Source organism: Pomacea canaliculata, linkage group LG10, assembly GCF_003073045.1.
Source record: "Pomacea canaliculata isolate SZHN2017 linkage group LG10, ASM307304v1, whole genome shotgun sequence".
NCBI lineage: Eukaryota > Metazoa > Mollusca > Gastropoda > Architaenioglossa > Ampullariidae > Pomacea > Pomacea canaliculata.
This window is the reverse complement of record NC_037599.1, coordinates 394,702-466,167: the sequence shown is the minus strand read 5'-3', so window position 1 is coordinate 466,167 and position 71,466 is coordinate 394,702. Positions and strand designations below refer to the sequence as shown.

Genomic DNA, 71,466 nt, shown 5'->3' with positions numbered 1-71,466 from the left:
CTCTGTTGACAGTGAGTGTGTCTCGGACAAATTATAAATTGTCAAGGAACGAGTTTTTTTCTGCGAGAAAGAACATAACACGGTTAAATAAATACTGCTCAGTCCACATCCCTTGTCGTCTCGGCACAGCGAGGCCGTTACAGGCGCGCCTTCATCTCGGTTGCATGCACATGAGAGAGCACGTAGATTATACTCAAGATCAGTGGCGGGTCTCATCAGTGGACTGAATGCTTGGGGACGTCTACTCGTTCAAGGAATCAGGATGAACGAGCAGGACTACACACACAGTGGCAGACGGCACGAGAAGACGCCCACAACGCCTGGGAAGGACGGACCCTCATCTTGAAGTCTGTGGGTTGTCGTTCAAGCTCAGCTTGCACTTCCTGTGTCGACAGCTGAGTCCTGATGCAGCGCACTGTCAACCGCCAGTGTCTTCTCTCGGTCCGCACACCTCATACGTTGTCAGTGTTAATGTCAAAATGTCGCGAGTCCGTAGATCGGGAATGTCCTTATAGACACCACAGACAATCACAGCACACCGTGTTGTGACAGAAATGTATTGTTGTAACAGATATGTTTGTACGTTTACATGAAAAGTTACCTAAGATCATAACTGACATATCACGTGTACGACAAAAACCTTTTAACTATCTCAGCTTCTTTATACATTGAGAGTGCTAAAGTCTGAGCACAGACGTGTACAGGTGACTGCTGTCTGTCGTGCCGAGACCAACGCTTAGCCTTTGCAAGTTCTCCGCCGTTTAGTCTCGGCGAGCCTAACAATGAATGTGACTAACCGGAAGCTTTGTAGACAGCAGCTCGTTTTAGTAGTTAACTGGAAAAAAAAATTGTCTGCCATCAGTCCAGTCATACAAGTTTTTGTGGTCTGATGGATGAATAAAGATAGACCTATGGAGACATCTCTAGTGTAAATAGAATGAGTGCACACTTGATAACCTGAAACTAACCTCTCATCTGCCTTACGGAGGAAGGTACCCGGCATCCGCCCACAGCACGCGAGGCACAAACCTTCAGAAAGACCGTTTGTGACGTCAGTCCATGTGCGTCATCTCCGCGCGTCTCGCGCCAGGTGAGGTGTGCGGCAAAAACTGTGTCGTACAAGGTAGTGCAGCTCCTCGGACGGAACGGCCATGGGAAAGACAACTTTCTGCGGCAGACCGCGTGAGTCTTGGAGAGTTCCTCTTCTGCTCTGCTGCGGAGGGTTGAGCTGTCGCCTGTGCGAGCTCAATCAGGTGTTGCACGTAAAGAGACTCCGACCTGCCGACGGTCCTCCAAATGCTGGATGAACGATCCGATCCCACGTGCCTGAAGGACAACGACCTCTGAGGGGTCCGCTGACGGAAGTTGGTTGTCAGCTGAGCTGCGACTCCCAGGCGGAATGTGTTCGATGACGGATACCGGAACTAGAAAGACTGCGACTTGCGCACAACCGGAACCTGGCGTTGCTAGTGACGCGCTGATGCCTTGGACGCTTGAGCGCAGACGCGTCGCTCAGTGCTCGGCCACGAACGTGTCGCCAGAAGGCGTGTCGTGTTGTGTGGTGTCTGGTGTGTTGCTGCTTGCTGCTGCTGATGATGCTGATGCTGGTGCGACGCTGTCCGTCACGCTTTCTGTTGTTACAGCCAGGGCGCCATCTTGGCGAGGCGGCAGTCGATGTTGCTTTACGCTGTTGCGCGTTGTGAGGGAGACTTCCACGGGGGACGCGTGCTTGGGGTGGGTGATTACCCAGCGGAAGTCGGCTAGGACCCGTGACCTGCTCTCGGCTCTCTCACGATGTAGCAGTGACACAGTCCGTGCAGTAATCTGCTGACCCTTGACCTTTACGAGAGGGGTCACAGTCTGCTGGTGCACAACGATGTCCACGTGCTTTGTCCCACTGTGAATGTCTTCTTCCTTGCAAAGTATGGGGCTCACTGAAGGCGGAGGTGGGTTATGGGAAGGATTGAAGTCAAGCCATAACTTTCCTGAAAGAGGCGCAGAACCTCCGGGGAGATGTGGCGAGTGAAGAGTCTCTCCTGCTGTGAAGTGGTTTGCTTCTCCGTGCTAGGTGAGGTCTTTCTAGTCTGATTCCTCCATCTTCGGCTGTGATGTTGAATGTCGATGAAACCTAACAAACAAAGTGCTACTTAGTAGATTTTATGGAAATATTGGAATGCAGAAAGTTTTCAATAAATCGTGTGCAAATGTCTATAAAAAGAACATTCTTGTTGAGCCATCCACTCACCTTTTCTGATGTCTCACTGTTGTCGTTGTGGTTTTGTTCATGTCAAAGCTGACTCAACAACACCGGACAGCTTCTGCAGGCTGTAGCACGAACATTTTTTTTCACAAACTCGCTGGGAGACAGGCCCAGTCCTCCGCCGGACAGGCGCTGGTGCAGTGGCTGACAACGACAACGTGTCTGGACTAAGCACATTACAGCTCTTAGCACCCGAATCTTTCCGCACTCCTTGTATCAGACGAGAGCTGTGATTGGGGGGGGGAGGTAGGGTAGAGGAGAGGTTGTAGAGGGGCACAGCTCAAGACGAGGTGGCCAGTGCTGCAGGAACCTAGAAATTCGCTGTCTGGGGGGGTGGTCCCCTGTCCCCGCCCCTTCTGCACTGCCACAGACAGATGAGATTACGGACACACTCCCTTGAGTCGTGTATAGTCAAGAAGATAACAAAGCAACTACAGCAGGGCCACAGAGTGGCGAGAGTCGCAATGCAATCTTGTTTTGTAGGGTGTCAGCTCTTTTTTCAGAAGGGTTTCATCCGCGATGCATTTCGACACAATAAGACGCCATCTTGGGTAATTTGCAGCTTCTCCAACTGTGGGCTCAACATGCTGATCAGCTTAGTCGAAAGCGTGACCAACCCATACTGCCGAAAAAAAAATGATAACAACGACTATGAGGATGATGGAAGATTTCATCATGCCAACAGTTTTCTGTTTGGCGTCCACTGGGACCAAGAGATTGGCTTGGCGTAGAGTCTCGGCTACAACATTAGTCCTTGGTCTGAAGGCTTGAGAAGGAACCTGATGGTTTGGTTGCGTTTAAACCAGTCGAACTGTCATCAAAGTAACCGCTGCTACAGATAACAAAACTAGACACAACACACAGAGTAGGCAAGACAGAGCTTAGTTATAAATGCAGACGTCAGTCCGTAATGAACAGCTGCTCTCGCCGCCTCCTGTTTCCCCTTTCCTCCTCCTCCTCCTCCTTTCCTCCTCTTTGTTTACTGCAAGCATCCACCTGTAGGAGAAACACTTTTTCCACAGAAGTACACCACGAACGACAACAATCGTCGTCTTTTGTGTCTCAAGGATCAATCAGAACACGCCACACTTTCGCCTTTCAACTTCAAATGTCTTTTCCCTTGTGGGGTGCACAGAGTTTCTGCTAATGTCCTACGACAGAAAAACAACCAAAACAAAAACCAAGGGTAGATTATTTTCTTCACTTTAGCTGTCTAGGTAATCAAAAGAATTTGTATTGTAGACACGTCCATATTTATTTTCTCGCACGCACATGCACGCCACACACACAGAGTTTATCAGAAAAGCCTTCTAAACAATTTGTAGTTTTTACAAAACATCGACATCTGAATGTCAGTGTCTTCTGTACTCTTCGATCTTTTTAACGGTTGACTGCTTAAAATATGCCTTTGACTATCTGTGTGTTAGTTTTGGTGCAATGTGAGGTGCTAGCCACTACTTCTTGTCGCATAACAAGGGTCTGACAGCGAGTGCTCCATACTCACAGGTCAAGCAAGTGCTTGAGGGTATTGCAGGTGTGATAAGAGTGGAGGACGGGAAAGCCTTTGTGTTGTCACCTTATCGTATGCGACTGTTCCAGGTGAGACTTTCTGACATTGCCAGCTTGTGGTGAGCAGGCAGACGCAGACTAGGTCCTTGTGATAAGCCGGTTCTGAGGCCGAGGATCGATCTCCTCCTGGTCTGTCTCCGAACCCTGCGTTTCATCTGTGGGTTTTAAGTCCAGACTTGCTGGTTAAACTCGGTGTCAAATTGCACTAAAATCAAATTGTCAACCGTAACTGCAGTCTATGCAAAAACTTATTAAATACATTTTTTACTAAAACAAGGATATCGGCCGGCACAGCTCTTCCTTGCGATGTAAGTGTAGAAGCAGGACTGAAGTATCGTGGAAGTCAAGAAATCATTGCAGTGTATGCTCGTGACGTCAAGCAATGTCTGTAAGTACACAATAACAAACACGTTATGCTTTGTAACAAGCCAGGATCGTGTTTCACGAGCAAACCGTCATGTCGCAGTTGAAATGTTACACTTCTTCTAATATTTTCACGGTGAGTCCCCGTGCTGGTCCTGGGTGACCGTTAGCACGGACACCTCGTGTCGAGTAGTCACATGGGTCAGTGAACTTATTCTCTCCCTTGTCTTGCTTGTGCTTGCCGTCCACACAAAGTCCTCGACATTATGGGATAGCAATTGTATGAACTGTGGAGGACCGGCCATCTTGTCACTTTATTTCTTGTTGTGTTCTTTTTAGGTACTGTAGTCCATTTTCGATGTCCTCCATTGACTGGGCAGGCAACTCTGACCACAGCGTACAATGATGTCTGGAGGGGAGACGGGATCGGTAGGATTGTTGCCGTCTGGTCACTCCGATCTTGTGCACTCCATTGAGTATGACGTGTGTGTTCCTGCAGTTTGGGTACCTAGGGGGACAGTAGCAGGTTTCGTGGTCCGTCGTGCACTAGTCATCTTCGTTAACTAACAGCCTCGTTGTCGATGACGTCACCGGTTTGGGGAGTTGTGCGTCTCGGTCAGCGAGTTGTTCATTGTTGGGTAACGCGAAGTTGACTTCTTCACGAACTTTAGACACGTAGTTGGTAACGGGCTGTATAGCCTGGTGGTTAAGACGAGGTCTGAACACACACCCCCACACTGAAAGCGGTGTGTTCAAATCTGAGTGAAAAAAAACAAAAAGAGTGGTGAGTGAGTTTTTTTTTTTTTTTGTCCCCCCCCCCCAACGCCGAAACATCTTTCCTACGCCACTGTTGGAGTTGAATTCACAGGCCGATGTGTCTGCATATCTTTGTCTTTCAGCACAACCTTGAGCAATGAAATTTTGTTAGGCGCTCGCCGATGCGAACCATCGGTGACTCTCGTCACAGGGACTCACAGTACTAATAACAGTCGATTTGTTTACATCAGTGAATTCTCCACACACTTCTTGAAAGTTTGATATTTGTGGCAAAATATCGTCAGTCATGAGCACTTGTAGTGACGATGTTAGTGTGCCTTGCCGACTGGTGACAGCGATCTCGCATGCCACTACAGCGGTCATCGCTAGAATGTTCTCTCGGCTAAACTGAAGTTTGCAATACAGTTTTAATTCATCCAACACTTCAAACGGGTGCGAATCTGTCACCAAACCACCCGATTTCGTCTGGACAATCGACGTTGTTGCTAGTAAACACAGTGAAGGCCGCCATTTTTCCTCCCGGATAGCGAGTTTACACAGCCCCGGACTCGCCGATAACTTTATACGCGAGAAGCCAGACCGGACAGCTTCTCCGGGCTCTCGTGCATTCGAATTTTTCGCTCCTATCCACCCGGATGAGCTCTATTACCGATTAGCAGTGTTGTCCATAGGAATGGGAATCCCATGGGAATCCATGGGAAACGTCCATGGGAATGGATGGGATTGGGACAGCACACATTTGTATTTCCCATGGTAGTCGATACTTGATATTGTAAAATAAATTTACGCTGAAATTTGCAGTTGCGTAAGTAAATTATTGGAAAAATGAACATAGATTTCCACTGCTAAAAGTAAGTGCGAAAATTGTTTTGGCCGTACCAGCAGTGTTGTCCATAGGGATGTTATTACTATAGGAATCCCATGGGAAACGTCCCATGGGATGGGACGGGATGGGACAGGCATAAATTGCCATGGGATAGGATGGGACGGGATAGAAAAATATGTCCCATGGACAACCCTGCCGATTAGACCCCTTCTCCGGTCTACATGCATACGGGGCCTGTTTGTTACATCGGGTAACAATATACAGGTGGTCGAGTGTTTTGTAGACTGTAGTCTATACTGTGTAGTCTGGCTGTTAATGGACGATACATGTGTAGCCGGCAGAATACGTTTTAACAGCTGTACAAGACCTATAATACAAACTTCTACAAGTCTGGGGTCTGACCCGTGCAACCCTTCACCGCCCGACTGTCGCACATCTCATTGCGTTCAGCATCCTGTCGTAACGGGTGGAATCGAGATACTGTACATGTTGTCACACGCTCCATCGCGCACGCAGACACACAGGCAATACACAGAATGACAGAAAGACAGATGCGCAGGTGTGGTTGACGATCAGTTTATTGCCAGATGAGAACGGGGCCCTTGGTAGCGAACTTACGATGTTGGACTCTTCATACAGGAGACGTGTGAGTGGCGGGGCCGCCCGCTGTCCTCCAGCTGCACTTTGTGCCAGACCATTCCTTCCAGGCAGTCGTAGGCCAGAGGCTGAAGGTCGTAGGAAACTTGTTGGCAAAAAGGCGCGCGAGCGGGTCATCCGGGTCACGTCGTGCACCCCCGAAGTGACAAATGCCGCGCACCCAGCGGCCCGCGCACGGCTGCACGTGCGGAAACCCGTTGTGTTTCCACAGCTTAAACGGTGAATTCTCTTGAAGGATCGCGCTGTCCACCTGCACACAGCCCAACATGGTGCTCGCTGTTGGGGACACAAGATTTAGCTGCACGCACTCACTTAAAAGCACAGAAGGAAAAGAGGACAGAATGAGAGAAAGAGTTGTAGAGGACAGGGGTGAGGTGGACAAATACTGGTGCAATTCGATCAGGTTAGATATGACTAGATACAACATGTACGCAATATTTGCTGCTGCTGCTGCTTGCCGCTACGCCTGACCTCAGCTCTCGACACGATAACAAAGAGGCGATCGCTGGGTGAGAATGTCAAGGGACATAACAGCGATTTCTCGAGTTTTCGTGTCAAAAGGGATTACTTCCCTTATCCCTTCACTCGAGGTTTATGAACAGTGCGTGTTCGCTGGCTTTCTCTAGATGATGCAAGCAAGTGCTAGAATTTTCTGATACGCGACACCGACAGCAAGAAATAATGATGAAAGAAATCCGTCTCGCCATCTTCCTCTGTGACTGCTCAATCTTTTCTCACTCTCGCCTTTCTCTCTCTGACGCTTGAATTGGTTTGCGCTGTTCCCTCTTCAAACGGACCGAAGTCCTGGCGCACAAGGAATTCATATTTACAATTTGTGTGTGTGTGTGTGACCTTGTTTGGTTGTTTTGACCGTTCAGAAGTCACCTGTGTAGGAGCCAGGTACGCGCCAGGTTGGGTTGTGGTTCAAGGTGCTGAAAAATCTCTTCTGGAAAGCGTACTTGGGTGGCCACGTCAGCAAGTCCACGTGCCACGCGGCTGTGGAACGTAGTCCGCAAAAGCGCGCTGACGCCACGATGTCACAGCAGCCTTTACTGACGTCAGGTTATAGGCGCTGGCAATTTTCTTCAACGACCGGAAAACCTCCTGACACAGAAAAAAACGCTCAGGAATCTGTTTCAACAGCGCACCTAGCTTCTCAACTCCACCGTCAACGAAAGACCGAACATTGGTTACGTGTGGTGCTAAGGGGACACACACACACACACAAACAAATACACGCGCGCCACACCACCCACACACACACACACACACCACACACACACACACACACACACACAAAAAATTACTCGCCGCGCGCGCGGGCGCACACACACACACAACACAACAAACAAATTACTCGCGCGCGCGCAAGCACTTACACACACACACAACAAACAAATTACTCGCGCGCGCGCGTGCACACACACACACAAGAGAGAGAGAAAGTCGGCCATGTACTGACGGATGCCGAGTTCCGCGAATGTCGTTGGCGCCGCGAAAGGCCGTCAGGATTTGAACCAGCTCCTTTGGTCTTGAGGGAAACTCCTGACCAGTCAGGTTAATAAAGTAGCGCACTTGGTCGCATGTTGCACAACATCCGCAAGCATAGGATCTCCTACAACAAACAGACATCTCCTGAATACAGACAGACATCTCCTGAGTATAACAACATCTCTGAATACAAACAGACATCTCCCTGAATGTAAACACAAACATCTCCTGGGAACAAACACAGAACCCAACGCGATCTCAGGCTCTTGAGAAACGGAGGCACATTCATAGTCTAAGCAACACGGCGAACATTTGACCAAGTATGACAAATATTTTACAGGACTGGTGAGTGGACTGTCTTCATTGACAAGAGTAGCTGCTCGGTCGTTCATCGCAGACTAATGTGCAATGGGACGATGAGTATCAGCCCAAGTGCGTGAAGCGTCCATCTGGTGACGTCATCAGCAGGTGTGAGGTGCAGGTACTTTTTTGGCTCTTTTCGAATAGCGACACAAGGACGAGAAATGTGAATAGGTAACATATTGTATCAGGGTATTCATTGTTTGTTTACTATCAGCGTCTGTGCTGTTAACCACACAGCACACTGCGTGGAGTGATTTATAAGGTGTGCACCCACTGATGCAGTGTGTCAGCTTCACTGGCAATCAGGTAATAAACAGAAATGTGACATTGACATATTGACATAAATATATTTACTTACGAAACGTTGCAGTCATCATTACATTTCAGAACTTGTAAAAAAAAGAACTTGTTAAAAATTGTATGGGCCAGCGAGGTGTCAGACACTTTCCAACATTGTTATCAATGTATTCACACTCGAGCAGCTTTCGCTTCGAGGTTTACTATAGAAATAACAGAATCAGGAACACCTAATGTGTCGACGTCACAGGCGCCACGAGTACGCCGGGTTTGTCGACGTCATACCGCTTGCTGAGCAGCAGAGTATCGGCCAACTGGACGTCGACAGCGGTGTCCAGTCAGCATGACGTTGGGCAGACAGGAATGACGTGGCGCAGGCTGGAGTGGAAGGTGTCAGGTGACTTCGCGGTCCGCGTGCATACAGTAGACGTTGTGGGCGGTACATCGCTCGCAGCAGACGAACCACCTGCGACACAACAAAACAACGGCTTCAGTTCCCCACCCACACCCACCCCACTGCCTCGAAGGCTTGGGTGACGCCACGTGACACCAGGGACGCACACAGACACACGAGTACAGCCTCAACTCCTGTCCTGATGAGACCATCTGTGGGCCACAACCGACAGTCGTGATGGTAGGAGCTCGCATCCCTGTGGGAGAACTGGGGTGGGTGGGTGAAAGGTCGCTTTGCCAAACTTGTGGCGAGATGATGAGTTGAGGCTGTACAACACGTCAACACACGTCTGCTGGAGGAGCGCATAACTAATGTATGTGTATGTTGTACATCTCGTGACGATTAACTAATGTATGTGTATGTTGTACATCTCGTGACGATAATAACTATGTATTGTATGTTGTATCTGTGACTGCGACTGTTATGTTGTACATCTGTGACGAAACTAATGTATGTGTATGTTGTACATCTCGTGACGATAACTAATGTATGTGTATGTTGTACATCTCGTGACGATAACTAATGTATGTGTATGTTTGTACATTCACTGACGATAACGTTATGTACATGACTAAGTATGTGTATGTTGTACATGCCGATAACTAATGATGTGTATGTTGTACATCTCGTGACGATAACTAATGTATGTGTATGTTGTACATCTCGGGACGAATAATAATGTATGTGTATGTTGTACATCTCCGTGACGATAACTAATGTATGTGTATGTTTGTACATCTCGTGACTGACGCTAACTAATGTATGTGTATGTTGTAATCCTCGTGACGATAACTAATGTATGTGTATGTTGTACATCTCGTGACGATAACTAATGTATGTGAGTTGTATCTCGTGACGATAACTATGTATGTGTAATGTTGTACATCTCGTGACGATAACTAATGTATGTGTATGTTGTACAATCTCGTGACTGATCGATACTAATGTATGTGTATGTTGTACATCTCGTGACGATAACTAATGTATGTGTATGTTGTACATCTCGTGACGATAACTAATGTATGCGTATGTTGTACATCTCGTGACAGATAACTAATGTATGTTGTATGTTTACATCTCGTGACGATAACTATGTATGTGTGTTGTACATCTCGTGACGATAACTAATTGTATGTGGTATGTTGTACATCTCGTGGCTGACGATAACTAATGTAATGTGTATGTTGTAACATCTGTGACGATAACTAATGTATGTGTATGTTGTACATCTCGTGGCTGACGATAACTAATGTATGTGCATGTTGTATATCTACCCTCTAGTAAATTTCCATGGGAACTGTTGGTCTTAGCTTTGACAGCGATAGGAGACCATGTTAACAAGGCGCGAGAGTTGCAACGTTGAACAGAAGATGTTCTAAGGCAACAACATGCTAAGCCTCGTTGTCAAACAAACATTGGAGTCAGAGTTCAAGGCAAGTACGACCTACGGAGGTGTTGCCGTGTTTACTTTCTCGTATAAACGTTTAGCACCTGCCGTGGCCACCCACCTGGTCAAGATCCTTGTACACCAAGAGACTGAAGGCCAGAGGGAAGGCCAACTCCTCCTCGCTGACCGCCGCCATCTTGAAGCCGCCGTGCAGCACAAAGCGCGTGCAGTTCTGCGTCTCCGCCAGGTAGTCTTGCGGCGTCTTCAGCCTCGTCACGTTTCGTCGTCACAGCGTGGCATTTCCGGTGTGGTTGTCTGCGTCGCTCTCCACAGACACGAGCAGTTCCAGTACGACACGCTTGGAAACTTGGCCCGGTTCCGCGCCACCAGCAAGTCCTGCAGCTTCCGCCAGTAATGGTGTGCGGCGCTCTGGAACTCCCGCAGGTGCTGCATCCCTTCGCTCGTCGCACGTTCCGTCACGTCATGGTCGCGCCAGACCACGTGACGGCGTGAGGGCTGATGGGCAGGGAGGTGGAGGCTTGCAAGTCCAGATTGCGAGGTCGGATACGAGTGCGGATGGCGTGAAAAATGGAAGTAGAGGAAGCAGTACAGGACGCCAGCCGTCAGCAGTGCCGGTCAGCAGGCATTGGACCAGCCGCCCGCCATGACAAGGCCGCACACCTTCATCTCCCCAACACACGCTGCACGAGAAGTGAAAAAAAAAATTTTACCAAGCTCCATCATCGTGATGGCCATTGTCGTCTTCATGAAGAAATATGTGCCTCGAGTGTTCTTTAAAGGCTAGCACACGTTTCCTTTACTCTCTGAGAATCTAATATGCTGATTCCTACACTTGGTAAGTTCGCAACTTTAACCGATGGCATTCCCATCTGGGCAAACTGGACGACGCCTCGTTACCATGGTAACTGGACAACGCCTCATGGCCACATGTGAGGTCGACACCTTACAACGGAAGCTTTGTATTAGCTGAACCTTCTGTGAGGTCTGAAGTTAGAAAGTAGAACACTCCACGTTTGCTTGTCTTTACAACATGAAACAAATGTTTTTGTAGAAAATGAATAACTGTGCTATGTTCTTTTAATTTGCCAGGGCTTACCTTCAAAAACCATGTAGATGTGAATAAGTGGACTGAGTAAGTAAAATTCCCGTTACTTGTTTTAACGGACAATGAAAATGTAGGTTCGCGCTTACTTTTTGTTTCCTTGGGCTGAGGGCTTCTAAGAAGTGTAGCTATGATCAAAACTCCGGAGAGAAACAATGGTGATGTAAACAAATATTCTCTTCATCTGCTTGAGCGTCAGGATCCAGCTGAACAACTGAGAAAGTCAAGTCCAGCTGCGCCTGACAGCGACTCGCGTGCCAATGACCTGTCCAGTCCCTCCGCCTTTTTGTTGTGATTTGACAGCCTCGTATCTTTGAATCTTCCAGGTCGCCATTAGGTGTGTGGTGGGCATGGTGAGTTTGGTGGGCGTGGTGAGTGTGGGGGGCATGGTGGGCATGGTGGGTGTAGTGGGCATGGTGAGTATGGTGGGTGTGGTGGGCATGGTGGGTTTGGTGGCATGGTGAGTATGGTGGGCATGGTGAGTTTGGTGGGTGGGCATGGTGCGTATGGTGGGTGTAGTGGGCATGGTGAAGTATGGTGGGTGTGGTGGGCATGGTGAGTATGGTGGGCATGGTGAGTATGGTGGGTGTGGTGAGTATGGTGGTGTGGTGGGCATGGTGAGTATGGTGGGTGTGGTGGGCATGGTGAGTGTGGTGGGCATGGTGAGTATGGTGGCATGGCGAGTGTGGTGGGCATGGTGGTGTAGTGGGCATGGTGAAATATAGTGGGTGTGGCGAGTGTGGTGGGTGTGATGGGCATGGTGGGTGTGGTGAGTGTGGTATGGTGGGTGTGGTGGGCATGGTGAGTATGGTGGGTGTAGTGGGCATGGAGAGTGTGGTGGGCATGGGTGAGTTTGGTGGGTGGGCATGGTGAGTATGGTGGGTGTAGTGGGCATGGTGAGTATGGTGGGCATGGCGAGTGTGGTGGGCATGGTGGGTGTAGTGGGCATGGTGAATATAGTGGTGTGGCGAGTGTGGTGGGTGTGATGGGCATGGTGGGTGTGGTGAGTGTGGTATGGTGGGCATGGTGGGTGTGGCGAGTGTGGTGGGTGTGATGGGCATGGTGGGTGTGGTGAGTGTGGTATGGTGGCATGGTGGGTGTGGCGAGTGTGGTGGGCATGGTGGGTGTGGTGAGTTTGGTGGGTGTGGTGAGTATTCTTCAGTAGCTGTTGCCGGGAGATCAAATTGTGTGTGGTCTCACGTTGTCGAGACAGAACACGACTCCTTTGCGACTAACGAGCGCTAGATGTTTCTGGATGATGGATTCATTCAAACTGTCTCATCGCCGACTGTACACATTCGGATTGTCTTTGTCCTTCGTAGAAGCTCGTAAAAACACGGCGCCTTTAAAATCCCACCACACCGACAACATCACCTTCTGAGGAATGTCTGCTTTGCACATCGTCGGAAGCGAACTGTCTCGTCGGGACCAAGACCGTTCGCGCACTCTGTAAACAATCCACTTCTCATCATCACTTATCAGTCGCTTCAAAAGGAGGATCGTTATCCTCACGCTTAAAGAGCAGATGACAGCTGGTTATTCGCGCTGTCAAATAAACGTCTGTTAGTCATGAGGAACCAAATACCGAGTCTGCTTACATATCCCAGCTTGTTCAGGTGGCCGTCAACATTGAACGATGGATGTTCAGTGTACTGCAATCTCCCTTTGTCCTCCAGGCATCGCGGGAAGCGCCAGTCCACGCTACCTAAGGTTGCACTTTTAGTTGATGTGCAAGGAGACTAAGACCACCGTAGACCAGATTTACCTTTACAGTAAACAAACTCATCAGAACCACTGTAAACACTGAGCAGCATAAGACTGGAGCATCTTGTCATCCAAGGTGAGGACCTTCAGCTGCATATCACGCGATACGTGGACATACCCTAGCGCAGAACACAATCGTCAGCTGTTAGACAACAACAACAACAACAACAACAACAACAACAACTTATACAGCGCCTGATGACGCTCATGAATGACATGTTCTGTGGAGACCACAAGACGATGTATAATACGCACATGCTGAAAAGTAATCAAAACAAAGAGAACACCAAAGAGGAATCGGGAACAGCAATAACTGAGTTAAATGACTCACAAGGAGACGAGCAGGCGGACTAATCAATAGACGAAAGGGTTAGAAGATGAAGCAACCTCGGACGGTCGAGGTGCTCGTGTGTTTTCAATGTGTTCACCTCAGCTGCCTACCACGACACGCGGACAAACAGAGGTTAGTGGAGAACACCGTGTTGTGCTACAAACTGTCAAACGGTAAAAGGACGACAAAGGTTAGTATTACCTGCTAAAAGTTAGTATTAGCTGCTAAAGGTTAGTATTAGCTGCTAAAGGTTAGTATTAGCTGCTAAAGGTTAGTATTACCTGCTAAAAGTTAGTATCAGCTGCTAAAGGTTAGTATTACCTGCTAAGGTTAATATTATCTGCTTTCCAGATAGCAGAAGCATCAAACCTCCGAAGACGAAGATTGTGGTAGCAAGTGATAGGAAGAGAGAAGCTGGTGCTTGAAGGAAACTCCACCTTGTGTGGTGGACAGACCACAGTCAATCAGCGAGCTCCAAACATGACATCGTGGCTGTGGTTGTCAGTGAAAACACACAGACGTCACCACGACCAGCAACAAACCGTTGGCAGTGTAGGCAAGTGTAGGTGCAGTCACAGCTCCAACATCTTTGCAGGCTAGATTCCCCAGAAGACAAGTAGCCTGCAAGATGCGTGTTGCAGAATCAAACACTTGACTCCAAAATAACAGTTGGCGGAAGCGTGAGCATTAATTAGCACTGCTGCAGGATGCATGTTAATAAATGAGGGATGTGTTCTTGCCCCAGTTTTATTCAACCTGATCTTTAGTTGCATGCAGCCCCACGTTGTCCACAACATGCAACATGCGTGAGGGGGTCTGCATGCGGTAGGGTCTGTCGGCTCGCTCTTCAACCTCAGGCGCCTCCCCGCTCCAACAAACTGACACAGGAACCCCCTTTTACTGACGACTGCGCCCTCCTGGCCCACAAGGACAGCGACCTTCACCTGATGCTCGACAGGTTTTGCGAGGCATCCATCCATTGGGACTTACCATCAGCCTAGCGAAGACCCAGGTGTTACACCAGCCTGCTCCCGACACCACTGCAGTGGTCCCCCAGCATCAACATCCACGGCACAAACACGCCAACAGCTTTCAGTATTTGGGAAACAACATCATCTCCAGCGATGGGTCGCAGGATAAGATCACGTGCAGGATGAACTATGCGGGTCAGACACTGGGGCGACTTCGCAACAAAGATACTGAATTAGCGCAACATCAAAGTTTCCACAAAGCTGAAAGTGTACAAACTGTCTTCACTTCTCTCCTCTACGGCTGTAAGAACTGAACTCTGGACTGCAAGCATCTTACACAGCTGCAAAATTTCCTCGTGCGAGCCCTTCGCTCCATTCTTGGCATTAGATGGCAAGACTAAGGAGAGGGAAGACTGCACCAGAATCAATACCACACTGTTAGACGGGTCATCAGAATGGAAAGTCACCGCATCCCCCGCCAACTGCTGTACAGCGAGCTAGACTGCTCGAGGAAGGCGAGAGGAAGCAAGGACGCCCAGAGCTACAAAATCACATTCAAGGAGAAGCCAAAACAAGTGGAAGCTACAACCAGCGACAGAAGCCAATGGACTAGACTGATGTACGCAGCTCCCATAGCCCTTGGGCCCACCGGCGGCAGAGACGTTGCTGCCCGACGTCAGCAAGTACATCCAGTAGTCACCACGGCAACGGAGTTTCTGTGCCTCACCTGTATCAGACTCTGCGCTTCCACACTGGGACTGCGCAGTCATCTGCATAAAAGAAAGAATCACACAATCCTTGTCTTTTCGAAAGCAAACAACAACAACAACAGCAACAACAACAACGCTGGGTAGAATGGCGCCAAGACCCCGGTAGAGACAAGGTGGCTTACAAGGAGTGTGGTCAACTGACAGTCCGCAAGGACACGCGCCTTACCAAACACATTAGGCGATGAATTACAAGAAGGAAACTTGCGGTAGAAAAGCTTTGCAAGAAAGGAAGAAGCAGATAGGATAATAATTAAAATAAAGCAAAGCAAGAATTTGAACTAGAGAAAGGAAACAGTTCAAGCAAATGGTCAACCTGTTGGTTTAAGAAGCAGTTGTGACAGTTCGTCAAAAGGACGAGCGGGTTACCCGTGTTTACAGATAAACATGTCATTGACTCCATTTATTCCGATGCGAGGCTCACACTCAAACTTTAGTGTTGACTTTAATAGCCACGTGATGTCTGGTCTCTACAAGTGAGCATTTCTTTCCAGGGCGAGGCCCTCGACTACAAATCCTACTTTGCTCCTCAAGGCAAGGTGAACGATGCTCAGCTCCAACGTGAAATAGTGCGTACGGCGGATGAATATCGTGACAATTTGAGATCTGCGCCTCACCATAAGAGACCATGAATGCAACATGCTGGTACACAGTAAATATAGGCTTCCATCAAACTACACTAACACCAAACATGAGGTAGAGCTACTTAATAAACAGAAGAAACTCTAACGCTCCCCCCCCTCCCCTCAAAAAAAGTTTTATACAACCTGTGAAGATAGTGGCAAACAATACAATCGCCAATTTATAAAAACAATACTAAATATTCCCTCTATTCCCCCTAGATTCCCATCCTCCACAGTGCGAAATCGCCTTGATGTAAAAACATTTTTCTCTTTCAAACACAATGTGCGGATGGATTAGGTCAGCTGTAGTGAACATCTTTGCGTGGTATAGTTGCGGCCCTATGCTCCACTGGGGGTGAATAGGAACAAGAAGAAGTGAACATATTTACCTGTCAGGTCGCTACACGAGGGCCGTCACGAAAGACACAATGTTTCCACAACTCTTTTTGTCACTGACAGCGAGTGTCAAGTAAGTTACTTCCTGAGGATGGTGACAGTGTGGCTGACATCAAGTCCGCTAGTTTGTGACCACACCCGGGTACAGTGTGGAGTGCAGTCGCCGACAGACCGCTACAGTCCTCCAGCAGTGTGTTAACCACTCACAACACTCCAGCGCTTGTGTGCGGACACACCTGTATCTTCACTTTATCAGGGGCTGTTCGCACCAGCTGGCACAGAGACCCGCATTAAATCTCTTTACTTTCCGCAATTACAATAGTTTTAAAAGCATGTTAAAGCATAAAACCATTGTAGGAGCGGTCAGGGCGCAGCTAATGAAGGCTCCATCACATGGCCTCGAGTGCAGGCGGCAGCTGGGAGGTTGTCACAGGTTGGTGTACATCCCCTCGTGTCAACTTGCATCTGGTAGGAAGGGCGGCCTGAAAGACACTTCTACATACTGACACTTTCTTCGAGTGAAAGACAGAGAGCCTATTCTTTTGAATCCCATTTACCTCATATACAACTTAAGAAAGCAACCACTTCTACAAAATTACACCCAGTTCAACTGCCACATCACAAGAACAGATTAAGTTTACTTGACACACCATACTAATGTTAAGTCCAGTTCAGCTCAAACACACCCACTTTCAACAGCAGCCAGTTGTAGTACAATAAACTCAAATAGCTTACTTGGAGTTTGTTGCACTGACTTGTGGGGAAAGGCTAGAACTGTGGAAGTTCCCTAAGAGAATTTGTCAGGACGGTAGCTGTCTTGCCTCCTTGAAGTTCTCACGTTCTGTGTTGCACATACCAAACACCCTGTAGTCTATACCCGTCTGTTCTTGGCTTTGCAAAAGTTGTTTTGTCATGTCTTCACCACACTTTAGAGATCAACAAACACCTGTCCGCTCACTTACAGATTTTTATTTACTTCCAATAATTCAGTGATGGACAAATATTCTTTCCAGTTGTTGGTAACCATATTCTCTCCCTTGCTGCTTCCCCGACAAGGATTGGGGAAGTAATCTGTGCCACGCGTCTTGACTCAGCTAATGTGCATCTCCCTAGCTTCTAGCCACACCTCTCTCCCTATAAATCTCCCACAAATCTGACAGCATAATAACAGCATTTGCTACAAAATCTGATATAATAACAGCAAAAAAAATAAGACAACTCCAGAATGTCTCAACATGAAGGGGTATAAGCCTGAGAAAAGCAAAGTATGCGGTGAAGGAAGAGGCTGGTGGCACTGCAGCTAAAACATCTTTCTCCACAACACCGGTAGGTTCCTATCTCAACTTCAGCACTCTCTCTCTCTCTGAATATGACATAATTACAGGACTATCTGTGGTTGGTTTTTTTGGGGTACTCGGGTTTCCTCTACCCTGTGAGCCTCTGTGTGTGAGAGGGTGGAGAGAGAAAGAGAGCTATGTTTGAATGAATGAAGACGCATTTGATGCCTACTAATAAGTGTATGCTCTTGCCACTTCATGTATGTAAGCACCTTCAGCCTGTCTTTCTTCGTGGGATAAGATGGTCTATAAATAAAGTTTTATTATTATAATACTAAGATTTGTAATTTTTAAAAAAATGCATTTAAGAAAGAAATTTTAGCCATAATTTCAGTTCATTTGGTTCATTATTTCATGTGTAAAGTAGTTCACATTGAAAGTCCATAAAGCAACCACAACCTGTCACAGTTGACAATCTAATGTCACAAAGTTCCTGTGGTAGAGAATATGTATCCTTTTTCCAGCAGGCTCTTCAAAATGGCAGCAATATTTCTGCAATCATCTGCAAAATGTAGCAAAACTGTCTTGTGACATGCAGAAAACAAGTCTCCTGTTACCAATCTCCCTCTAAAGACAGTCACAAAAATGAATATTTTCCAAGCAAAAATATAGTCTTGTTGATGTTGTAATATCGTTAAATTTAAACAGGTTTCTTTGGGCTTAAAATATTTTAAAAAGATAACTGATGAATAACATCTGAGGGTTTAGTTTTTGGCAAAATGGATAGTCTTTCTTTCTTAACAGATATACTAACATTTACATATGTGCACTCAGTGCTTCAGCACACACAAACACTCTCTTTCTCACTCTCCAATTTGCATAGTGTAAAACTCAAACAACCAACCAACAAACCCTCACTCACCAATTCCACTGTGATGTCGTCCTATCTGTTTTATCTTTAGTTCTTGTAACATTGGTTGAAGACCTTTTGGAAACACGCCTGTCACATCTGCAAAGCCCTGGTTCAGTGGATGATCATCATGATAATTATCTCTAGCAAAGTTTTTCAGATTATATAATGTATAATGCAATTCTTCCCTGTTAGACCTCCACTTTGTCACAGTCAGGGGCCTGCATATCTCGATGACCCTTAGAACTATACCAACAGGAGCACTAGTTCCTGACAGGGTCACCCATGCTGGACAGATCAAGGGGTAGAGATCAGACTGAGTGGTCCACTGGGCTTCCAGGTTACAGGGGACTGGGCAATGGATTAATGATTCACCCCTGTAAAAAAAAAAAACGGTTGCAGAAACTGAAACTAGAGACAGCCCATCAAACTGTAACAGTGAAGAGGCAGACCAGGTAACTGGAGTTACGATGGCTGTGGACAAAAGCCACAAGGACGTTCCCAACCTGCGAGATGACCTGCTCTCATCCAAAATTCTTCTTACTATTGGTTGCTGAGAGAACACTGAACAGTACAGGCCCTCTAAGAAATGCATCTATACTAACTCGATCTTCTTGGAAATACACAAGCACGTTGGACAGGCCAAGGAAAGAGGACTCTTGCAAATGGTGACACTACTTTGTGGTCTGGAAGGAATGATGACCAACATTAGAAAAGGGGCTACAATGATTATCCCGAAACAACACAAGAATTCCATATTGGAAACTAATCAGCAAACGCCTGCTACATACCAGGCACAACTCCAGATTCATCGAGCTTTCCATCCTGATCTGCTATGCCCCAACAAATGAGACAGAAGAAGATGACAATAATTTCTACGACAGCTTATAGACAGAAATGGAAAACAACCCTACCCATAATGCAATGAAAGTACTGGCAACAAGAATGAAGGAAGAGAAAGAAGCATGGGAAAGGAAAGCATATGGCATATAACAGACAACGGCAGCAGATTGTGTGATTTTTGCAAGTAAAATGATCTTGTACTTGGAGGAACAAATTTTCAGCATAAGATTCATGAAGTGACGTGGAAGTCACCTGATGGCAGGACAGAGAGTCTGACAGACCACACTATCATTAACATTAGCAAATGGAGACACACTTCAAGACCAGAGACAAAAGTGGGGCAGATATAGGCAGTGACTATAACTTGCTAATCAGCAAACTTGCTCTAAAGTTCAGAAAAGCTAAGGTGGGAGAACAAAAACATCATTGCTTTGACATGGATCAACTTAAAGACTCGACAGTTCCGCGGAAACTCGTCACAGCATTAAAAATAAATTCATTGTCCTAACAGATGACACCCAAATAACCATTACCAACTTTAACCAAACAATGAAAGAAGCGACTATGGAGAACATCAGCTATAGAAAAAACAGTAAAAGAGAGTTGGATCTCCCTGGAAACATGGAAAACAATAGAGCAGAGGAAAAGATAAAACATGAAGTCTCCACAGCTAAAGAAAAGTTTGTGAAAGAATATTCCCCAAAAGACAAGGAAGAACGAGTGCTAGAAGAGATAAAAGAAAGTTTGTAGAAAACCTAGCTATGAGAGCAGAAGAAGCTGCAGGAAGACAAGACATGAATGTAGTTTACAAGATCACAAAAAGGCTAACGGAAAGTAGGTGGCAGTCAAGCCCTACCTCTAAAAATGCAAGAAAGTAAGAAAGTAGAGAGATGGAAGGAGTACTTCGAGCAGCTGCTCAACTGACCAAGCCCTACAGTACTAGCTAATATCCTGGAAAATGAAGAAAACCTGGAAATAAACCTGGGCCCTATCACCTTGATTGAAGTAAACAAAAACACAAAAATGGCAAAGCGCCTGTGCATCATGGGATTTGCTCCAAAATGTTCAAGTTGGACGGAGAAGAAATACCAAAGCTTTGCAAGATCTTCCAGAAAATATTGAAAAATACACCAACTGAATGAAAAAAGGCATGATCTTCAAGCTGCCAAAGAAAGGTGACTTAGGAGACTGCGATAACTGGCTTGAAGACAATCTTGAAGACTGCCACTAGGAGCTGGTGCTCTGTAGCAACACCTGCACCTCTCCTCACTCGGACATCTTGAAGACTCCGTCTCCACTTTTGAGCAACTGTTATATGGTCGATCTGGTTTTTTTGTCTGGCCATCAGGGGAAGTCCAAGTTGTCTTGTGTATATTCTTGTGTGGTCATTGAAAGTGCAGAAGTCTGTGAAGAGTTCCCTGTTTTTATTGCCGACGCCATGTCTTCCCATGATGAGTTCCCTGTTGGTGTTATCATCTCCCACTTTGGCATTTAGGTCTCCCATAATGATCTTTAGATCTCTTCTTGGTGTGTGGTCAAGCAAACACTGCAGGGAACTGAAGAAGTCTTCTTTTTCCTCTTCCTTTACTGCATTTGTTGGGGCATACCATTGGATGATGATCTTCCTTCCATTGGTGTTGAATCTTGCTGACATGAGCTGTGGTGAGACTGGTTCCCAGGCCATCAGTGCCTTCGTTGCCTCTGTTGACATCAGCAAGAGTAAATATTGTTTCTCCTGATGTTTGTCTGGTCTAGCCACTTCCATTCCATTTGGTTTCGCATAACCCGAGAACCCTGATGTTGTATTTTTTCATTTCTCTTGCCACTTGAGCTGACTTGCCACTTTCATAGAGGGTTCTGATGTTCCAGGTCCCTATCCTGGTTCTTGCCTTGGTCGTCAAACAATGAGTCAGCAAGCTGGCTTCCTTAAGGCTTCCAGGAGCACGAATCATAAGCTTTTCTAGAGAGGAATCTTCCCGACCAGGCCCTTGTTGTGATATTGTTGCAGTTTCTGTAATAGCTTTTGTTTTTACATGAGTGGGTTGTTGGTCCAAAGCAAACCCCCAACCTGGAGGGCCGGGGTGCAACATTTTAGTCTGGCCTCTCCCCTGACAGATCTGTTCGGCTGGGTTACACCTGCCAGGAGCACAAGGCTCCCGCCGACATCGCTCTGTGGATCGATAAGGCACTCAAGCCACCACACCACTACAAGGTAAGTTGCACTAACTGGTGGTGGACCACTATAAATATAAGAGAATAATAATTTAATCTGTGTATTTACTTGTAAATATCAAATACAGGTACCCCATATCTATTCCTCATTATTTATAATAATGAGCTATTATTGAAGTATTGTTAAAGACTAGATGTACCACCTTATCTTGTTTATGGATTTGTACAGGCATCTTGCAGGTGAGCATTGTTTCTTTAGGAATGCACTATTTTATATCAAGTCTCACCTTTTTAATATTAATCCACCTGTTAAAGTAGGGTCGAGGTGTTATCTTGAAGTATTGGCATTGGCTTGGTAACCTGAAGGAAACATCAACATAAATCATACTACAATATTTATAACAATATATTTAAAACAAAAATCTGAAAGTCTATTTCTCTCTTCCCTCCCCCCCCACCCACACACACATGCTCACCCCTCTATTGAACTCACATTGTCTTCAGGTCCCAGTCACCACAAGTAACAAAAGAAAATCTAGCACCGGGGTCTAGCAGCTCCTTCTTCATCCACTCATCAAATTTCTGTAGAAAAGAAATAATAAAGGTGCATATTTCAAAATAACCTCTTTACCCAGAAGATATAATGCAATTGTTACAAAGGCACATAGATCTAAGTTTAATTTTAAAAAAATATACAATATATCAGACTTAACAATTTTAAAACTAACATTATTATTAAGAAACAATAAATATGGCGGACTGTATATTATTATTAGAGATACAGCCTTTCACAAGTACTCTGCGACTGCATGTGAGCATTTGATAGGGATCTTTCATGATGAATGCCAGTGAAATGACTACAAAACCTGTATGATGTGTTCAGATGTTTTTGTACAAGTATCAGTCCTGGTTTGTCAACGTCTGATTGATTGTTGACTATGTTTGCAGACAATATGGCATTGGTTGCTCAGCTTAAGGATGAGGACATACTGGTGAGCTATTTCCTTAAAGTTATAAAACTACATTCATGGTTTCAAGACAATTTTCTGGTGCTCAATGTTTCTTAATCTATAGCACTGGTCCTTGATAGAAGAAAACATCAACTTGTTGATATGTCTTTAGTCATTGGCAGTGAGATGGTAGGTGTGTGAGGTGTGACCTTATTTTGTTTAGCTTATTTCTTATGTGAGTTCCCAACAAATAAAAAATTATCTCTATGTTGTCGACAGAAGTAGACAATAAAGACATTTTGTATGTTTGTAGCAGAGAGAACCCACAATAATGTGCACCTAGAGCAAATTCAACTAAGAATGTGATGATATATATCACTATTATCATATTGTTGTTGTTAATTTAATAAAGCACCGCTCACACACAACCCAATTTTCTGTTACCTCCAGCGTTTCTTCTATATTTGGCTGATTCTCCACCATATCCTGCACAATACCTGTCAACTACAGAAAAAAGCAGACAAGAGTTTGAAATGATGAAAACAATAAAAACCTATCACTTGTACAAACAAGTCCCTGAATACACAAACATGCATGAAAGGACATGACAACAGATTTTGCTGCTCAGTCAGGTTACATTCATATTAAATAGGATTTTTATGTGATAGATTACTCTATTACAGAACATGATGTTATTTAATATTATTCTACAAATATATATTAAAAATATGTAGTTTCAATCCAAGACATACATTTTAACGATAATTGATTGATCAGTAGATAAGCTCATTAATGATGAATATTAATAACTGATCTAAAATTTGTTCTTTTAAGAAAGTTATAAATGTCATTCAAAATCCTGACAACAGTAAAATATTTATTATTGTCAGCTCTTCCAATGTTTTAAAAAAGCTAGTTAACTTTACCTCTATACAGAATGGCGTCAGCTGATTGTAGATTCTCGGCTGTACATACTGATGAAATTCTGATTCCACATCTAATGTTCTGCAGTTGAATTTTAGAACTGGGAATTCAATGATCTCCTGAAAATAGTACATACAATCCCTAGTTTTGCACCATTTTATTTTTTGGATACTTTTATCACATTCTATGATGCAAGTGGTGACTTCAGTTTTCTGGTTTGTATTTGTTTATAGTTTCTTTAACCAGAGAAGCTGCACAAACCAGATATCGATCGTCATCCCACCTGATTTACTGAGCAGTTGACTTGGAAAGGTAACTGTATCCTGATAAACTTCTTCCAGAAGGCCGTTTACAGTCTTCCTTAAAGATAGCTTTTGGTGTATTTTTAAGGCATTTTGGATATATGATACTATAAGTCCTTTTTGATCGTTTACAAAGAGCCAGCAAAAGACACCGTTATCTTGGTGTCCATGTCAACTGTATACCATAATACTATAATGTGCGCTATGGACATATATAAATAAAAGAGCTATCTTGGTGTCCATGTCAACTGTATACCATAATACTATAATGTGCGCTATGGATATGTATATATATATAAAAGCTATCTTAGTGTCCATGTCAACGGAATATAATACTATAATTTGAACTATATATATATAAGTAAAATTCCTCGTTTTGTAACTGAAATGTCACTCACCTGTGGCACAAGTTTCCTGTCTCGGTCACATGTTGCTTCAAAATCCAGCACAAGAAAGTAATCAAAGTTCTGATTCCTGACACTAGCTACACCTCTGTGGGATGTAGCTATTCTGGCGATTTTGGACATAATTGATAGCATCAAATCCTACTTTTGAAAGCGAAAGTGGAGGTCAGCAAGGTGAGACTTCCGCACGACTGACTTCCGTGAAATCACATGATCACCTGCTTCCTGTTTTATTTTGTGACTGTAGATTTGGGATTTATTTGTAGGCACTTGACCTAGCGAGACTGAACTCTATCAACTGTGCCAGCACTCTCCCAGACTGTAATATGTAAACAACAAACAGGAAATAAAATGAGTCGATGCGATGATCTGACGATGCGATGAGCAGACGGCAGCTGTCCAGCAGAGGGCGCTTAGTCTTCAAAGATGGCGACTGAACTGTTGAGTTTGTTTGTGAGTGCAACTGTCAACAGTGGACCCGCCATCCACATGCCACATCAAGACTTTCCTTTTGCTGTGTAAACTGAACTCCTTTGAAGGTACTTGCTAGCATCGTGCGAGGCCAGCTAGCTGTCTTGTTACTTTTGTACACATTTATTTCCTTAGTGAGGTCGCTTCTGCGCTGTACAGCTCATGTTTACGATTGGAGTGACTTACGTGTAAACATAGTTTATCTATTCAACCAGATGAAGTCATTCTCCAGTACAAATGACACACCATCTTAGGAGTTACATTTGCTTCTGATTTCGTGCGTTACTTTTTACTTTGAAGCTATTTGGTATTCGCAGTCTTATTCGTGTGCTGTAAAAATATCGTAAAATTAAAAACCATCGACGAGTTAAGACAGCATTTTGTGGTTGGACGAGTTAGTGTTTATAAGGTAAAATGTCTCAAAAGTTGCATCATATTATCATCGTAAGCATCATCAGTCCTTAATGGCCTTGATGGATGAGGAGAGACCCAAGAATCTTACCATCCATTTTCACCATCCCCAGGAATCTGCTAAAAGTCCTGTTCGCTCGGGATATCTTCTGTTCACTATTCCATTCAAGACTTTTGTATGTCTTGGTGATCTTGAAATGTATCAGTGCCATCTTTTAACTTTGACCTGGATGTCTTTGAAGGGGCCCTATGATTTGACAAAGTCTGTTTCATACTTCCTTATTGGTAATGTGTGTCTTTTGTGAGCATGACGAAGAATCTTCCTGTATCATCTCATCTTTGTGTCATGTATTCTCTTTGACAACTCTGCTCCAATGTCGCCTTGATATAGCTTTAGTTGCTGGCATAGTTGTGTTGGATTCTTCCATGTTTATTAAGAGAAAACTTTCTTTAAATCAAATGTACATGAAATAGTAAGATAAACATTATTAATTATACTAAAACCAAAATTATGTCCTACAAAAAAATTACTGTTAGAAGTAAGAATGATGAGCATTTTTTTTTAAATGCCCCTACAGTTTGTGAAAGGATTGCATAAGTCCTTTTCTTTTATTATTCCATGCCATGTTACTCTATATTTTAACATGAGCCAATGACATGTTTAATTTTCAAGATATAAAGAGACAGATAGGTAGAACCTAAATGTGAAATGTCATTTGGCAGCAAACCATCCAAAAACAGAAATGTCATGTGCCAACAGTCTATCTAGATGTACAGGGGTATATCACAGGGCAGCATTTTATCTAAATATAGAGAGTGATGTTATATGGCAGCATTCCTCTTTTGTAGCTACCCATAATGAGGAGACAAACTTAGGGATAAAGTAATGGGCTTTGTGTCTGATGACCAGTACAGCTAAGTTAGTGTCTTTTTTATTTTGGATTCTTAGATTTATCTTATACTATTATTATTTCTGTTTTGAGGAGGATGTGTGTGTCTTTGGAGGGAAGGGGTTAGTGTAGGTTGTGTGGGGTAGGTCGGTGTGTTTTTATATATGCAAAATCAGCTTGTAACATGTTTTTTCTTTATATTAGTCAAAGACAAATTTCTGTTCTGAACTTGTGTCTGGTACAGACAACAAAGATGGATTGATTGTATATGTAATAGTATGTTGGTCATTGGCTGTGGTAATTTAAGGTGGGTAGCTTTAGTAATTTGAATGTGAAATATTTTGCTGTCACTGTGCAAGACACCAGGGCAAGTGTGGTCATTGCATGCTAGTGTTTTACTTTTTTTAGATGTATAATTAACTATGTGGAACATGAATGACCAGGTGGTCTGGCACGAGATGATCTATTAAAAGGTCTGGTAAATGTTATCTTTATTAGAATAAATGTACTTTGATTTAATAATAATATTAGCACATGTTCTCTAATTCGGGCTTTTACTCATCAGATTGCTACAAAGCTACATATGTTAAAAATAGCATTACCACCATAGTTATCTTTTCCACCACTATGACATCCTCCAAAGTTACCCCAGATATTGCAGTGCTGCCTGCTATTTGTCTCAGGGTCTGAAATCTGTTAGTCAAGACATGGATTTTGTTGACCTTGACAAAGTGTTGGATCAGTTTGAGGAAGAAGGTGAGTGTTGTTTATTACACTGGCATGACTTTCTCCCATTGTTTATGATTTAGCTTTTGATGTTTCATTATCATACCATAATAAATCAACTGAATGTTTAAAGAATATCTAAGAGTAATTTGATTTGTCTTATCAGAAAAAGCTGCTGATGAGCTGGTACCTGGGCAGGAGACTAAGCCTAGTGGGTATGTCCATTATCTGGACAGACAACGGGATATTACCTGGACATCTCTATCCTACACTTTACCTCCTGATGCCACCCCTTTCAAAGAGTATCTGAGCAGTTTTCAGCCTTCTACTGGTTATGATAATTCTTATGATGGTTTCAGAGGAAATACATCGAGCAAGCCAGCTGTGGAATTTCAAGGCCCTGTTGGAGAGAAAGTGAGGACTACTCTAGGCAGTTATCGGACTTCCAGCACAGACCATTCTGATCACTACCATTCCCACAATGGCATCCCAGGTGTTTTGCCTGTCCATAATACTGAGCAGTCAGTCAGCCTGCAGGAGGATACATTACAGATCAAATTGAAACAGGACACCATCGAGTCCTACATGAGCCTTCAGCTGAATGGTTCAACCTTTGAACAGACAAATAGTGGCAACCTGGATGAAGCCATCAAACTGAGGTCAGGTGAAGAGAGTGAGAAACGAGGGCTGATTGCATCGCTGCCTGTGGGCATTCAGACAGACAGTTTGTCACCAGCCAGCGAGCAAGAGTTGCTGTTCAGCGCTCTTCCCCGAACAGACATTCTGGTCACTGGACATGGAGATACCACCAAGTCCGCAAATGACAGTTGCAGTGCTGTGAATGAAAGTGAGACCATTAATATTTTTTCGAGTGAATGTTTCTCATACAAACAAGACTCAGAAATGAGCACAATAAATGGGAGTGTTGCAAGACATGACTCTTCCAGACTGGATGTGGGCAGCCAGGAACATAGTGGTGTGTGCACTGTGAATGAGAGCCTTGGTGTAGGTCAGAATGTGATCACAGAGACAGTGGTTATGGCAGACAGTTGTTCAGCAAACAGAAGCCCAGGTGCTGACCAGCAAGTCGAGATTCCAGTTACTGTGGAAAAAGAGAGGACTTGTTTCCCTCGTGTGGAGAGCCAGGAAGGACGCAAGTGGGATGAGAGCGAGGCAGGGTCGATTCCTTGCCAGCAGTTTCAAGACGGAAGGACTCCTGGGGGCATGCTTGAGAGAGAAGCAGAAGAAAATCTTCATTCAAAAGGACTGCAGCTGACAGACACCATGGCTTTCCCACCTACAGATGACCTTACAGTTATAGGCTTCAGAGAGGAGATGGCAAACATGGATTCTGATGCTATTGAAGCTTACTTGAATGATTTGGAGAGCTCACCTGACATTGACTGGAACAACACCTTGTCAGACTGTAATGTAGATGTGAGTGAGTCAGGTCATGCTCACAGCACAGATCAGCCAGATCCCAACCAGTGCAGACTTTATAATGCTGAACCTTCTCATGCTGTGGTAAATGAAAGCAGCCCCTCAGGATCCAATGCACAGAGAGAGTTAGAGTCTTACAATTTGCAGGAAAGTTATCTTCATGGCTGCCCAGACGATGCAGCAGTAGCACTGACAAGCTGTGGTGTCATCAAGGTGCAGGAAGATCAAAAATTGTGTAGTCCAGATACTAATAACTCCAGTTTGGGGGGTTCTGATACAGAGGCAGAATGTAACCATTCTTCTACCATGCAACCTTTGGATGTAGCGATGGACCAGAGTATGCAGGTGGAGGGTAATGTGAAGATAACTGCACAAGATGATGAGCTGACTGTACCATATGATGCAACTGCTAGTCTGCCTGCACAAGATGGCGAGTTGACTGCACCACGTGACACAACTGTTAGTCGACACACATTTTCTTTCCCAAACACTGACTGTAGCATCAACATGAGTGCCCTGGTCAGGGGTAAGCTGGAGATTGAAGGTCTGCTGGATGAAATGTTGGCGGCCAGGCGGATGCAAGGCGATTGCAGTGTGGTGAGAAGTGATGGTGAGGCAATACAAGCAGGCAGTGGGGATGAGGTTCACAGAAGAAAAGGCAGGGAGAGGCGAGGATGACCCGTCACACTTGGGACTTCCCTCGCTGGGCTCTCACAATACTGTGTTGCAGCAGTTGTCAGGGGCAGATAAGCAAGCAGCTGATTGTCCACATCCCAACCAGAATGGCACCATTCTGCAGACAATGGGCATTGGTGCTCGCCCCAAAGATCCCAGTCAGATGAAGAAGAGTCGTCCTAATAGCCTCTTGGGTCTGTCCAAGATTTCTCTTGGGGTTCCCTTTGCTGGCTCTCAGTCCCCACAGGTTGGGCCACAGCAGATAGTGAATGGTATGGCAATGATCCCTCCATGTGATCAAGTTTTGCCACCAGTGCAGGGTGACCAAACTCAGCAGATCTGTCATAATTTTATGCACTGTGGTGTGCATGTAACACCAGACACCTCATACATACCTCCTTCTGATATTGGTCAGGAAATTGACTCTGTCATGCATCCTGCTAGTGCCTCAGAACTGTCGGTTGGAGTGTCAGAGTTAGATGCCCCTGTGATGCGTCGACAGGAGGCTGCAATGTTGGGCGAAGGGATAGATGTCAGCAGCAGCTCGCTGCGTCCCAGGTCCTGGAGTCCTACAACCTTGGCTGTTCAGCCTGCACAGAAAATGAAGCGACCCACAAGCCTAAACCTTCCTGTTCGCCAGGATTTAAGTGTGGCAGGTGGATTGTCACCAGAGTCTGGCAACCAGCATACAAAGAAACCTGGAACCTTTTCAGAAAAAGGTTCAGACACATGCTCATCAGGTAAGAGAGAAAAAGTACTTTTAGATGCTGCCACATGTTCACAGTTAAATAGCACTTGGTATACAGCAAATAAATGCCAGTACATTTGAACACAAAATGCTTTTGGGAGGCAAATTAAAAAACGCTGCATCAGATTGTAACTCAGTTTTAAACATCGTCATAATAATGCTAATTTTTACCTGCTAAGTGTGAGCAGTTTGTCATTGATAAATGTGCTTGTGTGTTTTGGCTAAAAAAATATCAGTTACTGGATTGGTGGAGGAAGTTTTTACTGTTAAATGGATAGTTGTCAAGTTATTTGTTTTCAAGAAATCCTGAACTTTCTTACTGCTTTCCATTGTGTCCAAAGAGGATAGCATTGCAGTTGGTGATACCGGTGATGTTGATAGTGGAAGGAGAAGACAAGAGGAGATAGAGACTTTTGCCTCAGTAGCGACAGATGTTCATATGGACAGTGGTCGACAGCCAATTCTTCACCTCAACTTGGGACGTGTGGCTCCGACATGGGTGCCTGATGCCGAAGCTCCAACCTGCATGGAGTGTGATGCACGTTTCACATTCACAAAGAGACGCCATCACTGCCGAGCCTGTGGCAAAGTGAGCTGCCTGATAAATGATTAGTACTTATGTCAAGATCTGTAGTTAACTTAAGAAGACATTAATGCTGCACGTTTGAAAACTGTATTCAGGTAAAGTGAAAGTTATTTATCGCTCATGTCCATCGACAGTGATATAGGTGCTACATTTGATGTGCTGCAAACAACACTTAGTCAACTGCTGAAGTAAACCAACATAATTGATGCAGTGGACCGTGTAGAAGAATATCCAGTAAAATGCTAACTGTATCTTGGATTCTGTTTTTAAAAAAAAATTATTTTAAGCAATATTTTGGTAATACTAGTTACTGAGGCCGTCTTGTTGGTGTCTGTGACGGCAGCAAGTCCAGACAAATATGTTAAGCTGGTTAGAATATTTCCTAGTGTTACCACATTATTTTGATTTGTGTGTGTGTGCAGGTGTTTTTGTATCTGCTATGTATGCTGGTCAGAATATATCCTAGTGTCACCACATTATTCTGATTTTGTGTGTGTATATGCAGGTTTTTTTTTGTGTTTGCTATATTTATAAAAGTTCAGTATTTCAGCAGGCATCTGTTGAAAGATGGTCCATTGGCACAATAGAGAGAATTGGGTGTCCTGTGTTCAGATCTTACCTTAGGAGTGCTTGTTTTCTCTCTGCATGCAAAGCCTGTTAGAGTAGGGTTAAAGCAGGCTGATCTGCCATGTTATAACCTTTGTTGCAGGCATGGGATGAAATATCAGTATCCCCACTTGTAATCTGTTGCAGGTGTTCTGTTCAACCTGCTGTAATCTGAAAAGTCGACTTGCTTACCTGGACAACAAAGAAGGTCGAGTGTGCATCCCATGTCATCAGATGCTAGCAGCAGGTTAGTCTCTATCATGCCATCAGACGTTAGCAGCAGGTTAGTCTATGTTATATCATGATTGATGTCAGACTGTTAATTGATGTCATGCTGTTATTGTTTTTTGACATGTACCCTTATTTTATTTCACACTCCTTGTTATCCTCAGTCTTTGCACCCAGGAAATAATGCATGTCTCCTTCAAAGCACTTTTGTTTTGATTTGATCATGTACCCCTCCCAACACCCTAAATTCACTAACATGCACCTGTCTTGAGTTCAGGGGTGAATGATAAAGGCTGCATGCCTAAAGGTAACGGGCATGAAGAGTTGTAGACCGGTGTTGGGTGGGTATTAGAGCCTGCATGCCTATGAGTACTTGGCATGAAAAGTTTTCCTACAGGTGTCGAACATTTGTATCTGTCACTGATTTAGTGTTTTTTTGTTTGTTTGTTTGTTTGTTTTTTTTGGCTGCTAGTACTCTCTTTAAAAGTCATGTTTGCAAGGTAAGAAGGTTGTGTGTATGCGCATGGTGCATGCTTGTTTATGAACCAAATTCTCTTTAAATGAAGAATTGTAATATTATGCATGTTTTATGTGGGAAGGATAATGTTCGTGTACTCCACATACATATGCATGAATACATGCACTAGGGAAGAAACTAATGCTGTGTGTTAAACAGTACAACATTATATGGATGACTATGATTATATGAATGACCTTGCCAGACTCAGTTCCCGCTGCTGGTTATTTTGATGATTGTCTTCCTACAGTTTCCATTCCTGTGACCTTGTCCTTGACTGTTGGTCACTAGTGTCCTCCCATCACGTGCAGGTGCTAATCCTCCCTTAGTTGGTGAGTGTAGGCAGCTTACTGTCTGCAATATAAGCTCCAGACATCTGGCTCAAGATAAAGCTTAAGCTATCAACCATAGAGCAGTCCAGGAGTTTGGCCTCAACTATAGAGTAGTTGGGAGTGGGGGGGCCAGTTGCACAGAACAGGATAGGTAGGTAGCATACTTTGTTGATGATGACAGGATGGTTAATTTGAACACTGTGATTGAGAGGAGAGCTTGGTACAATTTAGTGACAAGGGGTTTTAATTTAAACACTTGGTGATGACAGGATGGCTAATTTAAACAATGTTGGTGATGACAGGATGGCTAATTTAAACATTGTTGATAATTTGATGGTGTCCTGATTGTTAGGTGGTATGCTGTTGGTGACAGAAGGGTTAGGTGGTATGCTCATAATAGACACAAAATTGTTGGCAGGTCACTGTTGGTTATGTTGGATGTGACAGGATAGGCTTCTGGGCACAAAATAATAGAATAAAACAAAATGTATTTATGTTTAGAATTGAGGTAAAAACTGTAGGTTTACAGAATAGGCCAGGTTTAGAAATTATGCTTACTGTGTTTGTTTGGACTGAGCCTAGAAGGATGAATCCCACTGGACCATGCTTATGAATTTACCCTTTTTATGCTAATAATATAATTGGGCTGCAGGTAGTTGACTGTGCATATATGCGCACAGTTTTGCTAAACTGCACATGTGTTAAGAGAGGTTAAATATTCTTCATAAGATGTTTGCACATCAGTCAAAAATGCATAGATGGTTGAGAATATTGTTATGCCCCATGTGTGTCCATGAAGACAGGTTTTATTTGCATATAGGGATGGGAAGAGGCACACAACAGAACCTGGTCAGAAGGGTACATTTTAAGGTACATCAGTTGACATCAACACTAGTCCACATCCCAAGAATTAACCAATACTGTAGATAAGTGAGGTAACACAGGGCCACAGATAAGCTTGACCTGTAAGCAGCACATGGGGACAAGGATATTAACTGGAAGGATAGATATTCAACACATCCAAGGATTCACTGGAACTGGTCTGATATCAATACAGGATAAATGGGTCAAATGAGGTGATGGTAAAAATCAAAAGAAACAAAGACAAATGGGACATGCTAAATGTGTTTTACAAAGGTATTGGGTTTTGATTTTATAATGTAATACCCTATAATGGCATATTATGCATTCTGCATGTATTTTGTGAAAATCATGTCTTGATTATTTTGTATTATTTTTTTAAAGGTGCATTGTACACTGTCTTGAATGCAAAGGTTTAGTAGTGTGTTTGATCACTTCCCCATGCCATTTGCACCTAGTCTGTGCATTGTTGTGTGTCTTGATGTGTATTTATGTATGCACATTTGCACTTGCCAGCTGATTGTATTAACTGTTTCCTGCTCATGGCTGCCACTGCTCTCTGCCCTCTGACCTCTGGCTTCCTTTGCTTGCTGTCCCCAGCTGAGTCTTGCAGGCCTGCGGGTGGCCCCTGTGGAAGTCCTAACCCTAACAACCCCACCGAGTACTGCTCCACCATCCCTCCCACTCAGCAGGCCAGTGCTGGGGCCCCCTTGCCAACCGTCATGGTGCCCACTGGTGTGCTCAAGCGTGAGGGTGAGTTTGCCATCAGGAGGCTGGGTCTTTCACTGCTGGCTTTGGAGGCCTTCACTGCGCTGTCAAATGCATTTCTGCAGCAGACTGCTATGAAATATTTAGGACTGGTCAAGTTGAAAACAACATCGTAGATAGAGGCATGTCAGATTTTGAAATCAGTTTCTACTTTAGGCAAGATTTACTGTATACCAGATTGTAGTAAGTAAAATTGTGAACAGCCTTGCTAACCCTGATCTGTTTTCTTAGAGAAAAAGATGTGTTAGGCACATTCATCCCTGCACGGGACACCTCTGTACATCTAACCTCTTTGCTTATGGTAGCTGCAACCACTCATCATCACTGTTCATTGCATGCAAATGATGCATGTCCCCTGGCAGAAATTATTTCCGCAATGTTCCTGTTTTTGTTTGGTTTTTTTTGGTTTTTTTTTTTGTTTTTTTTTTGTTGTTGTTGACATTCTTATAGTTGAAGTGACGATTATTTCCATAATATTTCTGATAATTTAACAGTCTTGGAGAACAAAACAATTCAATAATTGTCACTTGAGTACATATTAAGATTTATATCTTTTGGGGAGCAATAATAGATTGCTAATGGATTGTTTTAAAAATTCATGCGAAGTGGGGCTAATGTGATGTCACTTCAAGCAGGTGGTAAATGGGCACTGGAGAATTGGCTAATTGTGAATTAGCTGAGCAGTGTTTATCACCTTTTCTTGCATTTATTTGTGTGCATGTTTGTGTGAGTGAATGCATATGTGCGTGAGAGAGCAAGTGAGTTTGAGAAAATAAGTTATTTATTTGTGTATCACAAAACGTTTTATGTGCTGGTGTTGAAACTTCATTAATACTCTTAACTGAAGTATGTTGCTTTAATGTTTCTTTTGTATCTTATACATTGTAAGCTTTAGTTTTTAAAAATATCAGCGTTAACAGTTGATGCAAATTAACATACTGAATACTGGCGATTTCTGCTTAATTCTGACTGCTGTTGATTAACAGGGAGAGGCTGAGGGTTGAATGACAGTGTTTAGTTAGTTTATTCCTTGTTGCTTCTGTGAGGAGTATAGAGCCGCATGAATGACGGGTGTAGTCACATGCAATCTTCAGAGTTAAGCATGCAAAGCAAGATCGATTTTAGAGGCACTGAATATGTTACTGTTTGGCTGAGACAGTTTGGTTCTTAAGACAGACCCAGCTTCATCTTTAAACAATAACAGTGAAGATTTAGGCTGAGGTGACAGTGAATGTTTACATCCCTGAGCTTACAACTTGTTCTTGACATGCATCTTGTGTCAAGAGCTTCGTTTCCCATTTGCATCTTTTTTCCTGGTATCTTGTTGTTACAAACATGCGTCTTTGTGTTATTTTGTTTTATATTATCATTATTGTCATTATCTTGCTGTTGTAAAAAGTTTCATGCTAGTGAATCATTACAGTGGAACCTCAGATTACAAGTAACCCGGTCTGTGAGCTTTTTGCAAGATGAGCTAACATTTTTTTAAAATTGTAACTTGGTAAACAAGCAAGATTTCACAATACGAGCATCATGTGAGCCCTCTCCTGCATACCATAACCGCATGTGTCTGTACTGAAACAATGGGCCTCGTCAAGAAAATGTCTGAAAATGAAACCGGTAAGAAGAAGGAGAGTATTACAATGGAAGTTAAGAAGTAAATGATAGAACAGCATAAACAAGGTATCCAAGTGGCTGATACTGCAAAATTGTATAATAAGTCTCAACAATTTGCACAATATTGAAGAAGAAATGAAGGGGCTAGATGCTGCAAAAGGACTCACAAGAGTATCAAAGCAACAACCACATCTTCTGGAAGATGTAGAAAAGTTGCTTTTCATGTGGATAAATGAGAGGCAACTATTAGATGATACTGTGACCAAGAATTTAATCTGCAAGAAGGCAAAGCTTGTACACCAACCTCATAAGTAAATTGCCATGCACGTCAACAGAAAATGAAGAAAATTGTAAGGCAAGAAGGGGATGGTTTGATAACTTTGAGACGAGAAGTGGCATCCATAGTATTGTGCGGCATGGAGAGATGAATAAATACTTTTGGGTTGTGGAACAAATCGTCTGCATGTCAATTATTTCCTATGGGAAAATTTACTTTGATTACATAAGTGATTTGGATTATGACCACATTCCTGGGACGAATTATGCTTGTAATCCAAGGTTCCACTGTATAGGCTTTTATTGTAAACTTTTAGTGTTAGTGCAAGCCACCACATAGTCTTGGCAGACATCCCTTCTGTTTTCAATACCTTTGAAGTGTTTTTTGTTTTTGAGGATTTTTTCCTGTTTTTGGCTTTGGATCTCAAAGTGATGCTTGAATCTATAGCGGTACTTACAGCCTACCCATATTTAGGTTAGCAATGATGCTTGAATCTGTGGCAGTACTTAAAACTGACCCATTTTATTTAGGCTACAGATGCATTCTGAGTGCCTTCCTCCTACTTACTCCTACTTACTCCAGTCAGCATAGCATGATCAGCCCTTAACTCAGGACATTACCAGCCCCAGAATAACTGGCACCCTGAAATGCAGGGTGGTGTCCTTGGTCTGCCAATCACCTGATGCCTTTGATGAAGCTCTCTTGCTGTGTGAGCTGTAATCTTCAGTCAAGTCTTAGTTTGACCCATCAAGATGTCTTAGACATTGAAAAAAAGAATATCCAACAGCTAAGACTTTGCTGACCAGGCCATGCCACTTTAGTGTCGGCCACCACAGATCAACTACATCCACCTAGCGCAGACCTGGGCAAACGCCGGCCCGCGGGCCGGATTCGGCCCGCCTCCTGTCTCTGACCGGCCCGCCCGTTGGTCCGCCCTCCAGTATATATACTATATATACAGTATTGGGTAAAACTGAGTTAACTGTATTAGTCCGGCCCTCTAAAACCATCCCAACTTCTCATGCGGCCCCTTGAGAAAATTAATTGCCCACCCCTGACCTAGTGTGTAGGAGAGTCACCCGTGTTTCCCATCATTTGTCCCTGGCCTCTCATAATGCCATTTTCATTCTCCATCTTCACACGTGTAGCAGTGAGCAGATAACTGACAGCATCTGCCGAGTCAGTCTTAGCATTATGTATCTCGACATGTAACAGCAATGTAGTCTTAGCACAATCTTAGCAGGGTTTAGCATCTAAAATCTTCTTCATTTCACTGCCACAAGTTGTCCCCAGATCACAGATTCATTGCTTCAGAAATAGCAGTTTAAAATGCCAGCTATACAATCCCATCTGCTATCTACCATGGACCATATCGGATGCGAGTCCCAAAGGCTGTAGCTATGGCACCAAGGTGGGTTTATCTTCCCCCTCCCACTCATTTGATGGCCAACTAGCTTGGCATCCGGTCCACAGGTAGCCTTGTACGTTAGGGCCATGGCGAAGGGGCACAGACAGGCCGGCTTGCTTATTAGCTTTGCCCCACGCAATTTCATCAGCTTTTTTTTTCATACTAACAGCTTTGTCTATGCAGGGTCTTGATGAGATGGCGCTGCAGTTGTTAAGCTGAGATGTTGTTTTCCCATTTGTTGGCAGAGCCTCTTATCCCTTCCACCATAACTCTCTGACATCAAGGGGCCAGCAGTAGCAGCTCCGATGTTAGGTGTGCCAGCAGTAGCAGCTCTGATGTCAGGTTGTCAGCATTAGCAGCTTTTCATGCCAACAAGGAGCTGCTGCTGATTGGTTTTGCTAAACAGACTTTTCATCTTCTTGAGGCTGATTTCAGGAAAGCTAGGCACTCCACATAAGTAGGTTCTGTTTGGTTTAGGCGCTGAAGATTTGCTGGATGCATGCCAGCAGGACCCAACCCAGACTATTGGGCACCTTTCCAGGATGAAAGACTGTTGCTGACCCTTTACACTGGCTCTGGAAAACACATACTTCAGACTTCAGGCCACATTGTAGAAAGTCTGATGCTTACCACTGCCTCAAGCCTTGATTTATGCCATTCTCTTCTGCCTGGGCCACTGTCACTCTTACTTTCTGCCTGGTGTTAAGGACACATCACCTGTCAGAATTTTGCTGACCCTCCTTGTGACAAACTTCTGGAACTTCTGTCTGTTGGGTGGTGAAGTAAGGGGGTCAGACTGACCTTTAGGTCCCCTCCATTGTCAACTACACCTCAAACTTTCACTCAAAAGACACCACGAAAGCAACAGCACTCCAGCAGGTCAGATCTCTTCTGCATAAAACCGCTATAGATCTGTACAAAATGCATCCTTGTCGGGTTTTACAGTCATCGCTATGTAATCTCCAAGCCAGGTGGCTGTTGGAGACCTTTAGATCTCTTGGTACCCAACTCTTCCTTCTGGGTGCTGTTCTTTTGTATGGAAACAGCTTGAAATCTTGACCTCTCTGCAAAGCCAGACAAATATGCAGTGTTGCTTGACCTCTAAGATGCCCATTATTCATGTCCCAATACACCAATCTACTCCCCTCTTGAATGGTGTGAGTTCCTTAGAGCACCAGTAAACGACTTCAGAGATTTCAAATTATCTACATGACTTTCTAGAGATATGACAGTGTTAACTTGGGCTTTACAATACAGATGCAGGAGTTGGTATATGCAACACCACACCAGTGTTTAGTCTTCGTGCAGCATTGGCTGACCTCATTCTCCTGGTCAGAATGTGTGCATCATATATGGTAGGCTCTGATGGAGTCATGGATTCAACTTCTCATTCTTGTCTGTACAGATTATGTGGGCATGCCAACCTAAAAAGTGCTTTAGTTGCTTGGACTCATTGGCAATGGTTGCTGCAAGGGATCTTGTCAGACCAAATCATGGCAACTCTTTCTCTTTGTACAGCTGTGTTGACCACTGACTGGAAGACTTGTCTTATCCCTTTAACCTGATCAGTTCGACAAGGAACTTGTACAGATTGTTCTTCTGGTTCTTATTCACCCCCAGTGGAGCATAGGGCTGCAGTTACACCCTGCCATCGGATCTGGTTGTGGGAATCCCTTTCCAGTTGGGACCATGTCATGCCAGCTGTCTCTACCTGACTGTGGACTGATCTCCTCCACGTCTGTCTGGGTCTCCCAAGTCTATGCCTCCCCTGTGGGTTCCAGCCCAGAGCTTGTCTTGTTAAATTGTCGGCCGGCTTTCGCAAGGTGTGACCAATCCAGCCCCACTTCCGCTTCTTGATGTCTTGGCTGGCAGACTTTTGGTTGGTTCTCTCCCACAGGTCTGTCCTGGAGATCTCAGGACATCTGATGTCGAGGATGTGGCGCAGACATTTGTTGACGAATGTCTGTATCTTGTTGGTGATGGTGTTTGTCACTCGCCATGTCTCAGATCCATAAAGGAGGACTGACTTTACAGTTGTGTTAAAGATATGGATCTTGGTGTGTAAAGATAAAGCCTTATAGTTCCAGATAGGTCATAGGGTGTGGAATGCAAGCCTGGTTTAGTTTATTCGGCTTCTTACATCTTCATTTGTACCTCCATCTTTGCTGACTATGCTGCCAAGGTAGGTGAAACGGTCAGACTCTGTAATACATTCTCTATGTAGTTGGAGTGGAGCTTCTTGCTTGTTGTTGACCCACATTACCTCCGTCTTCTTGATGTTGATGGTCAGGCCAGTCATTGCTGCTTCTTCTTGTACAGATTGTACTTCATGGTAAACCTGGTATTATGGCTTCTCCCATACTTCCTTCTCAGCTCTGTAAACAAGCCATGACAGTTTAGGACAAACATATTTGCTGCCTAGTCTCTTGGAGACATCATCAAAGCTGTTAGATGATCTTCCTGTGGATCATTCATTGATCCCTTCACTGGTACCAGTTGTTGGGGGAAAACCATGGATAGATGCAGTAGCTGGTACGTTGGACAGAGTGTTGTCTCAGGTCACATGGCCAAACCAGACTGGCTTGTCCTGCTTGACTGTTCCTGGTATCCTACAAGTGTGATGACCATGCTGCATGTAGTCATTGGTTTTATGTTTCCTATATGACAGGGATGCACAACCTACGGCCCGCGGGCCATATCCGGCCCGTGACGCGGTGCCATCTGGCCCGCGAAACTTCTGCCCACAGTGCAGGAAATCAGCATGTTAGTAATAAAAGACCTTTAAAAAAAACGAAAAAAAAAAAAAGGAAGAAGAAGTATTTATCCCCACGTAGGGGCGTTTCCCAATCTTTTTTTCGATGGACGAACATTTCGATTCAGTGCTCTGACTTGGTGTCTCTACGTGGTTTCGGGTAAACAACTTTAAATATCCCACTAATTACTACATAATTAATGGTAAGTACAACTTGTTTCTAATAAAAATGGTATCTGCTCTATTTTTTTTTTTCTTTTTTGTATTTTTGCGGTGAAGTGGCCCGTGACAAGGCTGTCCGAAATGGATATGGCCCGCGACACGGCTGTCCGAAATGGATATGGCCCGCAGGCCAAAAAAGGTTGGGCATCACTGCTATATGAGATCTGGAGTAGTCGTTCTCCTTTCCATATCAGCGAACAGAGTCCGTATTTCACATCCATACAACAGGATTGGTCATACAAGGAACTTGCACAGACTATACATACGGTAAAGCTGATATTGTGGCCTGTTCAGCCTGGCCATTGTCACTGTTGTGATCCTGATGAGAATCTTTGTCATATAGCTGCCATCCTTGGGCATGCTCCATTCATGTAGATGTGTCTGCATTGCCAGTGTCTGTCTTGTCAATGCTGGTCTTCTTTTGCTGAAACTTTCTGTCTATTGGTCAGGTCTTGCAGTTCTGCTCAATTGTGCTTCTACCTGGTCTGAAGTCAGCCTGTCCTACTACAAGCAGTTTCTTAGTTTCTAAGGCATGTGTCATGTTTTTTGCCCAGATGTCGCTATCTGTTCGACTGCCAACATCACCTGGTTTACACACCTTTTGAACTGCTGACTAACCAGCCCAGTCTCAGATGTATTGATGCTGTCAGCTTGTACATCTAGTGTATAGTGCAGATGTTGGCTCTCTCTCATTCTCTGCCATCAGCAGTCTAATGTACTAAGGGTTAGGTTGTCAGTGGTAAGTTTTTAATATTAATAATATGTTTATTTGTTCAGCATTTTTTACCACCATTAAAGGCTGGCTCTAAACGCTTTACTAAAAAGAAAAACGCACAAACATAATAAGAATGGATGCTGGTCTCAGAAACAGTTGTAGAATCCCTCGTTTATCGCGGGGGATAGGTTCCAAGACCAGCCGCGATAAACGAATTTCCGCAAAATAGAGACATACATGCAATAATAATATATACATGTAAAACAATATCATGTTAGTGTAAAGCAATATATTAATCATGATATTAATACAGTACAATAACACTTAAGAGTACAAAAATTATAACTGTACTTAGAGAAACTAAAAAAACTGATGCGAACTGGCTGCGAGATAGGAGATACCAATCATGGTTCTTCACTTACGCATAGCAATGGATTTCTCATACACAGTTATTTTTTGTCTATCTACAAAATTACCATGATATTTCAATAGAAATACTAATATAGCTAAATTACTAAATTTATCGGTTTTTTCCTGTTGAAATATCTATGGTATTTTGTAGAACGATAATTCCCAGCGGAAGTAGCGATTGATACTTCACTCAAACAAACCGCAAAGTAGTGAATCCGCGATAGATGAACCACGAAGTAGCGAGGGAACACTGTATATTTGTGACCTCTGCCTATCACTGTATATAGCTAATACACACGTCACACTGTAACTTCATGATGACCACTTCTGATGACGATGACTCATTGACATTAAGAGTGACCTTCATCTTGTTCTCTGCCAGTGGTGGGGAGGTGATGTCGAAAGGTGGACTTGCTGATGGACAGTCAGACAGCTGAGATTAGGAACAAGGACAATGCTTTGTTACTGATTTGTCTGACATAACTTTAGTCTGTCTTTAGCCTCATTACTCTTGAATCTGAAAACTTTACCAGCTTCTAGTTTTAAGAAAGACAAAGTACAGTAGTCAGGTCAAAGGCCTCAAAAACAAGTTGGCCTTTTTCAGCATCACCATCAGTCAGATAAGTCTGAGCAGCATATTTCACCGAGTTTCCTGGAGATACATGATGTCAGTCATTGCAGACTGGTGTGTATGCCATACAAAGCTTGCTGTGACTGCTCCACATTGTGAAGCAGCTGGAGGAAGGCAATCCGAGTTTGAAGTTGACACTGCCAATATGTAAAACTAAAATCTAATGGCAACATGGTGCAGATGTGACAGTAGAAATAAAATGGCCCACGAAAAGATTAAAGTGGCACAGACACAGAAATCCACACAGAAACGTAGCAAATATTGTAACAGGTGAACTGATGAACATTAGACACAAAATTTCATACAGATCAATGGACAGATATGAAAAGTGAGGGGGAGGAGTCATTTCTTGTCACATCCCTACCTTCAGACCAAGTGCTTCACCCTGGGTGACAGAGTAGTTATTCTTTCTTGGGGCTGGTAGTGTCAGGTGACTGCCAGACCAAGAGTTCTACACACATCTACAGGTCACAGGGTTGATAGCATCCTTGGTTACCATAAGTATCGTGCGATGTTGACAGGGTCAAGTAGGCACTTAGTATAATTTCTAAAACTAATTTTACTTTTGGAAAAACATTTGGTTTTGTATTAGATATACTTTGGTTTAGGTTAGTATAATACAGTTTCTTCTTAAATAATTGTTCATTATATATTCCTATATTTTAGCTTTGGCATATATGGCTAGACATTGAGCTTTGAAAATTGAGCTAGACATAGTTGGACTTCCCAAAACTTAGACATAAGCTGAAAATGTAATTAAACTATACTGTACTGACAAAAACAGTTCTAAAGTCATACCAGGTAGTAAATCCTGCTACATCCTTCACTGCCAGCAACACGTGAGAACTTTCGGGTTTAGAAAAAAGAAATTGTGAGGGGAAGGGTAGACATAATGATTGAATACACTCATATTTTACCACTGTACAGTGTACATTTATTCTGACAAGCTGCTTTGTACAGTATGAGTGTACAGGTCATCCAACAAAATAAGGTATATTGTACATTGTTGTTCTGCATGCCTGACCACCCTTACCCAGTGCTTTTTTTTGTCTTTGCCCAAGATGTTACATTTATAGCTCAGCAAACACAGAGTCTTGCAATGCAAGGCAGTTGTTACCAGGCTTTCACTTGCAGAGGTAATGATAAGTGCCATGGTACAGGGTAATTGATAAATCCCATAGGATAACAGGTAATGATTCATCTCATCGTATAATGGCTGTAACAAGTCTGTGATATAACAGTGAGTCCCACAGTACAACCGAGGGTATTGTGCCCCATGGTATGTAACAGGTTTAGAGTTAAAGTGTTTTGTCTATTATTGCTGTTGTTACCTTCTGTGTGGATAGTGTGCATAGCTTGTTGTGTTATTTCCTTTATTCATGCACTGTCTGCAGACCCTTACCTTACTTCTTTTGCGGCTTTACTTTTTGTGTGTGCAATTTTGCAGACTTTAAATCCCACTTTCTGTTTCTTTGTAAGTTACAGATGTGTTCAGATACACTTCATTATGCAGACAAAACATGCTGATGCATGATTGTAGTTTTTTTCTGCTTATTGGGACCACATGGTGGTTTCTGCCTTGTTGTGCAATCTGTGGTGCCTTCTCAGGGAGAAGACCTGGGCTCACATATGATGATAGTCTTGTTTCTGAAAACTAATAGTAATCCAGAGCCTGTGTTTTGCCACAGTATGAAAAGTCAAAGTCATGGTACTAGATTTTATGATCTCTTCAGATCTTCTGTTATGAAGTAATCAGCAGGACGAGGTTTTGTTATATGTGCAATAGATAAAATAGACCAGGGCAACAAGGTTTTATTGGTAACATGTCTACAGCACAATAGAGTAGGACAGAAAGGTTTTATTGGTAACGTGTACAGTAAGAGTAGGACAGCAAGGTTTTATTGGTAACGTGTACAGTAAGAGTAGGACAGCAAGGTTTTATTGGTAACGTGTACAGTAAGAGTAGGACAGCAAGGTTTTATTTGTAACGTGTACAGTAAGAGTAGGACAGCAAGGTTTTATTGGTAACGTGTACAGTAAGAGTAGGACAACAAGGTTTTATTGGTAACGTGTCTACAGCACAATAGAGTAGGACAGCAGGTTTATTTGGTAACGTGTAGCAAGTTTTAGTAAGAGTAGGAAGCAAGGTTTTATTGTAACGTGTACAGTAAGAGTAGGACAGCAGGTTTATTGGGTAACGTTTAGACAAGCAATTGGAGTGTAGTAAGTAGGACAGCAAGGTTTTATGGTGTAAGAGTGTTTATTAAGTAGGCCACAAAAGTGTCTTACACAAGGTTTTATTGGTAACGTTACGTAGAGTAGGAGCAAGGTTTATTGGTTCTACAGCACATAGGTTATTGGTAATGTGTACAGTAAGAGTATACGTAGAGTAACCGTGTACAGTAAGAGTAGGACACCAAGGGTTTTATTGGTAACGTGTCCAGCAAAGAGTAGGACAGCAGGTTTTATTGGTAACGTGTACAGTAAGAGTAGGACACACAAGGTTTATTGGTAAGTGTCGAGGTTTTTTATTAAGTACAGTAAGAGTAGGACGCAGGTTTTATTGGTAAGAGTAGAGTAGGACAGCAAGGTTTTATTGGTAACGTGTACAGTAAGAGTAGGACACAAGTTTTTTGGTAACGTGTAAGTAAGAGTAGGACAGCAGTTTTATTGGAAGTACAGTAAGAGTAGGACAGCAAGGTTTTATTGGTAAAGTGTACAGTAATAGAGTAGGACAGCAAGGTTTTATTGGTAACGGGTAGGACACGTGTACAGTAAGAGTAGTTTTAGGGGTTTTTTTTTGGTAACGTGTACCAGTAAGAGTAGGACAAAGTTTTATTGGTAACGTGTACAGTAGGTAGGACAGCAAGGTTTTTATTTGGTACGTGTACGTAGAGTAGGCCAGCAAGTTTTATTGTACGTGTACAGTAAGAGTAAGAGGACACAAGGTTTTATTGGTAACGTGTTACAGTAGAGTAGACAAGCAAGGTTTATTGTAACGTGTCAGTAAGAGTAGGACACAGCAGGGTTTTATTGGTAACATGTACAGCAAAGAGTATGGACACAAGGTTATTGGTAAGTGTACAGTAAGAGTAGGACAGCAAGGTTTTATTGGTAACGTGTACAGTAAGAGTAGGACAACAAGGTTTTATTGGTAACGTGTCTACAGTAAGAGTAGGACAGCAGGTTTTATTGGTAACGTGTACAGTAGAGTAGGCAGCAAGGTTTTATTGGTATACGTGTACAGTAAGAGTAGGACAGCAAGGTTTTTATTGGTAACGTGTTACAGTGAGTAAGGACAGCAAGGTTTTATTGGTCCGTAACTGTACAGTAAGAGTAGGACAGCAAGGTTTATTGTACGTGTACAGTAAGAGTAGGACAGCAAGGTTTTATTGTAACGTGTACAGTAAGAGTAGGACAGCAAGGTTTTATTGGTAACGTGTACAGTAGAGTAGGACAGCAAGGTTTTATTGGTAAACGTGTACAGTAAGAGTAGGACAGCAAGGTTTTATTGGTAACGTGTACAGTAAGAGTAGAACAGCAGCAGGTTTTATTGTAACGTGTACAGTAAGAGTAGGACAGCAAGGTTTTATTGGTAACGTGTACAGTAAGAGTAGGACAGCAAGGTTTTATTGGTAACGTGTACAGTAAGAGTAGGACAGCAAGGTTTTATTGGTAACGTGTACAGTAAGAGTAGACAGCAAGGTTTTATTGGTAACGTGTACAGTAAGAGTAGGACAGCAAGGTTTTATTGGTAACGTGTACAGTAAGAGTAGGACAGCAAGGTTTTATTGGTAACGTGTACAGTAAGAGTAGGACAGCAAGGTTTTATTGGTAACGTGTACAGTAAGAGTAGGACAGCAAGGTTTTATTGGTAACGTGTACAGTAAGAGTAGGACAGCAAGGTTTTATTGGTAACGTGTACAGTAAGAGTAGGACAGCAAGGTTTATTGGTAACTGTGTACAGTAAGAGTAGGACAGCAAGTTTTATTGGTAACGTGTACAGTAAGAGTAGGACAGCAAGGTTTTATTGGTAACGTGGTACAGTAAGAGTAGGACAGCAAGGTTTTATTGGTAACGTGTACAGTAAAGTAGACAGCAAGGTTTTATTGGTAACGTGTACAGTAAGAGTAAACACACAGGTTTTATGTAACGTGTACAGAGTAGGACAGCAGGTTTATGTAACGTGTACAGTAAGAGTAGGACAGCAAGGTTTTATTGGTAACGTGTACAGTAAGAGTAAGGACAGCAAGGTTTTATTCTGTAACGTGTACAGTAAGAGTAGGACAGCAAGGTTTATTGGTAAGTGTACAGTAGAGTAGCAGGGTTTTATTGTAACGTGTACAGTAAGAGTAGGACAGCAAGGTTTTATTTTTAGTAGGAAGCAAGGTTTTGTACAGTGTACAGTAAGAGTAGGACAACAAGGTTTTATTGGTAACGTGTACAGTAAGAGTAGGACAGCAAGGTTTTATTGGTAACGTGTACAGTAAGAGTAGGACAACAAGGTTTTATTGGTAACGTGTCTACAGCACAATAGAGTAGGACAGCAAGGTTTTATTTGTAACGTGTACAGTAAGAGTAAGACAGCAAGGTTTTATTGGTAACGTGTACAGTAAGAGTAGGACAGCAAGGTTTTATTGGTAACGTGTACAGTAAGAGTAGGACAGCAAGGTTTTATTGGTAACGTGTACAGTAAGAGTAGGACAGCAAGGTTTTATTGGTAACGTGTCTACAGCACAATAGAGTAGGACAGCAAGGTTTTATTTGTAACGTGTACAGTAAGAGTAAGACAGCAAGGTTTTATTGGTAACGTGTACAGTAAGAGTAGGACAGCAAGGTTTTATTGGTAACGTGTACAGTAAGAGTAGGACAGCAAGGTTTTATTGTAACGTGTACAGTAGAGTAGGACACAAGGTTTTTATTTGTACGTGTACGTGTAACAGTCTACACAATAAGAGTAGGACAACAAGGTTTTATTGTAAGTGTACAGTAAGAGTAGACAGCAAGGTTTTATTGGTAACGTGTACAGTAAAGAGTAGACAAGCAAGGTTTTTTTATTGGTAACGTGTACAAATAGAGTAGGACAGGCAAGGTTTTATTGGTAACGTGTACAGTAAGAGTAGGACAACAAGGTTTTATTGGTAACGTGTCAGAGTAGGACCAGCAAGGTTTTAGTTGACAGCAAGGTTTTATTGTAACGTGTACGTGTACAGTAAGAGTAGGACAACAAGGTTTTATTGGTAACGTGTACAGTAAGAGTAGGACAACAAGGTTTTATTGGTAACATGTACAGTAAGACACATCACTATACACAATAGATGCTGCTGAAGGACAAGCAGATTTTGTGGATGAGATATGTACATAGTAGATGACACATGTGCACAACATATAAGTTGAAGCTGGACAAGCAGGTTTTGTTGTCGAATCAATCATCAGCGCAGATCTGTTTGTTGTGGCTTAGGAAGCAACAGGAAGAGTGAACCAAAGCAGGTGATGTTCTCTGATGGCATTCGACCAGGTGGTGACCTTACAGAGCTCGATGGTTCTGACCAAGCCCACATTCCGCCACGCCGCTCTGGACGTGTGCAGAAAAAAGTGGAACGACCACAAGGTACATTTATCATCAAACTAAGAATTTTGGTTTTGTAGTATTCTTATCATTGACACCTTCAATAGAAATGCATGACTTGTCATATTGTTGAAAAAAACATTTTGTGTAGGATTCAAAAAGTCACAGCTTGAATATCTTTTACTGACAGTTCTAATGTTGTTCTTAGTTGCAGTGCTAATAATCCTATCTTACATTCTAAAAACTCTTTCTTTTACAACAGTAACAGTTTCTGGTGGTTGCAAGGCTAGAATCTCATCTTTTGTAGGTTTGTGCTGGAATAGCTAGGGAGTACCATGTCATATATCCATAGACTGCATGATATCAGCCATGAATTGTTTCTATACAAATGTTACTTTGGTACCAGCGACATGAGTAGGCAGCTATGCAAAATAACAAGTGTCTGAGTAGAAGCAGTTTTGTATGCCGTGTATGAGATGCTGGAACTTAAAAAGGAGAAACTGATGCGTTAAGATGAATTCTTATCTTTACCATATTTTAGGGAAAGAAGTCAGGATTGTGTCAAACGTGGGCCATAGACTTAGAGGCCTCAGAGACAAATGACAAATGTTCATTTATGAGTGTATGAGAATAAGCAAAAGTTATGTTGGGTTTTTTTTACATCTAGCCCTCGACTAAGCAGCAGAAATAAAACACTACATTAACTCAAAACAAGGCAATGAAAACAGAGAGAAATTATGATATGTACAAACATGGTTGTTTATATTGGAATTGACAGGGCTTTTGTTGTTGTTGCTGCTGCTGCTCCTCCTCCTCTTCTAGCAACATATACATGTTTACTTTGTCGGTGGGAGTATAGATGATTAAGCTATGTAGGACGGCTCTGTAGGGAATCAAAGGGTTTGGAAAATGTGTTGTAGGTGTTGTGGGTGTCTCACTGTGACCCAGTACTGAAGTCTGTTCTTTGGAAATAGAAGGGAAAGTTGTTCCAAAGAACAGTCAGAATATTTCAGGCTCATCTTCAACAGGTCTATTCTTGATATGGGGATGTTGAGCTTGAGAGACCTTATTATTATTTTGATGGAGAAGATAGAAGAAAGTCACCGGGGCATTGCGCCAATTAGTATTTTAAAGATGAGCATACTTTTGTTAAATTTTAGTCTGGCTAGTAGTGGTAGAACCCCTAGAGACAGGAAATGATGAGGCTGTATTGTTGGTTTGAGTAACACCGACAGCCCTTCTTTGAACTTTGACACGAGGTCTTATCACAGCACGACAAGCTGAGTCCCACAGGGTGGAAGTGTAATCAAGGGTGAACTGAACACAGGCTGTACAACAGTTCCCCAGAGTCAGGATTTACAAAGTGTTTAATTCTTGAGAGGAGAAAGGTTTTTGTGTGATAGTTTTGCTTATGGCTAGGATATAATGGGACCAAGTCAAATTGTTATCAATTGTAACGCCTAGAATTTTACAGCTGTGGACTTCTGATGCTTGTTGGGTAACTTAGATGGATTTTAGGAAATGAGGCGGTGAGGTTCTGTCTCTTCGGTCATGTTGTTTTAAGCATAATTTCTGTTTTAATAGGGTTAGTGCCATGTGGTTTAGTTCAGACCAGGACTGAAGCTCATAAGCTCTCTATTGCAGGAGAGCCACCAGTGACTCAGTTGTTTTTTGTTTGTGTTTTTTTTTTTTTTTTTGTGTGTGTGAATATATTGTTCTGTTGTCTGGGAGAGAAGCAGTTTGTACCTGCTATAAGCAAGAGATGTGGAGATTTCTCTGTGGTTAACTTGTGAGTGTTTGCTGTCATATAGACATTGTGTTTTCAGGAGGTCAGTCCTCCCCAAAAACAAGACGAATGCGTGGCAGTGAAGGGGCACGTAACCCATGTCTCATCCCTGAGGAAGGACTTCCCCCTGTGGCCACACATAGTGAAACAAATGGAGGTGGGTGTCTCAGGCCGGTATTATTAGCTGACTCTTTTTAAATATTCCTAAGGGTGAGGTTAGGTTTGTTTGGCAGGAGAGAGAACTACAAAACTACAGCAGTAGAAACGAAGAATGTTTCTATGGAGGAGGGTTGTGAAGGTGATGAAAACTAGTCAATGGGATTTCTTTTTCCCCAGATATCACATTGACAGAGAACCCTGACATGGTGGCACTGATGGTGCAGATCAGAGGTGAGCGTCATATATGTGATAGGAAGTGTTTCACTCTACAGAGGTGAGTGTCATGTATGTAGGAAGTGTTTCACTCTCCAGAGGGGAGCATCTTGTATGTGATAAGAAGTGTTTTACTCTTCAGAGGGGAGTGTCGTGTATGTAGTAGGAAGTTTCATAGAGGGGAGTGTCATGTGTGTTGTAGGGAGTGTTTCACTCTATATGCCTGTTTAGATTTTCAGTTTTACGAAGTTAGATGGATGGAACATGCCAGATTATGATAGTGTAATCAAGTGCATGCAAAAGATATAGTCTGAAATATTACATCAGCTCCTCTGCGCAACCCCTCGTCATAATTATATTTATGCTTTATGCATGCACATTTGCTGTGCTTATTTAGTCCTTTGTTTTCTTGTTGCAGATGAAGAAGCCAGCCCTGTGATTTTTGCGATCAATCAAAACTTGCTTGTCCTGGTGAAAATAATTAATTGTAAGTAGAATTGTTTTAGAGTTGTAGCTTATACTAGCCAATATTAATGTCAATTCTGACATCTATAGTTTTTCTTAATAGTACTAACGTGTGTAGGTGGACTGCTGTCTGTCTGCTGAGACCAACGTTTAGTCTCTTACGAAGTTCTCCGCTGTTAGTCTCGGCGAGCCTAAACAATGAATGTGACTAAACCGGAAGCTTTGTATACTCCAGCCTCATTCTAGCAGTTAGGTTGAAACCTTGCTAAATTGGAAGCTTTGTACACACTTGCCTTGTTTTAGTAGTTAACTGGAAAAAATCGTCTGCGAGCAGTCCAGTAACACAAGTTTGTGGGGTCATGCTTACTAGCACTAAGCAGATTGTTATGATCTTAGTGCTTGCACTGTCATAATGTAAATAAATGGCTCGGAGTTTTCAGTTTGTGCCATGGAAAGTAACTGTTACTAGGGTCACAGTTGCTGCAAGAAACTGTTGGGAGTATAGTTTGTACCAAGCTGTATATAAGTGTTACATAAAGCCTGCTGATATACATAAGGTATGAGGCTGACAAACACCCATTGCCTAGCATTTGCCCAGCAGTATATCAATCAATCTTTATTATCTGTATAAGGCACAAGTCCAGAACAGACATTTTTCTTTGGCTTACACAAGAACACTTGAAAATGGAGACAGTGGGTCATAAGTTGATTATACATATATAAATGTGCATGCACACACATTCCTCCTGCCATGTTTTAGGAAAAGAAGTTAGGATGGTGTTAAACATTGGGCCTTAGAGAACCTTGGAGAGAGGGAGAAAAACAGTGTGTACCTCTGTGTGTGTGTCTAGATGTGACTGCTGTTTACAGGCCTAAATCCAGAGGGTAAAGAGGCTTTGTAGATTCAGGTTGGAATTTGCAAATACCAACTGCCCATTGCTTATGTGACCGCTTATAAGCCATATACTCATTGTCTGCCATTTGTGCAATGTTCCTATATCACTGTACATTGAAATATATCTATTATTGGTGTATCTTATGTTTTGTCTTCAGTCTTGATGTGATGGCTGTCTTACTGTGCACTGAAGTATGTCTGTTATTGATGTTTGATAAGTCAGCCTGTTGATGTGTTTCTTTAGTGGACTGCTGTGTTCATCGTGTGGTGTGGTGTTTCACAACACAAGGCATGGCAAATGTGGGGCAAGACGAGTTAGTGGTGGTCCTGGAGACACTACCAGATGAGAATACAGTTCCACGGGATATATTTTGTTACTTCAGCACAATTTATGAGGAAGCTGGCAAAGGTAAGCAGTTGATCCTATTGACTTGTGCCCAAAGCACAATAGCTGGTACAAGCACTTGAAGGGCGCCTTGAAAGCATTGTGATGGAAGATCCTGTCTGATGAAGATGCACTGTAAGCTGTCACATTGTTACACCTGTTTATAGGCCAGGGTCCCAAGAGAGATGATGCACTGTAGGTTGTCACAGTGACTCGGTGTCAAGGAGCAACCTTGAGTATAATGTAGTAAGAAGCTGTGCAGGACTAGTTCTGTCATTGCTCTAGCGATCACTTTATCGAGGGATGTAGGTAACAAGCTGAGAATGATTGTTTTTGTCCGTAATTTTTGCAGGTAACAAGGTGGGCCACATGGGACATACCATCTTCACTCAGCAGTTTCTGGATAACCGCAGTCATGGGGGCTTTCTTTACCTGCGGGCCTCCTTCCAGTGCACGCACAAGCTCCTACTGCCCTCTCCTCCCTTCTTGTTTGCAGTGCTGCTTCAGAAGTGGGAGACACCCTGGGCAAAGGTCTTTCCCATCAGGCTTATGCTGCGACTGGGTGCAGAGTATCGATGTGAGTAGCTTGATGTTTGACAGTTGTAATTAGAGAGTATGGTTAGTGGACAGATGGTTGTGACTTGGTTTGGAAACAACAATAAGTGATTCAGAAAGTTCTTGTCTGATGGGCAATTATTCTTTTCAGGCTTTTTGGCCATTTGTCAGTTTACTAGCACTGACCATTATATGTTTCAGATTATCCTTGTCCACTGGTCAGCATCCGCAATCGCAAGCCTGTGTTCTATGAGATTGGTCACACAATTATGAACCTGCTGGCTGACTTCAGGAACTTCCAGTACATGCTGCCACAGATATCTGGGGTTACAATCCACATGGAGGACAAAAAGACGCTCATCAACTTCCCACGCAATAGATATCAAGAGGTGTGACATTTGTTTAACTAGGCATATACCATATACCAGGGTCGCTTCTATTAAGAGGTGATGGGGAAATGTTTTCACTCACACTTGCTCCACATTTCATCATTCCCTTAACCTGGCCATAGGGGCACCTGGTGATACAGTAAAACCTCATTAAGACTGCCATCATATGGTCCCAACACCAAAAGTCAGATCCACCCAGGCCCGCTTCTTCCCCCAAAAAATGGTTTCTAATGACACAAGTAGCTATTAACATCAAATATTACCAACAGAGCCATGCATTCGAAAAAAGTTCAGCCACTATTTACACTATGACCATCCCTCCCCCCACACTCCCAGTTTATTGATGTTGGGGTGGAGAGGGACACCACTAACCCCAAAACACTTTCACATCCTCCCCTACCACCACACATACACACTTTCCATCTCTTTCAATCATCGGAACTGGTATTGTGATTGTTTCAGGTGATGAAGGTTGTGGCCAGCAGCAATGAACATGTAATGGCCCTGGGAGCCAGCTTTAGTTTAGAAGCTGATTCACACCTGGTGTGCATCCAGAATGAGGACTGTAACTACCAGACACAGGCCATCAACATCCAGAATAAACCTCGTAAAGGTCAGGAGGAGTGGGAAATACTGGGGTGGTGGTGTGTATATGTTGAGCATGTAATCTCCCCAAAGTTTGTCTTCATTAATAAATTATCCTCAACACTTAAAGTTGATCCTGTAATCTCCCTGTAAATTCATCTTCACTAATAGGTTATTCTCATCAACATTTTAGGCCATTTGATTGGTCCAGCAGGCTGGTGTTTATGTCCAGCCTGAAACCTCCCCATATGGCCATAGGTTGGTCAAGTTCATATCTGCATTTAGTGCTGTTCTATTGGTCCATGAGCCCACTAATTTAAGAAGTGGATATCTCTTCTTATGAATTTTTACAGGTTAGATAAATACAGCAGTTTATGATAATGTTGACTCAAACTATGACTGCTCTGTATTTTCTGCTGGGTTTCATGTGCTATCTCAAATCAGAGATCTGAACACATCTCTTCTCAAATTCACCTTTTCTGCTCGCAGTCTATCAGTCCTTTCCTATGCCGAACCTCTGGCATGCTTCGTGAGCAGATTTTTATGTCTTTTATGTCTGTTGATGTGTCTCAAGCTGGCTGCTTGCTGATAGATTTTGGTCTGTGTCAGTACATGTGTTATATACATTTTGCATCTGTTTGAATGTGTGTTTTCAGTGTTTTGTATTCCAAATATATTTGTAAAGCTCGTTGAGTCTACTGTACAGTGGAGAAATGCACTGTATAAATCTGCACTATTATTATTAAACCAAGTGAACTTAGTGGAGAAACAGAATACAATAGAAAATGGAAAAATCTTTAGATTCACATGTTCATGTAAAACTTAATCTGAAATTATTTTTGTTATATGTTCTAAATATTATTAAAGACATAGCAGAGGAGTGTTTTTTATATCCCATTCTGTATTCTTTAACATTAAAATAAACACCATTTTCTTGCCTTTGGAACAGTAACAGTAAACTTTAAAACTTATAGTAAATGTCTGGTCTGTAAGAAATGTTTACCATCTGCTTTTTTGCTTCAGTGACAGGTGCAAGTTTTGTGGTGTTCAATGGTGCTCTAAAGGCCAGCACTGGTCTGCGGGCCAAGTCCAGCATTGTAGAAGATGGCCTAATGGTGCAGATACTGCCAGAGACGATGGCATCCCTTAAGCAGTCGATGAAGGACATGGTGGACTTCTCAGTTGCTTGTGGCAGTGCTTCTGTTCCACAACCTGAAGAGATGGTCATTGTTCGTTGGGTGGAAGATGATAAAAATGTCAACATTGGGTGAGTAATGATCTTCATGCTAATGCGTTGGGTTGAACCTGAAAAGGTGAGTAATGACCTGGAACATGCAGGTGGTGGTGCTGGCTGATGTGGAAAAGCTTGTAATGACAGCGATGATTGGTGTGAAAAAGGTTATGAAAGCAATGATTGGTGTGGAAAAATATTAGATGATGTTATCTTGTACCTCATCTCGATGCTGTTCAGTGTGTCTATACGTACCTCACTGTCCACTGCCTGTTATCTTTCATTATTATTGGTCTGCACAGAGAGTGCCATCTATCTTGGTTGTGATGTGCATTATAAGTTCACATTATAATTATTATATTTGCACAGCGTCAGAAGTGCAGTGGATGGGATGAGTTTGGATGGAGTTGAGAGCATTCGCGTGCACAATGCTGCTGACTACATAACAGATTATTATGCCATTCGGTGGACTGAAGTCTTCTTCCTACAAACGGAGTCTGGAAGCTCGCGGTGGGAGCCCGTTGACTTGAGCCACGTAGCACAAACGCTGGCATCAGCTGCCTGCGTGGCCCTGACGCCTCATCTGGAGCAGCTGAAGCAGGCCAATCTGGTCAAGATTGGGCTGCGTGTCACGCTCGAGTCGGAGAGGGTATGAGGGGCTTATTATAAAGTTGCCCTAGATGAGATAAAAAAATGCTCTTAACTTTTTTTCCAAAATAAAATCAGCATGCAAAATTACTGCAGGATGTTTGCTTAATGCAAAAAAAGTATTTCTGAACAAAAATGTTTATTGTTAATGTGAAGCAGCTTGCTTGATAGGTGAGTGGATGTATATATTTCTCTGTTCTCAGGTTGGATACGAAGTGGGATCAAATGGACAGCGTTTGTCTGATTTCTACATGAATGATCTGGACAATGCTCTTATTCCGGTCATTCATGGGGCAGTGAGCACCAGTCGGGATGGCCCCATTGTGCTGGAGCTCATTTTGCATGTCATCAATTGATGTCCTGTTGCCATCAGTGGCATCAAGCATCTGAAATAGGAATATTTTTAAATGTTGACTACTCCCCCACCCCAATTTGTTAAGGCTGTTACCAAGGAACAGGTGGAAGTATATGGTGCACGAGTGAAAAGTCTGTTGGAACATGAGACATCACCAAGCTGATGCAGAATGGATGCAATGATTGGTCATGGTTTTTAATTTGACAGCTGTTAAAGCTCAGGCCTGACTGTGTACCGACTTGTGTTCCTTTCATTTTGGCCTTTAAAAACTTGTACCTGAGGCATAGTTAAGCTGGTTGTTGTGGTTTTAGGTGATTGAGTAGCTAGCTTTAGGAGAACAGGACAAGGCCAAAGTAGTAAACTGCTGGGTTAGAGGTCAGTTGTAAGCATGTTCAAAAATGAGAGCCAGGTGAAGGTAATTTTTGACCAATAAATAGTGGCCAGAGACACACCCAGCTGCAGGCTAGTTTTGAGCACTTTGGAAGTAGTTGACAGGTAATTTTGGAGATGCCAGAAGAGATCGGAAGGGGACCACTAGGCAAAGTAAATGTCGGTGTGGGGAGAGGAGATTTGTATAGCTTCTGCATTCCTTGGGAGTGGATTAAACACACCCTCCCTCCACCAACCATGGTTATATATCCCTTAGATCCATTAAATGACTTCACCACTAAATTGGGCAGATGATGGACCACGAGAGGAGTTAGAGTGTTTTCATGATTGCACCACTGGTGTCTGTGGGTAGGTGTGCTGTGCAGTCATGTTCAACACCACAGGAGTTAGATGGAGGTGAGACACTGGATGGAATTTGAAACTCAATCAGGTGAAATATTTAGAATATGCTGTCAGGCATTTTATAATGACATGTGTTAGGAAAAGTATTGTTTATAAGGGAAGATTGGAGTCATACAATTGGCTTGTTTAAATTAGATTCTTTTGCTTCAACTACATTTTTAATGTTTGCCCTCTGAACCAGACCAGTAGACATTTTTGTTGGTTACCCACTTTGATGCAGTTTACACAGTAGACAATGTACAGTTAAATATCATCTCAGTTTCACATTTTTTTAACAATTATGTATCATGTTGTTATATGAAACAAATGCTTTTGAAAACAATTCCTGACCTACTAGGTCCTTGTAGAGCTTTTAAAATGTACAAGCAACTAGCATCTATTATGTATCAGTTATTATGTTTTTAATTTTATTACTGAGCTGATAGATCCATGTAGTGCTTTTCAAATTTTTGCTTATTTCACAGAAATTTACTGCAAGGTAATGAATGTGAGGATGTAGTCTCACCTGTATTGTTTGTAATTTGTCAAAATTAGTGTCATTTATATTTGTCCCAGCTTTAGTGATGGAAGGACATTTCCTTTGAGGAAAAACAGTTTTACTAGTTTTCAGCAGTCTTACTAACTACAGTATAATGGGTTCGGGTTAGACTAGAATGCTAAGTATAGAGAATATAGAATACTAAAGTATATTTCAGTATAATGGGAGATTAGTGTAACATTATAGTCTATTCTTAAAATAACCAAAAGGCTAAAACAGTGTTGGTTGAAAATGAGAGGATAACCAGTCGATGTATTTTATCAACGAATGTTAAGATTTGTTTACATGCAAGTTAAATGAAGAAACGGATATGACATGACATCATAATCAAGTACTTGAATGTTTCTCCTCCCTGTACACTCTATTGAAATAATTGTTTGGACGATTTTTTTTCCTTATTTTTGAAGCTGAGCAAGTCCTCTGTTAACCAGTGAAGTGGTCTGCTTACTCAGTCACACCCTTTGTTACAAGCATCACAAAGAAAGTTGTGACCTTGATGCCAAAAGAATAAGTGCCAAGCCAAGTCTCATTTTCAATGAACAATGCTTTCATTCTAGATATTTATATGGAGGCATTTTTTTTAAGTATGTACCAAAATTAATTTCTTTGTCACCAGTTCATGGTCATGAACGGTTTGAAGAATAAACTTTCCAGGCAACATTTACAGGACTGGTGAGACTAGAAGGTTGCTTATATTTAAAGCACAGTAGAGACTAGAAGGTGACAACAAATAGTATTGACATTTCTTCTCATGTGGCACAGGATGGTGATGCGAGGACTAGCCATTTGTCAAGACTGTAGACTGGTGTCATTTGTTAAGACCAGAACTTATTGGCATTGCCCTCTTCCTCGGGTGTTGCTTCTGGCTTAAGCCTGAGAGGTGAGGAATATGTGGGTGACAAATTCTGTAGACATTTACTGCTTTCTTCTTTACCAGAAATCTATGTATTGCATTACCCCTCTCTGCTTGTGGAGCACCTTGCAGGATAGATGGGGTTAAATTGGTGAGGCATACATGTACACTTATTGTCCAGTCACAGAACTCTTGTGTGGCATCAAAGTCATGCTGGTGGTGTGAGGCATCCTGCTTGGGTGAGGAAACAGTGATTGCCATGGGGAGAACACAGCTGCTAGAGTTGGATGCAGCAAGGAGACAGGCGAGGTCTCTTGGGAGAGACACAACTATTGCTGCTGAGACCAACAAAGTTGAGATTTGTTAAAATAGCAGCACAGGGAGGTGGAAACCCGTCATGATGACAGTATGATCATAGTCTTCTCGTCTCCCACTATGTGTTATGCTTTTATTATGGTTTAAAGGTTTGCTGCAAATGTACTTGAAGCATTTGAGGCGCTATGCACCTGGAAGATGACTTTTTTTGTTGACTTGATTCTGCACTGTTTTAGTGGGGTGAGGTTAATTGTGGAGTTTGATGCAAGATCCTATTTCATGCTGGTTGTCCAGTTATCAAAGCCAATGTGAACATGGTTTCATGTGTACAGAGTTCAGGACCCTTGAGGCCTTGAAGGTGTTTCTGAAAGTGGGATTATCAAGGGCAGGATTTGTGATCACAAGAGTACAAAAAGTATGTTTTACATTACTGTCACGCAGAGTGTGGACGAATTAACGGAGGCATGTCATTTCTGTGAATTTTTAAACATACTCAGATTGCAATATCAGAAAGTGTTATGGAACAAATGATGATTTCAGTAATCATCTTGTTAACTATGTTAAATGTGGGCGAGATGAGGTCATGTGTGTTTCTACATGCAGTGTGTATGCATTTGCATTTTGTGGAAGTAGATGCATCATGTGTATATATATAAGTACATGCACACTCCATACTGTTGGAGGTGAATATGTAAGCAGTATAACCTGAGCATTTTATTGAAATTGAAGAAAGGGGCGATGTGAAGAACCTTTAAATCTACCAGTGTATACTGTCTTGTAGCAGTGTACTTGTACGAGTGTATATATCACATTTGGATGAATACCGTACACTGAGTGCAGGCCACAGTTCCCCTAGACACCCGTAGAAACAGGATTGGTAGATTTCAAGACCCTTTGTTTGCTGGTGACGTAGAGTGAGTGTGGTTAAGTGAAGTAGAGTGTGCGATATAGCAGCATAGAGGTGCTTGTGTGATTTCAGGGACAGGCCAGCATTCTAACCCATTCTTTTGCCACCTCACTCACACGCACACACACAAAACATACAGATTCTTGGCAACGAGCTAAGATACTGGCCTTACCTGATAAAATACCAAATGTTAACAAATCTATTTATTTTCTGGCACTTGACAATAAATGTGTGCTGAGCAACAGTTTTTGTTTCTTGGCCTGATTACTTCGTTAAATGTGATATTGAAGGTGCGGCTGGCGTGCACTGCTCGCATCTGTTGGAACCTTCTGTTCCATGGTCAGGCCGACAGGCAATGTTTTAATTACTCATTTATATTTGTCCCAGCTTTAGTGATGGAAGGACATTTCCTTTGAGAACCAGTTTTTAGCAGTCTTACTACAGTATAATGGGTTAGGGTTAGACTAGAATACACTACAACAGGGATGCCCAACCTACGGCCCGTGGGCCATATCCGGCCCGCGAAACTTCTGCCCACAGTGCAGGAAATCGGCATGTTAGTAATAAAAAAAGACCTAAAAAACGAAAAAAGGAAGAAGTAGTATTTATCCCTACGTAGGGGCGTCTCTCAATCTTTTTTTCGATGGACAAACATTTCGATTCAGTGTCCGACTTGTGTCTCTACGATGCAGCCGGACATTCAGAAGTTGGTTTCGGGTAAACAACTTCAAATATCCCACTAATTACTACATAATTAATGATAAGTACAACTTGTTTCTAATAAAAATGGTATCTGCTCGATTTTTTTTTGATTTTTTTTTTATTTTCGCGGTGAAGTGGTCCGTGACACGCATGTCGGAAATATGTATGGCCCGCAGGCCGAAAAAGGTTGGGCATCACTGCACTACAGTATAATAGACAGTAGAGCTACAGAACTGTTCATGACCCCACAATGACATGGTCTAAGTTGCCTAAGCAGTTCATACAAATCCAGTCTTGAAGGATCTCTCCACTTAAATCTGGATAAGCAAAGAACAGCATGAAAACTAGCACACAATGTGAAAACTATTCTCTGCCATGTAAGTCTTCAAAGACGCAAGATTCTCCTGTGCTGTCAGATCACAGCAGGCATGCCCCTTCATAACAGTTGACAAACTCTGTAGTCTTCCCTTTTCGCTACCTTTTTTTGTTTTTTTTTTTTCTATGGCGCACAAACACCGTCGTCAATTGCCTGCTCTCAATAGGAGGCTGATCACAGCTCATGCTAATCTGGTGAGGTCACTTAAGAAAAGTGGATGCCCTCGCTATTGAAATCATGGAGAAGTCTGGGGAAAAAAAAGCAAAGATTTCAGTAAATATTTCAATCTTATTTCCAATGATGAAAACTCTCTTCCACTTGTACAACTTAGGCACTAGTTCAAGAAGCAAAGCTGCAAGATCACACTTGCAGCACTAACCCTTGCCCCTAGCTTGAAGAAACCATGCATTTGCCAAGAAGGTAAGTAGATGCTGAAAGTATCCTATCACATGGACCAGTCTTCAGTTTTACAAAACTTGCTGCCATTCTCAGTTAAAACTCATTCAGCCTGTTTCAAGTTTTAAGAGGGCGTTAAACACTTTCTTGTTTCAGAAATATCTATTGCAGTAACTGCTTTCTCACTGGGTTCACGGACGTGTGTGTTCATGCATGCAAATGCAATGTCACTTGGAAAATAAATTTTTTTTTTTTTTTCTTAAATATCATACATAAACAATTCATTTTCAGTAAGCTTACAATCAATAAAGATAGGAGATAGCTGTGAAGTCATTACACAAAATAACATTCACTCACTGCAGAAAATCATCTTGGTCCAAAGATCGTGCTCGCTTCTTCTCAAATCCATTTTTCTCCAGCAAACTGCAGACTTTTGTTTTGATATCAAAATCTCTGGGAAGTGGCTGCAACAGATGGAGGATGTAGTTCATGGTAAGCAGTGGTCAGTTATGGACATTTTCTGTGGAAGAGTACTCGCCGCCTACATTACAGCACAAAAATGATTTACAAAAAGACCTGCTGTCACTTAACAAGAACATTAACTTACTCAATGTGTTCCAATATTTGCACCCACTAACCAACAATGAAGATCTGACTGGTTGATTATTTTAGCTCCTTAAGAGAGGAAATCAATACTAAAACATAGTTAAGCCACACATACTTCCCTCAAGTTCCAAACATGTTCCTCACACTTTGTCACCGCAATGCACCATGCCACCTGCAGACTCTGCAGTCTTGTGGTTAATGCCTACAACTTATTGGCAGAAGTTTGTGGTCTACACTTGGGCACTGACAGCTCATGGCTAGTCAGCAGCAAATGGACAGCTTACGGCTAGTCAGCAGTTCAGTTATCAAGCAAAAAGGATGGAAAAAACAAGTTGGCCTTTTACAATCTGTGGCCCTCCATCAGTTCCACAGTTCTCTGCCCCTACCACTACAGCTGTTTCTATTACCGTGCCTGTTACAGTTCAAAGATCAGAATAGTGTCACCTGCAGTGTCATATTCACAACAAAAAGTTTGGATATTTTAGGAAGCTAATCAAAGGAAAAGAAAACTCCAGTACTCACTATGTTTTTCACTGAACAATGGACACAGTAATTCTTCTCCAGGAGTTCTAATACCTTAGTATACCTGAAATGCACATATAAATCATGATAGCACTAAAAACTTTAAAATATCTGTAATACTGATGAAAATCAGAGTAACATCAGAACTTCCATTTTAGCTGCACATGCAAGCTTGCAAGCTTGATGGGGCTGGGTAAGACTATGCATGCACAAAATTTCTTTAAGGAATTTCTCTCACTGGCCCACCCCCACCCCACCAAGCTAATACATTCTTGATGTCAAAAAAATCAGTTTTGCGTGGAAGCAGAAATTCTCTTGTATTCTGGGATTTAAACAAGTCCTACCTGAAAGAGGCACCAATTGTCTTGTTTTTTCTAGCAAAACAGATTCGGATCAGACCATCCCACTCCTGTCACAACATGCAGCAAGAAAATACAAACATGAGATAAATGAATGAAAAAACTAAATCCAAACAAACATTATGCAAAACATTTTTGTAGGCTACGCAAGTGTCAACACTGGTCTGAAATTTCATAGAATACTTTGTCATATGTTGAAGCATGGCGTACTGACTCCTGGTGAAAATACACTCATTGCTATTTAATGCAGACACTACAATTCTTTAACCCAATGCCTCAAGCATATATTTCATGTTTCACTGAAAAGAGAACCGTTACACTGACCTTTCACTGAAAAGAGAACCTTTACACTGACCTAAAAGGACCAAACACAGCAGACTTTTTTCTTTACCTGAAAGTTGATTGGAGGAGGAGGATTTCGAGGCTCTAACCTTACTACACTGGATTCAACTTTAGGAGGTGGTCTGAAGTTATTCTTGCCAACCTGAAACATTTTGTCACGATGAAAAAAACTATGAAACAACCAGATCAAACAATCAGCTTGCTGTATTTTCTATGGATCTTCTAATACAGTAATTCTGTAAAAAAAGAAAAAAAAAAAGGTATAAATTTCAGCTGTTCCCTCACTCCAGCAATGGCCAAATCATCCACTGGGCCTTGGTTTCATGGTCCGGATTGTACAACCAACATTATCACCTGTGGTGATGTGCTTGAAGCCATGAGAACACATGTGATAGAATGTTTCCAAGAATTCTTTGCACCAGTCCACAAGGCTTTCCTGTCAGCAACCTTGGCACCCAGCAAGCTGAAGCCCAAATCACGATGGATGATCCTGTGAAGAGTTGCAGAAGGAATTCCCAGCTCCATTTCCCTGATGGTCACACAGCCATCCCTTTCCAGGAATTCATGAACTTTGTCGACATTGTCTGAGTATCTTGATGACCTGGACCTTCATGATGCTCGTCATGACAGCTGAAATGACCACTGCTAAATCAACAAGGCAGGGAAAAATTATGAAAAAAAAAATGCGGAAACACTCTGAAGAATCATTCTATTGAGTCCACATGGTCTGCACTTGCTGAAAGCCTGAAAAATACTGAAGTCTGGGTGGAAGAGGAACATCCCTTGTACACAGTTCTTCAGATGTTTAAAGAAAACTCTACTGATAATTATCAATGATATAATATGAATCTATAGATTATTATAAATCACAATACAGAATTATTCTCTCTCTCTATATATAAATATACACACATAATTTTCTGTTGACTTACCTTCATAAGATGGTCAACTCGAGCTAGGAGTTGTGTATTTACAGAAAGCCGACAATACAGCTTATCTCCAGGTCGTGCAACTAATCTCTCCGCAAATTCCTGTTGGAACATCAGCACTGCACAACTGCACATTATACAATATACAACCAGGCTGTGGTTTACACAAACATTCCCATACATATAGCAACTTATTTACAAGAACATCCGCCAGAAACACATATCCTTATTAACAACCATTTTTAAAATGTATAATTTTTAATATTTAGTTCATAATCATTAATTTACCACATAAACTGCACCCTGCCTGCCTGCTCTCTTCCCAAATAATAATTACAGTAAAAACTCCCTAAATTCCATCAAAATCAGGGCATAACCGAGAGGGGTCATAGTATGGAGCTGCTTTCATTCCAGGAATCATGACTTTAAGCGCTTATAAATTCAGGTTAGTTTATTTAAATGTTGAAATAAAGCTTTTAAAAACCATTATCATAATGCAATTTGATAATGCATTCACTTGGTCATGTTTATTCTGCCATCGTTACAGTTTGCTGATGATTTATAGAACTAACTCTTGAGGTAAGAGCAATTGATCAATACACGTGTACCGTGATAGACAAAGAGGCTCTTCAATGCACTATTTATATTTTTGAACGAGATCTCTGCAAAATATCACAATAAAGCACCAACAATCGGTCACAAGAATTGAGAATTGCATTTATGTGTCATTGTGAGATTTAAACCAAATGTCTGTATGCAGCACAAACATTTAACAAGAACCTTCAAACTAAAGGAGAAGGAAGACTGGAAGGATACCGTTCAAGCTGCAATGACCATCGACCCAACGAACAAGCAATCTCTTTCAAAACAGGCTAATTTTACATGATTTCTACAGAGAATCATAATTTAGGGTAAAAGGTTGGCTGGAAACAGTCTACTTTAATGTACTTAATTTTGTTAACACACAACCTCTGCAAAAAAGTTGTAATAGAGTAAACTGTAAGTTGGGTTGGGGAGGTATCATAACAGAGATGATGTTTATATACTGAAATATGTCCGTGAAAATTTTTCAAGTCATCACTAAGAGGTCATCCTGCACTTTTTAAAAAATTGGCCAAGCACTGCTGTGCAACTATTCACAAAAGAAACTGTTGTCTGCAAAAAGCAAAAAACAAAACAAAACAAACAAAAAAACTCACCGAAAAAAGGGTCTGTGCAGGAGAAGCTTGAAGACAAATGGAGAAGATATCTGTTATAGAATACCAGTAATTTAAAGACAGTCATGATAGCAATAATGATGATGATTCTACACTGTCTTTTCAACCCATCAAGGCAGGCACAAAGTGCATTACAAAAAGAACCCACACACATAATCAAAATAACAATGATTTTCCGTGAAGAAAGGCAATTATTGTACTAAAGATTTATTAAATCTCTTTTCATCCGAGATTGTTGTTGCTCTAGTCGGTGAGTCAGGATGGTGTATGAGTGGTAAGTGTGTTGTGGTAAAGGTGTGTGATTCAAGAAAGGGATAATGTAAGATACTGTATGATTGTAAGATGCAGAGTAAAACTGGTACAAACCACCCAAGTTTTGTTTTGATGGCAATGGTTGTGAGGATTACTGAATTCTCCATGTATGGTGTTGAGATTTAGGATAATGGTGTATGGGTGGGTTTTTTGTGAGAGTGGATATTTTACAAATGCTGTGTTTTGAAGTGTATGTATATGCACATGAAAAGTTTCTTGGTACGTTTTCAGAAGTTGAGAATAACTGGTCTTGATATTGTTTAACACTGGACTGTATATAAAGCAGTTTTAAGACTGAAGGTATTTTGATGAGAAAATGAGAAGACTGCATAGCACAAAGATCAAAATGTTATGACAAGAAATGGACACATATAATTCCATCAAGCTAAACATTAGAGATAAGATGGCCCAGATGAACAATATGCTGCAATGACAATTAGAGGAAGAAGTGGTCTACAACTGGGATACACAAGGCAACAGGAGACAACAAAGTTGATGTCCATCCAGGAACAAGACAAAATGACAGAGCAGTTCCCTTTAGCCAGTTAAGCTTCTGTGAGAAATTTTACACAGAGCAAACAGAACATAAGCTGTAATAAAAAAATAATTACCTTCAATAAACAGCGGGAATTAGTATGATCTGCTGATAAATAAAATAAAATGTGTTTAATAAAATGTTCAGATGGCATAGATGGCTGAAGATGTCAAAAGTAGGTAGATCTCTTTACACACTTACTTGGTACGGTAGGTTGGCAACACACACATCAAAGAAAGGCAGGTCTGTCTTGAGAACATCACCAACTATTATCTGTAGCTTACTTGCCAGTGGCCTGTCACACAACATACAAACAGCTAACTTTGCCAGTAGTCTATCAAACAACAGCTAACTTTCCAGTGGCCTACATTACAACATACAAACAACTACTTGTCAGTGGCCTGTCACACAAGATACAGCAGCTAACATTGCCAGTGGTCTGTCACACAAGATACAGCAGCTAGCTTTGTCAGTGGTCTATCATACAACAACTATGCCAGTGGTCTGTCACACAACATTTTAACTGTCTTATTCTGTTTCATTACAAGTAGTCTAAAATAATTCAAGTTGGTCCACATTAAGCTGTTACAATGCTCATCACAATACAAATTTTTCATTAAATGCGTTGCATTGGCTGTGTTATCGGTATTGCAAAAGTTGTTTAATCCTCAATTACAAAGCATAAGTGTGTCTGCTAAAGTTTAGTAGTTGTCTGTTTACAAAGAAATTTTTTTTAGTGTAGCAAAAACACAGAGACAAAAAAAAAAAAAAAAGAAAAACAGAACTTCTAACTTATAGTTGAAAAAAAATTAGTTGACTCACGTGCCCTGAACCCTTTTTTGGACTTCAGCCACCATTCTTGGATCTACTTCACATGCCACAACCTGCAGAAATCAAAGAAGTCAAAGAGGATTCACACATAAATCTTTGGAAAAAAAAACCCAAAAGTGAATATAAATTCCAAAATTGAATTTCAGATCATGAACAAGTCAGCCAGCATCACCAATGCATGCTCCTAACAAATATTCACTATGTCATTTATAAAAGCATTCCACAATGCCTTCTTGTAATCCTGTTCACATGACAGTTCTATGTCAAACAGCTCAGTATCACTCACATCATTTCTGCTACTGCTTTTTATAACACAGTTTTTTTCTTACTGACCATAAGAACACACTTTATCATATTGCAGAACAATGTGAACATTACATCTGAACACTGCAAGAGGAGAAAATACTGCTTTGAGATTACAGATAGTCCAAGTTTACATCCTACAACTGTATAAGAAAAGATGCATTCAGGAGAAGGAAACAAAAAATCACCCGTTTCACTTTTTCCAAAAGTTTGACAGTCATGTTGCCTGTACCAGGGCCTACTTCCAAAACGACATCTGTTGGACGCAAGGCAGCCTACACACAAATAAAGTATAAATTACAAATAAAAATTACTAACTCATACATGCTGATAAATTAAAAATAAAGATAACTAGCTAACATACAGTATGAGTTTACTTCATGCCTGCTGCTGAACACAGGTCAGTTTGCTAAGACAGCCAAAAAAGGAAAAAAGGAGGCTGGTTTAAGAGTGTAGACTAAAGGCATCCACAAAAGCAGAATAGCATGCCCTGAGAATAATATGGCCATTTTCCAGTTCTGTTTAAACCATCCTATCAAACTAATTCAAAGAAAAATAATGTGCCAACAGGTATCTTTCCTAAATCCTTACTTTCTGTATATTAATATCACTGTATTTATATGTCAGCAAAATAGTAAGAAGCATATACTACAAAAAACTGATAAACCAATTGCAATATAATACATGAATAAATATCAGATGACTAACAAGAGTACTCTAAGATGGTAAGCTACTGACATCCACCAGACAAGTGATAATCTCAGACACTAAACTGTGAAACCTTTCACATAATGCTAAATAATACAGTCAAATCTCGCTACTATGCCACCCACCGGGACCGAGCAAAAGTGGCATAGTAGCGAGGGTTCGTAAAAACGGCTTTATTTGCTCAAGTTACCCGTCAGTCCAAAGCTCTCAAGAATCGTCTGCTGGCGCTAGCTGTCTCCTCTCATTCTCCCCCTCACCTCTTCATCCTCCACCCCTCCCAACCACATCCGTGCACCTGCATCCTGTTGCTAGTCGATGCCCTCCCGCTCTCCCTCTGTCACGTGACTGTCACCCGGCGAGTGACTACCCCCCATCGCTAGCCTCCACCCTCCCTGTGTGCGTGCTAGGTTCCATCCACCTAACTGCCATGTCCCACACTGCCATAGAGTATAATAATCGAGCACTGCGCGGAATTTCACAACTTGTGTCTTTTAACAATCACAAAAAAGTGGCATAGTAGTGAGAGTCGGTGGTGGCATAGTATTTTTTTTTTACATTGAATTTATAGTCGGGACCAAGCAAAAGTGGTATAATACCGAGAGTGGCATAGTAGCGGGGTGGCATAGTAGCGAGATTTGACTGTAGTAATAAACTTAAAATTAGCAGAAGACATTACTAAATACAAACCTTCTCCACCATTGATGTAATAATCATTGGGTTCTTGAGAATGTGCTGTCCAATTTCTGTTCGGAAATTAATGCCTGAAACAAAACAAAAAAAGACAAAAGGATAAAAATGTGTTGTCCAATATCAGTTTAGAAATTAATACCTGAACAAATTGACAAAAGGATAAGCATCATAACAGCTCAAAAATGCATTTACTACTATGAAAATTAAGCATGCTCAAACATAAGAGTAAACACTACTCCAGCTACAAAGTCTGACGTAGATTTGCACAGCTAAGAATAGACAGTTCGTATGAAAGATGTAATAAATGTATCATTATTAAACTTTATAATACAAAACATGCACCAATATTATCCAACAACTACTCAACAATAAATATTAGCAATATTTAAGATTCAAAAGGTTGGACTGATATGATGACTCACACATACCTTGTTTCTGTATGGCCTGATGTTGCCGAGATTTTGTCCCTATTCGCTCTTTCGGCATTTTGGTAACTTGGACAGAATTGAGACTTGTTCCTAAGCTTATTTCAGGACACGCACAAAATAAAAGCAAAAACTATTCAACCTGTTTTTATGTTGTCGCTCCCACCTTTATGTTGAATGAATAAAGTATATACTAACATGTTAACATTAGCAGAGTAGGCTCAACAAGAAGAAAAATAATAGAATAAAATAATAATAAAAGTTACAGCACAATGATCAATATCTTGACACTTTTTACTATAACTTAAAGGTACCTATTTACTGAAAATACTGCATATGGGCTCTGATAATCAAAAATCATTTTGGAAACTATTTGACATGCTAAGCCATACTCAGATATGTCACTGAAATATGGGGTCTAGAAAAGCAGAGCCACCAACTAAGGCTTTATCACGACAAAGCAGCCAGCCCTGTATGGGGTCTTAAGGAAGAATGCAAATGAAACAGATACAATACACCTTTTGCAATCCCTTTCATCCTCCAGTATCCTTCTAACATTATGATCTAGGACAGTGGTTCTCAAAGTAATTTGGACTGCAGACCAATTGACTAAAGTAAAAAATACACCGGACCACCAAGGCCTAAAATCACTCTGTACTGTGAATTTCGAATTTAAATTGCTGCATTTGTTTCATTACAATTCAAAACCAAATGTATTTTTGTGATAGTAGTATAGTAATAAGTTGACATTTTTCGCAAAGTTCTTTATTAATTAAAATGTTAATGCAATGAATAGTTGTTTTTCATGAGATATTAAGGTGATAATATCTGGATCAGTTTTGGAGAGTTTCAATCTCATGTTAGATTCCACGTTCAACCGGCTTCTCTTATTTGTTTTCAGTCCGAGTGTTGAAAATCCAGTCTCACAACAATAAGTTGTTGGAAATGGCAGTAAATGCTTCACAGTGACATCAGCAAGTCCATCTTACTCAGATCATACATGAAAATTGAAAATAAGGAAGTGCACTGCATTATTAAGAGGTAACAGACGATGCGGTTAAATGACACAATGCTCGCACTGCGACATAGAGACTTAGTTGGTGGTTTAGTTAGTTTATTCCTTGTTGCTCCTCTGAGGAGCATAGGGCCGCAACAACACCTCGCCAACAGACCCGGTCTTGGGCCCAGGTTGTTCGACAGTTGATAAGCAAGCGTTTTATGTGAAGGAGCAGTTGGATATCGATAAAATTAAAACTCATGTGAAATCAATAATGGTCTATTTAGCAGATATAGCAGTTTAAGCATCACTTTGCTGACGTATGACAGTCAGCTGCAGACTACCTGATTTATGTGTGCTGGCTAACAAGTGGTCCGCAGACCACACTCTGAGAACCACTGATCTAGGGTGAAATGGGTAGATGTGTTTTGCGTATAAAATGCATTAAATATTACTATTAGCTTCAACTAGCTAGACTACCCTTGAACAAGTTGAACGGATACTGTCACAAACCTGCTGTGATGTATTTTCTTTTAATATTTTTTTTAATTAGGAAAAGTAATTGGATGGGTGAGGTGGTAAAGACAGCTATTACTGGGGCTGTCAGTGTCAACAGCCTGATGCTGCTGGCCATGCTGATCTTTGTTTAATTAAGTTTGTGTTGATAAGTTGTTTTGTTGAAAGAACAAAGGAAAGAGTGTGGTAGTGTTTTGGATGCGTGTGGTGTGACTGAGGTTTTTTTTTCTCCTTGAGGGGAGCAGAGAGAAGAAACAGTCTCCTCTGTCAGTGGTCCAGAGCGGATGGTTTTTGTTTTGTAACCAGTCCTGACGGACTTGGTGTTGTAGACCTGGGTACAAATCCTGACCAGATTTGTATTGTACAAGTCCTGAACAGACTTGAAGTTACCAGATTTGTTTGTATCTTTGTATGACATTGAACCTGTTGAGGTGAGTGTATATCTTTGTTGATTTTTCAGTGAATGGGGACATTTCTGATGAGTGTGATATCTTTATGTATATTTCATGAAAATGGTTTAAAATAGTTGAGAGTTGAATTTGCTACTTATCTAAAGATTGGTTTTGTTTTTCTCTCCAGGTTTTCTTTTGTGTTTTTATTTCACTTTTGGTTAATTGTTCTTCGTCTACTTGTCTTATCCGCCTGGGGTTCACCGACCTGCGCTGAGTTGAAAATAACTTCAAGAAGTGAAAACTTTGTGCTACTTTTCACGTGGATATATTTGTATATGTTAGAAGTGAAACTTTGTGTTGTTTCAAGTGGAGACTTTGTGAAGAACTGTACTGTCGGCAAGAAGATTGAATATTTTTGAGACATTGTAAGAAACGTGTGTTCGAACTGTGGGTTGGAAAATTTGGATTTGTTTTGTGTTTCTTTTGGGATTTCAAATTATATTATTTTTAAAATTTTAATTGTTGTCTGTGTTTTGATTTATTTATTTACCTTGTCTGAAAGGCACTGTAGAGTGCAGGTGACAGATACACCAATGAAATGTATGTGTCAGGCCACTGGCAAGTTAGCTGTTGTATGACCAATATATAATTGTGTATCTAGGCTAAATGGCTAAAAGACAAAAATGGGTTTGGAGTTGTAAGGCTACATAAATGAACAGTGGATGAACAGCACTTTTTAGCAAAATTTAAGGACGGATTTATGTTTGTGGGTGTAGATACAGGTACCTGTGTATCCACTGTTCATTGATATGACATTTTTATGTATGGATAATTGCATGTGTGTGTGGGGTGGGGGTGGGGGGCTATCCTCCTTATTAACACATGAGAATGTGTCCCCAAACCTCTCATGTGTAAATAAGCAAAAAGGACTACGTATACTCGTCACTGAATTTCGAACTGCTGCATGTTAATTTTTGTAACCCGCTCCCCTTGTCTTACTTCTGAAAAAACAATATCAGTATCAAACACACACCATCGAATATAATGGCTTACGTCTTACGTTAAATTATTTTAAATCTCTAATGAGATGGCTATCTTCTACGCTCTGTTACACCGTAATCGCAGAAAATCGAAACCAAATATATTTTGTTTCACACTTACAGTCTACTACTGCACTACTACTACAAACTCTTGTCCTGAGAGACAACTGGACAGGGAAGAGTGCAAAGAGACATTTTGAAAAGACACTGGTAAATGCAGAGTACATTATTTTACCTTCAGAATACTAAATGTCTTGGTGTTAGGTCTCTTGATAGAAAGTAATGTTGCCAGTACAAGTGTTCCACGTGCCTGTGAAGTCTTGTGCGTGTCCGTCTCAAACCTCAACAACCAGCCAGGAACAGCAACTCTACAGCCAGAAAAGAAGCGAGGCAACTCTAGCTTCCGGTCATTTCGACCAACAGCGAAAGTCAATTCGTCCCATCTAGGTTAATTTCCCCCCAAGACTCGCCCTTTTGGCTAAGATCAAAGTGATTATGGGAAAAAATACCGAAAAGTCGAATCGTCCCAAGCCCCAAAAAACGAACCGATCACCGATGAAACAAGTAGCTATTACCTACGTGTGACTAGATATGGCAATGATAACCTCTGTAGGTGTGACTACGTAGACATGGCAATGATGAGCTCTGTAGGTGCACGTTTAAAGTCTGTAAAGTGTCATTTGCTTTGTTGTCACAAGAATTTCCTTGACTTAAAGTTGAGTCTAGTGGGTTAAAGTCCAGTGGGTTAAATCTGAAAAGGAACATTAGTTGAGCTTTCAGCTGTAGAAATGTATGTACTTTTGGGGGACTCCTATATACACATTAATGTTCATAAGCAATTTTTCTTGCAATTTAATTATTGTCCGAGAATGCTCCATTGATTAAAAGTTCAAAGTTCATACGTGTGCGCAAAAGAAGAAAAAGCATTTGAAGGACTGATAATAAGATCCCAGGTGTGCTTGTAAATGCAACTATAAATAGGTATTTCTTCAAAAGGTTTTTGCCAGCTTATTAGTTTGTATATTTCAGGTTCGTGTGTTTTGGTCTGTGGCTAATGATATCCAACACTGAGTAAACATTCACAGTCACCCTTATGAAATAAACTCACAGAAAATATGATGCACATATACCTGCA

General features: G+C 42.0%; 4 protein-coding genes and 2 long non-coding RNA genes across 8 annotated transcripts; 3 read left to right on the top strand and 3 right to left on the bottom strand.

The window, feature by feature from the left end:
• Positions 1-11,790: 11,790 nt before the first annotated feature.
• Positions 11,791-12,516, bottom strand: LOC112573618 (uncharacterized histidine-rich protein DDB_G0274557-like). The gene has a single exon (XM_025254153.1). It carries the CDS (start codon positions 12,514-12,516, stop codon positions 11,791-11,793), a length of 726 nt encoding a protein of 241 aa, XP_025109938.1.
• A 4,856-nt stretch (positions 12,517-17,372) lies between these two features.
• LOC112573190 (ERI1 exoribonuclease 3-like) lies at positions 17,373-24,364 on the bottom strand. Its single transcript, XM_025253319.1, has 7 exons — positions 24,196-24,364; positions 23,498-23,614; positions 23,016-23,075; positions 22,115-22,203; positions 21,909-21,981; positions 18,619-18,715; positions 17,373-18,258 (listed from the first exon to the last, which is right to left on the bottom strand). The coding sequence occupies exons 1-7, from the start codon at positions 24,334-24,336 to the stop codon at positions 18,179-18,181; spliced, it is 657 nt and encodes a 218-aa protein (XP_025109104.1). The 5' UTR covers positions 24,337-24,364; the 3' UTR covers positions 17,373-18,178.
• LOC112573193 lies at positions 22,144-23,806 on the top strand. Its single transcript, XR_003101182.1, has 3 exons — positions 22,144-22,225; positions 22,570-22,613; positions 23,729-23,806. It is a non-coding gene; the product is annotated as an uncharacterized LOC112573193 (long non-coding RNA).
• Positions 24,365-24,601: 237 nt separating the features above from the next.
• Positions 24,602-58,380, top strand: LOC112573191. Its single transcript, XM_025253320.1, is given in 18 exon segments — positions 24,602-24,740; positions 26,657-26,729; positions 26,866-28,796; positions 28,798-29,554; positions 29,904-30,151; positions 30,902-31,001; positions 33,293-33,445; positions 46,955-47,104; positions 48,889-49,005; positions 49,185-49,238; positions 49,639-49,707; positions 50,825-50,989; positions 51,318-51,542; positions 51,722-51,909; positions 52,372-52,522; positions 53,518-53,761; positions 54,095-54,374; positions 54,577-58,380. Coding segments are annotated over 17 exon segments (5,034 nt in total). The 5' UTR covers positions 24,602-24,740; positions 26,657-26,680; the 3' UTR covers positions 54,730-58,380.
• On the top strand, positions 46,299-46,947 carry LOC112573192. The gene is made up of 3 exons (XR_003101181.1): positions 46,299-46,370; positions 46,586-46,625; positions 46,725-46,947. It is a non-coding gene; the product is annotated as an uncharacterized LOC112573192 (long non-coding RNA).
• Positions 58,381-59,323: 943 nt separating the features above from the next.
• On the bottom strand, positions 59,324-70,703 carry LOC112574310 (probable dimethyladenosine transferase). 3 transcript variants are annotated; one of them, XM_025255312.1, is made up of 13 exons: positions 70,567-70,703; positions 67,390-67,484; positions 66,959-67,032; positions 65,752-65,838; positions 65,252-65,313; positions 64,631-64,724; positions 63,565-63,614; positions 62,369-62,492; positions 61,486-61,578; positions 61,080-61,144; positions 60,736-60,799; positions 59,965-60,071; positions 59,324-59,458 (listed from the first exon to the last, which is right to left on the bottom strand). In XM_025255312.1, exons 2-13 carry the CDS (start codon positions 67,445-67,447, stop codon positions 59,416-59,418), a joined length of 921 nt encoding a protein of 306 aa, XP_025111097.1. In that variant the 5' UTR covers positions 67,448-67,484; positions 70,567-70,703; the 3' UTR covers positions 59,324-59,415. The 3 variants fall into 3 exon arrangements, with proteins under 3 accessions (XP_025111097.1, XP_025111099.1, XP_025111098.1); XM_025255314.1 differs by having other exon boundaries at positions 63,565-63,590; XM_025255313.1 differs by having other exon boundaries at positions 67,390-67,455.
• Positions 70,704-71,466: the final 763 nt, after the last annotated feature.

Excerpts from the sequence above, each read along its gene's own strand:
- LOC112574310 (XM_025255312.1), bottom strand. The coding sequence starts at position 67,447 with ATGCCGAAAGAGCGAATAGGGACAAAATCTCGGCAACATCAGGCCATA. Across the intron at positions 65,839-66,958 it reads TTACATCAATGGTGGAGAAG|GCTGCCTTGCGTCCAACAGA; the intron begins GTTTGTATTTAG and ends ATTTGTGTGTAG. Across the intron at positions 59,459-59,964 it reads GACCAAGATGATTTTCTGCA|ACTTCTCCATGATTTCAATA; the intron begins GTGAGTGAATGT and ends TTTTTTCCCCAG.
- LOC112573190 (XM_025253319.1), bottom strand. The coding sequence starts at position 24,336 with ATGCTATCAATTATGTCCAAAATCGCCAGAATAGCTACATCCCACAGA. Across the intron at positions 21,982-22,114 it reads GACTGGGACCTGAAGACAAT|GTTACCAAGCCAATGCCAAT; the intron begins GTGAGTTCAATA and ends TGTTTCCTTCAG. Across the intron at positions 18,716-21,908 it reads GGTGGATTAATATTAAAAAG|GGCTTTGCAGATGTGACAGG; the intron begins GTGAGACTTGAT and ends CCACTGAACCAG.
- LOC112573618 (XM_025254153.1), bottom strand. The coding sequence starts at position 12,516 with ATGCCCACTACACCCACCATGCCCACCACACTCGCCATGCCCACCATA.